Below are 60,948 nucleotides of genomic sequence, written 5' to 3'. Positions count from 1 at the left end.
GCACGAATGGGTGTCTTGATTTCAGTTGACGGGGGTGCTCGTTTGGGAGAGCAGAGATCTTGTGGTAGAGAAGGTGGTTATAGGCTCCAGTGCCTGTCGACCGAGAGACAAAGTGGCTTCTTCGCGACGAAGCTCAGGGGGTTGGATGCCAGCGAGAATGGGGAGATTGTCCAATGGTGTGGGACGCAGGCATTCGTTCACTGTGCGCAGGGCGCTGTTTATGGCAGTGTCGATGCTATGGCAGTGAGCACTGCGGCACCAAACAGGTGCACAGTAGCCTACTCTGCTAAAGAGTAGACAAGAGCTAAGGCTGCTATACGCAAAGTGTCAGCCCTCGCCCCCCAGCTAGAGCCTGCTAGGCACTTGAGTAGCGCAGCGCAGGATGTGAGTTTCTTGCGCAGTGACACCAAATGGTGGCGGTATGTGAGCGATCTGTCCGGTGTCATCCCAAGATATCTTGGTTCGGGGCATGAGTACAGAGATTTTCCGTTTTTCTGGACGTGTAGCTCACCAGTTAAGTGTATGAACACCGTAAACATAAAAATGCTAAAAAATCGCGTTAGATCGGTGTGAAAGTGGCGGATTTTGCTAACTGAGATTTCATAATTATCCCTCTATTGTCATCGACGTAACTTTAGCCTATATTAATGCACGCTTGATATCTGTAACTCATAACTCCTTATTGTACTTCTGCAAGATGGTGTTGTTTTTGCTTGTTTGTTTTTATTTGTTTTTGTCGTTTTTTCTTATCGTCAAGTGCTCTTCTTTGCTATGAGCTAAACGCATCAAGATGTTTTCCCCTCATGACCATCACCATGTAGCGAACCCTGCTGATTAGCATGCCCGCTCATGCACAGCCGTAAGGGCGGCAACACTCCTGGGCATGATAGTATGGCGAGGAGTGACAGAGACACCAGGTCTTTACTATTCATTTGTTTATTGACTTATTTTAACTGAGTAGCGCTTAATTACAAATGGAATGCAACAAGAACACCAAATGAAAACACCAGAACACTAACGATTCTACCACCAGAATTCAGTACAATATGCTGTCGTAGGCTACCAGGCTATCCATGGTTATAGCTTGACTTCAGGAATTAAGAATTTTTCTGAGTAAAACTGAATATCCTATCGCTTAGTCAGACTAAGTAACAAAAGTGAGTCAGGAATCATGGTTGTTGTTGCTTAAGAAGGGTTCACTGTAATCATTGCACTCGCTAAACACATCCACACAATGTAACAAACATAACGGCAAATCTAGGCTACGTGTCTATAAACCACTTGTCAGAATGCGATTAGGCATTTTTCCAAAAATTCATTGCTTACAATTCCTTAGATTTCTAGGTGAGACGCAGGATTGTGCTAAAAACCCACGGTATTTGTAGAAATCAAGTGGATTCTAGCGGGGGTGACGTTGGAGAGTGCTCGAGCGCTACAAACATTCTTGATAATGCACCATGTCCATGGCCGATCTTTATAGCAAGTGTCTATTTATACAAATCTTGAAAGTATCAGCTAAAGCTATGTGGACTAATAAGTTAAAGCTATTGCCTGAATATATATGTAGTTGTTATTATTTTTGTAACTTTTCATTTTTTCCGTTTATCTTAAATTTTTCTGAAGGTCTTGCAACCGTGCCAAATTTCTTTCAACTTAATAACTTATTTCAGTCTTAATGTTCGCGTTTTGTCGCTTCTACCTATTTTCAAGACCTTTGTTATATTGACGTGTATTGTTTTGCTGTAATGGGCAAAAATAAAAACAACTGAAATGAACTTGACTTCTTTTGAGGTCCAACTAGGCTACCTTATTTTTTGGAAAACCAAGATGGCAACACTGATTGGTTGCGTCTTTTTAATGGGAAAAACCTAGAACATCACACAACTATTAGGGAACGTTCAAATATTACGTAACGCTTTTTTTCCGAATTTTTGACCCCCCTCTCCCCCATGTAACGCCAACGTAACGCTTTTTTCAATCCCCCCTCCCCCATGTAACGCTTTTTCACTACGAATTCAGCACAAAAAACTACCATTCCGTACTCGAAAGCGTTACGTAACGTTTTGCTTGAACCCCCTCCCCCCCCGATGTGACGCTAACGTAACGCTTTGCATAAACCCCCCTCTCCCCCTCGAAGGCGTTACGTAATATTTGAACGTTCCCTAAGGCGAAAGAGCCATGTCCATTGAGTCCTGTCTTTGTCATGAGTTACCAATCAATCAATCAATGTTTTATTTGTCAGTAACAGGAACATAGGTACATGTTTGAAATATGCAATATACACAGTACAAAAGTTACACAAGTTCCCATACCGACAGGGAGACAACGAGACGACCATACGGTCTACTAGTCAATTGCCACCCTAGGGGTGGAGGGACTTGTATACCAGTCCCAGGTATACAAGTCCCCCCCACCCCCCTTGGTAACTCATGACATCTATTTTTCTTTTTTCAATTTTCTCTTTCGCCTTAGTTGTGCGATGTTCTAGGGCCTAGGCGTTACCTTTTTGATGTGGTCATACTTAGGGTTGCTAGATTAGGCGCTTTAACCCCCAATTGGGCTACTTTTGATTTCTCCAGGCGCCAAACATTCGCGTTGGGCGCTTTTTTGGCTGGCGCCCAATTGGGCTACTTTTTCCTTTTTAAATATAATATAACTTTTTATGTAACAATTGTATCATGTTTAAGATTTTTACCTAATTTGTAGTTCTTTCATTGAGAAGCAGCGTTTTTGGAGGCCTCGGTCAGGCAGGGTTAGGCAACCAATTTTGGGCTCCAATTTAGAACCCCCAAAAAATTGGGCTACTTTTTGCATAAGCTTAGGCTCTTTTTTATATTAAGCTCTGGCAACCCTAGTCATATTCACATGTTGTCGTCTGCGCTCTGCCGAATGCCTGATTACCGTTGTATTTGCATCAAGTTAAAATAATCCGAGAATCTAAGCCAAGCAATTGAGTTTGCAGAACAATATGAAATCCAGCTATTTTTTCCCAAAGTGTGGTAAGCTTCATACTTATATGAATTTGATTTGAAATGATATCTATCATTATAATAGTTAGACATTTTAGATCATCATAATAATTAGTCAGACATGGGATAAAATTCCACCAGATATTATATGGATTGATTGATTTGGTCTCTATCCTCAGATTAGGAAAGCTTATTTGAGAGCTTAATCTTGGCAGTTTCGCATACTTGTAGAGGTTTGAACCACTGACGCAGGCCCAGTCAATGAGACTAACAGAGTGAAGTTTCCGCTTGGTAAAGTGTTGTTGCCAGGGAATTATTCCATTTCCATCCCCTTGGTGCCATTGAATGGAGAGCAGTCTCGAAATGCGTTGCTCAAATAATTTTAATTTCAACTTTAGCCCCCAGGGTGATTTTAGGATACAGTAGTATAATATCGCCTAGATTCTAAGATTTCTGGTATAATTTTTTATCTGAAAATGACTTTTTGCGTAAATTTGCCTTGAATTACATGGACGTCATTTTGTGTTCATGGCATTTAAAGCTAAAGAATTGTTTGCTACTGTTATAAAATAAAGCTTTAGTAGAGAGTTTGCTTTGTTGAACCACAGAGAAATAAAACAAAGTAACTTCAGCGGGTTGAACATGATGTATTACATACACAAATATAACATAATTAAAATAAACTGAAATGTTTTCGACACGTACATGTGTCCTCATCAGGAATTACATATCTGCAATATAAATAAAATAAAAATTGTAAGGTAAATTTGACTTTGCATTATATCTGTAACTGTATACTAACGACACTCCAGACTGAAAAGCACAAACTGAACGAGTGACACAGGAATGATTACAAGTAAATTATACGGTAGAAACATATCACATGAGGTGTAAACTACAGGCATTTGACAAACAATTAGAACACACACAAGAGGAACGATAAGCCACAGGCGAATAACTGCTGGTTGAGAGACGGATTATTACGTTTGATTCTTAAGGCTTCTATGATCTTAGTCTGAATTTTTGTTTTATTTATATTGCAGATATGTAATTCCTGATGAGGACACATGTATGTGTCAAAAACGTTTGAGTTTATTTTAATTATGTTATATTTGTGTATGTAATACATCATGTTAAACCCGCTGAAGTTACTTTGTTTCATTTCTCTGTTATAAAATATTGCAAGACAGCGGTAAACAATTATTTTGGTCTTGGTTTCATTGTAAAACACGAAGACTTGTACACCAGCTCCTAAACCAGTTATGCTGAAACGAGTCAAATGTAGTCTATGCATACCACTAGTGGTACGCAAAAGTCTTCCAAAAGGTAGCCTACGAGAGAAACTCACTTGAGTTGACAATCGTTAAAATAAAGTAGTAGAATTGACGCTAACTTTTAAATTACACAACGTGCATTATTGTGTCATAATCAATCTTATGTGGAGAAAGTTCAAGCATTCATAACGCAACACTTAGATCAGTGGTTCTCAAACTTTTTTCGTTGTGATGCTCTTGCAACAGTTTGTTTTATTTACACATACCTAGCGATAGGTTTTTCGGTCACTTTTATTTATTTGCTTTTGTCTCCAGTCTTCATTTGTCTCACGGCAAGGTGAATATAAATTGCACTACGTATCATGTGATTGTTAAATGATACTCAATTGCTACAGTTTTGAAATAAGGAGTTCTAATGCACATGTTAGGGCAGGGGTTCCCAACCTTTTTTGCTATTTGTACCCCTTTGTCAGGTCAGAACATTCTTTGTACCCCCAAAAAAATTCTGATTGAATTCTTCAGGTATATATTGCTAAATTAAATTGCTTTTATAGCTGAATTAAATGTTAAACCAATATTTCACACAAACATGCAAAAATTACCAAAAGAAATTAAATGTCAGTTATTTTGTTTGTCACTTCTCAGCGAGATATTTGTTGCTGCTTCATTGATAAAATTCGCTCAAACGATGGTTTGATTTTACTCAAGGTAAATCATCTTCCAGTTGCAGACGATTTCTATACGTATTCTTGATATACATCATGGTCGAAAAGCCACTTTCACAGTAATAAGTTGTTAAGAAGAGAATTAACACTGTCATAGCTTCCATAGCAAGACTTGGGAAGGTTTTATAGCAACACATCAAAAATCTTCTAACTTTGATTTGTCAAATAGCAGTTTCAATTTTTGGCTGCTTTTTATTTTTATGATTTTTTCCTCCAAATTATCCTCATCCGACATTTTTGTTAAATCAAAAAGAATTGGATTTATAATCTAATGCTGGAAATAATTCAATTCATCAGCAAAAAGTAACCATCGAAAGAATCAACCAGCATCTTTAAATGGGAAATAATTTCATTTTTGACATTTTGCAGCGAAGAGTTATTAGCGATTTGATTAAGACAAGGAAAATTACCAAGGTTTCCATTTTCATTTTGAGTTGCAGCAAGTAAAAAACACATTGTTATGAGACAATGAGGCTACTTAGCCAACTAAATAACAACATTTATTTGTAGATTTTTTTCAAAGCAAAGACCGTCTGTAATGGCATAATATCATTTACAATTCCAAAATAAAACTGTACTGTGAAATCTGTTAGAAAAGCTGCTCTGTGTCCCAGAGATCTTCGTACCCTTTGATGTTCAATCTTGTACCCCCAAGGGGTATGAGTATCCCTGGTTGGAAACCCCTGTTTTTAGGGGATAATAATATCTGTAAGCATTTTATTACCGCAATAGAGTTTAGATACTAGGGTGGAGTGAAACAATTTTTTTTTTCAAATCAAAAAATCAGATTAATCAAAAGTGGCGTATGGACCTAAAATCAACTTCTGAGAAGGTTTTAGGTTTGTGCCACCTACACCCAGGTGGCCCATAATTTTTGAAGATCAACCGAGGGTCAAATTTCATGAAAATCTCATAACTTGGAAACCGGTTAAGCTAGAATGTTGGTTTTTGGCTTAAGATTTCCAGAAGGTCCATGTTTACATATGCTCTAATGCAACTTTGTCTCTATTTTAACTACATAAGCTGATAATCATAAAAAATGACGTTTTAGTTTGAAAGCTATGTAACGTGAAGAATTGAAAATGTTATATTTCAACTATTTGCACCCATAGTTCATAGTTATGTGCAGAGGTGGGCACCCGCTACTTTTAAAGTAGCGCGCTATCCGCTACCGCTACTTGGGCCAAAGTAGCGTGCGCTACCGCTACCAATTTACAAAAGTAGCGCGCGCTACCGTTACTTCTTCCGCTACTTTTGTCTGAAATTACACTAGGAAACACTCAAGTCCCTAGTGATGCAAAAATGACCTTGAAAACGAATGTTATCATTCGTTTACGCTGTCATTTTAACGTCGTTATAGAAAACACATTCTAAGGGAAATTTATTGTTACGCATCTTTCAAAAACACGAGCATTTCAAAATGAGAGTTACTAAGTCCTGCCCGCTTTGGCTTAAGCATATCTTTTCCATCAGAGAAAAGTCTCTCCACCGCAGCACTGGAAGGAATGGGGGTGTTGTATATTTTAATGAGCAGATGTTTTCACTCGGTATTCGAAAAGCTCAAGGACTTGCTCTTGTCCGAAAAAAAGGCGTCTACAATATTGTTGCTTCCGTCTGTACCGACGCTTCACCGGATGGCGCAAACACTCCAAAAAATACATCCTCGGAGTCATGACTGGTGTTGGTGTCACTCTTCTCGGTATCAACCTGGCTTGATGTCTCCCGCAACAGTCGAATTGCATCTGTCTTGACTTTTTCTCGCAGTGCATCAGCATCATCCGTGGAAACGTAGTGCAGAAATTGTAGCCACGACGTCTTGAAGGAGGGATGAAGACATGATGCCATAAAGCATTTTATGTTGTTGAAGCACTTGTTGAATCGTTTCTTCACCTTCAAGGACTTTTCTATTTCAACTCCTCACAGGTCACAAGATCACTGATCTCGGTCAACTTCTTCCCGCAAATTGTGATGGTTGGAAGCAAGACTCCGTAATATGCTTTGGACTCGCTCTGGAGAATGTCTAAAGCGTGGCAGATAGGCTTCATCACACGGAGATATTTGCCGAAGAAGTTGACGTCAGCTAGAAAAGACCATAAATTTGCAACCAAGCTGATTATATAGCTGTTTGAGTGTTTGACCACGCCAGTATTGCAAAAAAACAAGCATTTTTTTCAATTTAAATTAAAAAGTAGCGGGTAGCGGGAGTGCGACTGAAAAAAAAGTAGCGCCTCTCTCGCTACCGCTACTTTGGAATAAAAATAGCGCCGCTACTGCAGCCGCTACTCCAACTAAAAAGTAGCGCCGCTACCGCTACTTTTACCAAAAAAGTAGCGCGCTACTGCCCACCTCTGGTTATGTGTTAAGGCATAATAGGTACAAACTGATCAAGTACTGCTTAAAATACTTTCTAAGTAGTTAGTACAAAGGATATGCAAGCAACAATCATGGATATGTGACAAAAAACTCAATAACAAAAAAAATGTAGCAAAGACTCCTATGCAATAATGTTACAGTGCTATTTGACATTAAGTTTCAAAATTTAGGCTACATCTTTATGCTTGGTTTCCATGAAATTTATAAGAGACTACTTACAATCAGGGTCCCATTATAAAAATTATCATGTGGTGAAAAAATATTGAAAACCTTCAACCTGAAAACATCAGGACTATCAAACTCAGAAAAATGTATTTCGACTCTGATCCATTGCAAATTTGAGCAAGGCTGACTGGGCTTTGGTAAAGACCCTTGCCAACCTTAATCTACCACTGTTTGCAATGAGTGTTACAGAAGCCATGACATCAACTCATTTCTAATTACACGTATCTAATTAGCAATACACAGCCAGGGGCTCCGAGAGGGGGGGAAATCGGGCAACTTTTCCCCCTAGCATAACATCGTAAAGGAAAAATGAGTAGTTTTTTGTTTTTTCACGTTTGAGGGGGGCTTATAAAATCATAGTGTGCCAACAGACAGTGTACCAACTTAAAAAAAAAATTTTTGAATGAAATAGGCAGTTCCAAGTATTTTTCAATCATAGTATAGGCCTATGTAACTTCAAATGTATCTCATCAAGAAACAATCATTCTCGTATTAAGGTAGGCGATGTTAAATTGCTTCAAGACGTAAAATTTGATGCTGTAAGCCTGCTGATTTCTGCATCATCAATTTTTTATTGTTTTAACTTGAAAACTGGTGCTGCTGCGTTTGGCTAAGCGTGTAGCCTACTATTTTTGCTTTACCAACGGAACCTTGACTTCAAAAACTGCGTTGGCCAGACGTAAGTATGCCCTGTTAGCTCAGTGGTTACGCGCCCAGCTCAAGATCACGCGGCGCTGGTTTGACTCTCATGGTCATATCATTTTTGGAGTAATTGATCTACTGTAGCTTGTGTCATTTTCAAGTGTAACCAGGCCAGATTGGAAATTCAAAATAAAGCTGCCTCATTCAAGAAACCTACTTAAGCAGTTTCAAATCCATGCTTCTCTGCATTTTTTTTCCTTTACAATATTATGCTAGGGGGAAAAGTTGCCCGACTTCCCCCCTCTCGGAGCCCCTGGCTGTGTATTGCTATTGGATACGTGTAATTAGAAATGAGTTGATGTCATGGTTTCTGTAACATTCATTGCAAACAGTGGTAGTTTAAGGTTGGCAAGGGTCTTTACTCTTTACCAAAACCCAATCAGCCTTGCCCAAATTTGCAATGGATCAGAGTCGAAATATATTTTTTCTGACTTTGATAGTCCTGATGTTTTCAGGTTGAAGGTTTTCAATATTTTTTCACCACATGATAATTTTTATAATGCGACCCTGATTGTAAGTAGTCTCTTATAAATTTCATGGAAACCAAAGATGTAAATTTTGAAACTAAATGTCAAATAGCATTGTAACATTATTGCATATGAGTCTTTGCTACATTATTTTTGTTATTGAGTTTTTTTTGTCACATATCCATGATTGTTGCTTGCATATCCTTTGTACTAACTACTTAGAAAGTATTTTAAGCAGTACTTGATCAGTTTGTACCTATTATGCCTTAACACATAACTATGGGTGCAAATAGTTCAAATATAGCATTTTCAATTCTTCACGCTACATAGCTTTCATACTAAAAAAACGTCATTTTTTATTATTATCAGCTTTTGTAGTTAAAATAGAGACAAAAGTTGCATTAGAGCATATATAAACATGGACCTTCTGGAAATTTTAGGCCCAAAACCAACATTCTAGCTTGACCGGTTTCCAAGTTATGGGATTTTCATGAAATGTGACCCTCGGTTAACCTTTAAAAATTATGGGCCACCTGGTTGTAGGTGGCACAACCCCAAAACCTTGTCAGAAGTTAGTTTTAGGTCCATACGCCACTTTTAGTTAATCTGATTTTTTAATTTAAAAAAAAAAATTTTTTTTTCACTCCACCCTATTAGATACGAAGCGAAATCATAGTGCTTGTTCGCCACTTTGAAAATGTTGTTTACTCTTTTTAATTTTGCATGTTACGTAGTAATCGATTATACAATTTGTTTAATTGTTTCCATGGTGGTGCAACATGCATTGTTACGCCACAATACCTAAACTTGAAACCTTTGGAGAATTTCATTATTAATATTGTTCTTAACATGATCATACTGAGGATGCTGTGATAACGAAATCAATTTATGATTAAAAAATGAGGCTGGTAAAGTATGTTAGCGTAGATTAACAACGCTTATATTAATGATACGAGACAGTCAACCACTTCAAGTGAACAATTTGCTGGGTTGGTTCACAAAAACAGAAAATTTTTATTGGTCATAATCTTTAGTCTTCATACATTGATTTCAACTTTCAAGCTTTTAAGTAAATACTAACTTCTTTACATCTTTTATTTTCAGCATTTCTTCTAACTTGTACTGCGATTCTTGCTAATTGCATTTCATTTAAACCCATTGATTCTTCAACACCATCAGCTGTTGGCTCTGATGTCCTTGTTGAAAACAACGTTACAGATGTTGTGAATTATCCAATTAGTTTTACTTGGAAATACAACAAAGTATGTACGGATTTTATCAATGCAGTATGGGATAGAGTTTTACTAATTAACAACTTTATATTTCCTGATGAATTTTGTTACTGGCTTATTTGTTTAAAATTATGGTTATGCAACAGAGTTGCTTCAATCCAACTCACACAGTCGAATATAATTAATTTGTCATAACGTAGTAGATTCAGATCTTCAACTTGTTGTAACTCAACAATGTCTGTTTCCGGTTGTCTACTCTACTTATGACTTAAATTTGGTACTACCCATTACTCGAAATCGATCACTGGGTAGAGGCAATTATCGTAAAGTTTCTTGCCCAGAGAAACAACAGCAAGTGCGGGTGGCTGGAGTCGAACATGCAGGCTCTCGACTGCGAGCCCAACGCGCTAACCACTCGGCCAGTGCTGCCGACAGCATGTGCATGTGTAGTGTATGTGTGTATGTGTAGCATGACAGCATGTGTATGATCTTACATTGGATTATCCTTTACTGCTGTAATTTTTCTACTTTCACTTGTGATCTTTATTGTTTTTGTCTTTTTATTAGCAATTTTTATAATACAATTACTGCTTATTAAGCCCACCTTGGACCAGACGATTGTGGGCTTAATTACCCTCACCAGGGGTCGATCTTAACTTTTTTTTTCACTAGCCCACCGGACTAGTTGCTTCCCGTTTTCACTAGCCCGCACGATTTTTCACTCGCCCGACCAGTTTACTTACTTTTCACTTGTCTGATGACGTATTAACAATAGCGATAACTACCCAGCTAACACTCAGCGTTAGTCACTTTGCAGTAACGTTGAATCAGCATTTCATCACGATATATCAACAAAAAAACGTTAATTTCGCTAACTGCTGCTTGTTGGGATGCTGGCTTCATGCTGGCGACCTGCAGGGTTGCCAACCTGTCTTCACCAAAAAAAGCCTAAAAAAGCCAGCAAAAAACAGCTGAAAAATCCAATTAGTATTCATTAAACATACACATATAAAAAGTGCACAACCAAATAGTGTCCCACCGAACTTACCCAGTCCCACCGAAAAGCCTAATTTTTCTGGCTTTTTTTATTAAAAAAAAATCAGCCAAGCGAGTTGAAAAACAGCCAGATTCTCAAAATCTGGCTTCAAAAAGCCAAATTGGCAATTTTGGCGACCTGGCGTGCTCACTACTACCGATACAACGTGTCGTGTCAAGCAAAAATGCGAGAAAAAAGTAGTCACGTGCTCAGTTGACCGACTTCGCAGCCTTCTTTGTGCAATTTCGCCTCTTGCAAGCAAATTTCTGCAGTATTTCAGAGTGAGAGTGACGTCGCCAATCACCATTTTGTAAACCAAAACTTTTCATCGGCGAATAGTTTCACTAGCCAATCGGACTAGTACTGCAACATTTCTACTAGTCCGCGCAAATTTTCACTAGCCATTGGCTAGCGAACTACCGCTAAGATCGAACCCTGCTCACAATGCACGGCATTGCACTTCAAACAAGAAAAGGCAACATTAATGAATGAACTTTTTTTCTTGAACCTTACCATATTCCCATGATTGTTGTTTTACCCAAAAGCCAAATACGGAAAGGTTTGACTCCACAACCTTTCCAATCAGATTGACCCTTATCTATACTCCAGACCAGTGGTCTCCAACCTTTTTAAGAAGCGACCCCAATTTAAATTAAAATGATTTTCAACACTTACATCGACCCCATTTTGTTTTTCCCAAAATTGTAAGATAAATTTGACTTTGCACTGTCTATAACTGTAACGACACTCTAGACTGAAAAGGTGCTTTTCAGTCCAGAGTGTCGTACAGTTGTAGTGCAAAGTCAAATTTATCTTACAATTTTTCATTTTTGTATGTTGCAGATTGAATCCTTGATGAGGACACACGTACGTGTCGAAAACGTTTGAGTTATTATGTTATATATTTTGTTTCAATGTGTTTAATACATTATGTTAAACCCGCTAAACTTTAAGACAGATTACACACTTTGGTTTGCCATTAAATTCAGTGAAACCAAGTTTTAAAAAAGTCTCGTCATATGATCTTTTTCTGGTATTTTTTGCTGCCATTTTTGTATAATATTTAGCTATACTTACTAGCTACAAATTGCCATGACTAGATGCAAAGCAAACCGTAAACAGCCGATAAAATGTCTGCACACTACACCTGGATAAATAACTATTTGCTCGTTCTGGAGTCACCTTGAATAATAAAAAGTTAGTCTAAACTAGCATCCCAAATGCTTTTGCTATGACCTACTTGTCGCAACTATTCCGTGTTTGATTATTGCACCACAATGGTTTTTTATTGTGACACGAGGTAGCAAGCTGTACTCCAAAATACAGGCAAAGGTTGCAAACTAGAACAAAAAAGTATCGGTCTTTTTTTCGGTAATGAATTGAAACAGTAACAAAATGAAAATGGTGAGTTGTGGCGACCCCACTTGAGGTCGCGACCTACAGGTTGGAGACCACTGCTCCAGACGGCCATAAATATTGACTATCTTGACCCTATATCCGTAGATACTCATTTAACTTGTTTCATAGTTACAAGTAGGCGTAAATTGCCATCACTAACTGTTACTAGCAATAGTAGCAACCATCACTAATTTACATTCATAAGGCTTACTCCATGGCATGACATACCATGGATCTTGGGTCCACGTCTTTTAGGCGCAAACAGTTAGGCGCCGGTCAAATAGGCGCGCACACTGTGGCGTCTGTATATTTAGATGCGGAGCACTGTGGCGCCCGTTCATTTAGGTGCTATTCCTAGTAAAGGCTGCAGATTGTATCAGCTTGGCAGGTAGGGCAATGTTTTTCACACAAAATGTTATATTGAACAGAAAAATACTACTCTTGATATTAGTACATCTCCACAGGACATTTGCTATTCATCCTGAACACAGGTTACAGCCAGATGGACCTTTACTTAATCTGTTATCTTTCGCAATTACTTCTACTCGAGATGGAATGGTCGTGTTGCGAGTACGTATGAGACAACGCTCTACTACATGAATACACTTCTATAGGGCATGTGAACCCTGGCTACAAGTTGCAAGCATAATGGTGTCGTTGTTAAACTTAGTCAGGATTTTGATGGAAAACTAAGTTACTCTTTACTCAAGCCTACCACCCACTTGAATATAGGCTACAGTATATTTTTTACTGATGTTTAGCGTACCATAGTTATTATTTGACTTAACTAAAAGTGAACTCAGTAATGTTCGGAAACTTGAATAATTTATTGATAAAACTTTCGCTGACGCAAACCTGGACTAACAACAAAAAATGCCGAACACGCGCATTAAAATGCAATATATTTTTCTGTTCTATATAACATTTTGTGGGAAAAGCATTGCCGGTTTAAGCAGCTTCACTCACGGAAGCCATGACATATTTTTTTGTTCAATCTAACATTTTGTGTGAAAAGCATTGCCATACTTGCCAAGCTGATACAATCTGCAGACTTTACTAGGAATAGCACCTAGATGAACGGGCGGCGCCACAGTGCTCCCAGCTCCACGCCTAAGTATCTAGATGCCACAGTGTGCGCACCTATTTAACTGGCGCCTAACTGTCTGCGCCTAAAAGACTTGCTCCCTGGATCTTATCACTAAACTTTTCACTGTGTCTAAAAAGTAATTTTATGATTCATATAACATGATTGAACAACTGCAGTTTAAAAAAAAAATTTATGTAAATATTTCCATGGAAAATGTGATGTTGTATGGAAAATTAGTATGAAAAATGATCCGAAAGTAAGCTGTTTCTATCGTGGAAGAAAATGCTGCATAGGCTAGGCCAGGGCTACTCAACTAATGTTAGCAAAGGTCCATTTTGACAAGTTAAAAATTTTTGCGGTAATCATTGGATAATCACAAAAAATTGCTTTTCCATAATGGAAATCTGTTTAAAGAAGCCCTAAAATGGGGAGCAAGTCTTTTAGGCGCAGACAGTTAGGCGCCGGTCAAATAAGCGCGCACACTGTGGCGTCAGGATATTAAGGTGTGGGGCACTGTGGTGGCGTCCGTTCATTTAAGTGCTATTCCTAGTAAAGTTTGCAGATTATATCAGCTTGGTAGGTAGAGCAATGCTTTTCACACAAAACGTTATATTGAACAGAAAAATATGTTGTTTTGTTAATGCGTGTACATTTATTTGTTGTTAGTCATAGCTTCAGTGAGTGAAGCTGCTTTATCCAGCAATGCTTTTCACACAAAATGTTATATTGAACAGAAAAATATATTTTTTTAATGCGTATGTTCGGCATTTATTTGTTGTTAGTCCAGGTTTGTGTCGGTGAAAGCTTTATCAATACATTTTACATTATCATACAACTAACAATAAAGAAATGCTGAAAAGGCGCATTAAAAACAATATATTTTTCTTTTCAATGTAACATTTTGTGTGAAAAGCATTGCCGATTTAAGCCGGATAAAGCAGCTTAACTCACTGAAGCCATGACTAACAACAAATAAATGCACGCGCATTAACAAAACAACATATTTTTCTGTGCAATATAACATCTTGTGTGAAAAGCATTGCCCTACCTGCCAAGCTGATACAATCTGCAGACTTTACTAGGAATAGCACCTAAATGAACAGGTGCCACAGTGCTCTACACTTAAATACCCTGACACCACAGCGTGCGCGCCTATTTGACTCGCGCCTATTTGACTCGCGCCTAATTGTCTGCGCCTAAAAGACGTGGACTCCTAAAACGTGGCAATGAAGTTATTCTTCCAGAAGCCCGAGGTCCACCTTCAACACCCAGAAGGTCCGGATTCGGACCGCGGTCCGCCAGTTGAGTAGCCCTGGGCTAGGCCCATCATAAATGTGTTATTATCAGGGTTCTGAGAGTTTTTTTTGCTGAGACTTTTCGGTCATTTGTCCGAAATGACTTGAAAAAAAATCGGTCAGTTTTTCTGATGAAAATATTTCCTTTTAAGTAGCTGATACAAACCAAAATTTGCACTTCCTGACTAGTTACAACATTAAGTTTCGCTGAGAAACGTTGTCGTGTTTTATCTGAGAAAAGTTAAAACAAACGTTTCTTCAACGTTCATCAGCAAAACTCAAACATTTGACATTTTGACGGAATTGACTATATTTTTTTCGGACATTTTGCTAAAAAATGGGTCAATGACCGATAAATGACCAAAAAAAAAACCCAGTCAGGGACTTTAATCTGGAGTAGATTTTTACATGTATTCACACGAAAATAATTACAGAATTATTCATGCACTTTACTACATAAAAGAGCAAAAAGCCTGTGAAAGCTAGTTATATATATTTTATTTGTTGATTTAGCCTACTCAATTACAAATTCAAAAATAAAACTTCGTAAATGACCCTTTTATTAAAAATCTTCTTTTAAATTTACCACTACTTCAAATGGATGCGTACTGCGATAAGTAATAATCAAAGAAGTATATATAGAATAGGCTACCACACCAGATTGATAACTTCAAGTCAAGATGGACTATAATAGTCCGTCTTGCTTCAAGTGTATTGAGAATCTTTTGCCTAGGGATTTTTAGAACTATGGGATGCGAAACTACCTTCTCAGAGTAAGGGTGCGCTAGGGTGGCTCTTAAAATTGAGTTTTTGAATTTTGTTTAAGGGACACCCTTTCAACTGGTGAGGTTGTCAGAAAAAATAACTCCTGCAATTTTTTTAAAATTTGATTTAGGGATGGCCCTCCCCCCCTAAAGTTCTGTGCCCTCCCTCGAAATACCAAATCTGTGTATCTCGAAAACCAATGGAGCTAGAGATACGGTTTTTGTGTTAAAAGATGCAGAAAACATGGTTTTCTATCTGCTTTCTGAACATTGAATGCATCTATCTTGAGTAGAAAAGCAGTTATTTAGAAAAAAAACACATTTTAACACAAAAGGTACGGTAGCTCTATAAAAAATATGTGACGATCAGTGTTCCCTCTAAGAAGGACTCGCGAAATCTGTCCAAATCTTGATTTCACAACCTTACCGTTTACAGAATTTCATTTTTTTTCTTACTTTTCACACCTTAGAGCAGCGTTTCTTAACCTTTTCTGACTCTAGCACCTCTGTAAACAGGCTTGAACAGTCTAGCACCCCCTAACTATCGTTGACATACGACTACTACAGTACCAAAAGTTTAGTAGGCTAGAGGCTGCAATTTTGACATGCCTTCGGATTGCTGGCGATATATTTTGTAATGAAGTCTCTTGTTGTTTAACAAACTGTGCAGTGTGCAGTTGTTTTAACGAAGTTGATTTAGGATTTGGTATTTGACTTTCATTCACCAACAGATTGAATTATAACCATAGAATCAACTCTCAACAACAGCACAGTTTGCTAGGCGACAAAAAAATACAAAATATACCGCCAGTGATTAAAAAGCATGTCAAAATTTCGGCACCGTCATTAAACTTTGGCCTGCGCTATTAAAAGGAAAGCGATGTACAAATTGATCATTTTGTTTATTCTTCAAAACTACTGTCGTCATTGACTCATTGGTGATAAAAAAAAATAGGAAAACCCGAGAATAGTGAAAGAACATGGAAAGACTTAAGCATACTTATTACTTTACCCAGTTGGGTAACTAGTTACACATGTAGCCTATCAATGCGATTTCTGTTGTTGCTGATGTGTGACCAATTTCTTTATTCGAGGCTTCGTGTTGGTCAAAGCCACTCTCATACCGTGGAGCGACCCACGTTGAAGGCGGTTCCGGCCAATTGTTTTGATTTGGAGGATGGTGGAGAACGCATTTTCACACAGGTAGGTACTGTAGTCGGAAATGGAACGATCAATTCTAATGCTGTTCGTACCAATGCAGGATATGCTGTCAACTGATCACACCAGAAATCAGCAAGCGAAAGTTGACGAAATTTTGTCCGACAACTCTGATTCATCTGCATGTCAATCAGCTCCTTCTTTAGTTTATTATCATCACTCATGTCTGCCAAGAAGGGCTGCTGTATCCACTGTGGATGTGAGTGATTTGTGGGAACGTATTTTGCCATGGTGGTTTCTGGAAGCAAGAGGTGAGCAACAATATTACAACAAAGCACCCACCAGGTAAGTTCGCACAAACTACTCAGGATCAATTTGCGTACTTGACTCGAAGATGACTACAATAACAGCAAATCATGTAAGCTATTTCGAAACAGCAATCATTGATATGACAACTGCTGATACTGGCAATAAGACGAAAATGCAGAAATGTAAAATGGCATTTTTTTGATATTATACTTCATGCATTTAGCACCCCCTACAGTCTTTTCCAGCACCCCCAAGGGGTGCTAGCACCCCCGGTTAAGAAACGCTGCCTTAGAGGGAAGACTGGTGACGATATTCATTTCAAAATGTAATTCTGGTCAGTACTGCGAGAAGCAATATTATTGACAATATTTTACATATTGCCTTGCGTATCGTGACAGGATGTCTGACTTACACCATCGGACAATCTCTCTGTCCTTGCAGGCAACCAACCGAAGTTTCATCGCGAAGAAGCCATCCTGTCTCTTTTTGGCCATACTACGAACCCCAACCACTTGCTCCACTCAAGTCTCTACGAGTCTGTGAGCGAGCAATCGGGCATCCTTGGCAACTGAAATCGAGACACCCATTTGTATGTGCCGCACAACTCCGGATGAAAACCGCTGGACCAATCCATCAGTGTGGCTACTTGGGAGGACCACGAATGGAGCTCAGAGTGGAAGAAGAACTCCTCAAGACTCCAAAGTTTTATTTCCGACACCGGCCCCCATCCAACCGGAATGCATTTGCCAAGGAAGGCCTGGGTGCGGCTCAACCGCCTGCGTACTAGGCTACTGGTGTCGGACTATTCTGCTCCAACATGCACAAATGGGGGATGGCTGCATCCGCAATCTGTGAGTGTGCCAAGGAGGACCAAACCACAGACCACACCATCTGTAACTGCGCCATATGGTGTGCGTGGTCTGCTTGAACTGGAGGACGAATCAAGTCAATGGCTGCTCGATACGATACCTGCTCTAACATCTAAATCGTGTCGCCACCACTGCCCAAGGGTGGTAAAATGCAGAACCCCTCGACCCCTGGAGTGACGAAGAAGGTTTAAACGAAGAAAAAGAGTTGACAATAGTGTTCTTGTTGCAATTTGGAAACAGTTTCCTGAGTTCAGTAACAACTTGCAAAAGAAACTGAAGTTGGTCCTCTTCTTCAGTTAAGAGTTTGTTAAAATCCTGGATTAGAGCAACTCTTCTCTCTGCTCTGTCATTGACTGCTGAAAGTCCCTTCGCTATGTGTAAAGCTTGAATAAATGCACCATCTTCAGCCCAATGAGTAGGATCCTTTGAAAGTATAAGTAATGCTTCACCTTCAGTCTTCACCCAACAGCTGAAGAAGCCATTTTTAATTAAAGGTGCAATACTGTTCTAGACCCTTATTGCCAAGAAACGCCTCTACTTTGACGCTTGGTCTCCTTGGTGGACGTTCTGCTGTTTCATCCAACATGATTGCCACCATTATCTTTTTACTTTCCACAGACAATCGAGAGTCAAACAAGGCTAGTCCAACCATTTCTTCGAACAGATACCATAAATGCAGACCAAGCTTTTTGCATAATCGACTTCGCCATCCAACGACCGCGATGCATGGCACTTGAAGCTTGAAACCGGATTCCACGCTCAGGAGTTTCTCCAAGGAATATGACAAAAAACGGGCATTTGAGCTATGCCTGAATACATAAAAGTTTAAGAACACTTATTTCGTTTATTGCTTTGCCAGTTTTACAGGTTAGTTTATAAACTTTGTTTATTGAATAGCTTGGGCCACAATACTTGTTTAGCGCCGTTTTGTGCTGGAATAACTAAAACAGGATTTTCTAAATAACTACTTTTCTACTTAAGATAGACGCAATCACTGTTCAGAAAGCAGATAAGAAATTATGCTTTCTGCATCATTTGACACAAAAACCGTATCTCTAGCTCAAGCAGTTTTTGAGATATGCAGATTTGGTATTTTGGAGAAGGGAGAGGGCTACCCCTAAATCAATTTCAAAGTCAAAAATTTTTTGCAGGAGTTATTTTTTCTGACAACCTCACCATTTAAAAGGGTGTCCCAAGCAAAATTCAAAATTTTTCATTTTTTGCCAAATAAGAGCCACCCTAGGGTGCGCTAAATAAAAGTATTATCAGATGATTTTGTTTTAGCCTAAATGCTATTCTTGATTTGCTCAAAAGTAAATTAATGCAGATTTGCTCAAAAGTAAATTAACGCTTGTTTGATAAATCAATTACAAGATTTGCAAACACAAACTTCCCCCCAAAAAAACAATTTAATTTATCACTTCATCATTGCAGTAGTGTTGAAAACTTTAAGATGTTCAAAACAGGCTACATCCTAAAAAATTATAATTTATGATACAATCTACTGTTGTGCAACATCATCAGCTTATCTAAAGATAGCAATACTGGATGAGTCAAGTAACGAGTTTAATGTTTATACATTTATAATTTATTTTTAAATTGTTATTTTTACAGATATCATTGGTTTAATTAAATTCATCAATTTTTTGTTATTTTTTTTAGCATCCTGGCTGACAATAAATTACTTTGTAAAAATTGAAATAATTTGTATCGTTCTACACTAGAGTGGTTCAAAAAATACAATTTTCTTGGAATCTTCCTCCACAAGGCTTAAAATGTGCCATTTCCCCATAGAAGTGCCCTTGCAAAAAATTAGACTGATTGGAGGTTGTTTAAAGGTCAATCAGACTTTCACTTTTTTACCACATTCTGCCTATGTCAAACCATATCGCACACTGGCCGATATTGTGTGCAAGTCTTACGAAAGGGGAAATGCCCTTTATTATCTTGAAAACCACACAAGAGAATGAGCTAGACTTTTGTATGATGCAGAATTAAACTCAGTGTGTATGTAACCAATATTTATTAACTTAGCACCCAACAAAGCAAAAATCTTATTTCCATACTAAACTATCGGCAATTCGGCATCTACCATTTATTGAAAAATGTTAGATGGCAGTAGTTTTTTTACAAAAATTTTATAACAAAACCGGCAGTAGTCTCATCGGTCATCAGCAATCATTTTCATAGGTTAAATAAGTTTAAACATAGCCTAATACAATTTTCCTTTATCACAAAGAGACATCAATGTCACGATAAATGAAATAAAATGTTAGCGTCAAAGATTGTGGTGTTAAATCAGATATGACATTCGGCCACTGTTTTCGTCTCAGTCTCATTTCAGGCTTTGTTGAGATTGAGGGTTGCTTTGGTTGGCACCATAAATCTTTTCCTGTGGGTGCTTACGAACTGCAGTAGGTATGATATAATACTGTTCTGAGTCTCATCTTTGGTTAGAGCTGAATTAGTGCAATTCATCGCTCGGCTGTGTCATTAACCACTTTTAGGAGACTAACGCTGGCTTTAAATTTATTGTATGCAGGGTCTGATGCCCAGAGGCTGGGGGTTTGGCAAGGAAGGCTCCTATTTCTTTGTTACCTTTTGTGCACAGCAGATCAAATAACTTTAGTGATTTGAACACGCTTGCGGTTAACTTTCAATTCCATGTATAATGTATATATTTTTTGTGAATCTTTCGAAGTTTCCGCATACCTGAGTCCACACGTTGGGTCGGGATATTTGCCTTGTTCCAAATCCAAACAGTGATTGCAGCATCTATGGTTTGTCTTGCACTGTCAGCAATTGTCAATCCTCCATCCCGGTGGTGAAACATAAGCCTGCGTAGTATAGCACCATTCGTGGGGAGACCAACTGGTACCCAAAAGTTCCGCGTAGGCTTCCCAAGTAGCCAAACTTCTGGTGAGCTTCTTGTAGTTGGCATTTTCAAAACAGTGAGCCTAGTTTTATGCAGGTGACTATCCTGTCAAATATGTTACTGCAAGCACAACTATTACTCTGGAATGCAAAATATTGTGAATAAGAAAGTTTTGCCTTCGAATATCTTTGAACAGAAGAATATTGAAAAAATGATGTTTTCATGCATCATGTGGTAAAAAAGTGAAAATCTGATTGACCTTTAAACGACCTCCAATCAGTCTAATTTTTTGCAAGGGCACTTCTATGGGGAAATGGCACATTTTAAGCCTCGTGGAGGAAGATTCCTAAAAAATTGTATTTTTTTGAACCACTCTATTCTACACCCTACACAGTACACACCCTACTCTGAGAACCAAGATAGTGTCAGTTGCGCTCTCGGTTCTTTTGTTTGGTAGACTAGGGTCTGCTACTATTCGGTGAGTCCGATTCGGTGAGTCCGATTCGGTGAGTCTGATTCGGTGAGTTCCTAACCTCTAACCCCTAACCCTAAACCCCTAACCCTAAAACGGCAATGATAATTAGGCTACGGTACCCGATAATTTAAAAAAAAAATTGAAAAAATCCTCCGTTAAGGGATCGGACTCACCGAATCGGACTCACCGAATCAGACTCACCGAATCGGACTCACCGAAACGGGCCATTCCGGGTAGACTAAGGCATAGTATGACAACTTTTCAGCAAAATTTGAGAAGTAAGGTATTCGAGATATCTTTATATTGGCTGTTTTCATGTGAAATGACCCTATTTTTCGTTTTTTCAAACTCGATGTGGACCAGGAAGAGTTCATCCAAATTTGGTAATGTTTTACACAATTGATTTTTGCTAAGAGTAGTAGGCTACAACTTTAATGTACTGCCATGAGAAAATGTTTTCATGAGGGGGGTTTGATGCACCGTAATGCGCCTAGTTATGCACACAAATCGAAAAGACCACTTCCTCTCATTTTACAATAAAACCAACACCAGAAAAACTGTTTGTTGCTGTCTTGCAGCATATTAATACAGGAGCAAACAACATTCGAATTTTAAATGCGTAAAGAAAAAGTGACGTCAATATGAGACAGTTTTACGCGACAAGTTATTTTCAAGGTAGGGAGGTTTTTGGATTGAAGTTTAAAAAAATGTACCAAAGGTCTTAGAACCTACTGTGCTTAAAGTTTAAACTAAAACTCAGAGTTGTGTAATTGCAGGCCTCGAAATTCGTTTTTGTTGACGGCGGACAAACGTGTCCGGTCTGAGCAGCTATCTCGGCGGACAAATTAAGTCTCACGGCGGACACACCAGTTTTAACGTCGATCGTCATATTTAATCACTTTATCTTGATAAGTCTTCGCCATTTGAGAACCATAGTTACGGTTTAGGCTTTTTAAAATTTCAGCGAAGTCACTCTAAAAGGCTTTCATCAAACCAACGAGGTGCGCTTAAAGAGTCAAAGCGCCGTGTAGCTGCTAAATATGATGATGATGATACAGTAATATGATGATTGTTAAAATTTTGAATTTTATGGACTTTGTGTCTGATGCAAATAGATAATAAAAAAATAATACGCCGCATAACTGATTAACTTCCACCTCCGAGGTCGTATGGCTTCTGGCGTCACAATGCTCTGGGCACGAGTCGGAAAACTTCTACACTAACGCTATTTTCTACTGTGCGAAGCTTCACTAGGCTTTTTTCTTTAGGTTTATTTTTGCGTGTCATGTGAGCGAAAGCGACGAAAAGAATAAACAAAACATTAGAAAAAGCGCAATTATATTTTGCGGTCGCCTCTCCAAAATAGTATCAGTATTCCACGAGATCACGACAGGCTTGGGGCTATAATCAGCGCAGTCAGGGCCGACCAAGCATATGCGCATGAGAGCTTCAATAGTATCAATCTTCAAAAATGTGCGCCAATCTCCACGCGATCATTGCTTGTCGTTAAGATACGTAATACCGAGATCTACTCCGTGTCTTCTCTCCAGACTGGCTAATTGAGGGAAAAGCGTAAATGCGCGCTCTTGTTTAGCGATAAAATATGCGATTTCAAACAACCTCTTAATTTTGATTATTTTCGTTGTCACTCATATTGTCGAGGGCCTTGGTGATCGGAAATTGATGGCTTGGGGTATTGTCGGCCAGATATGTTGAAGCTGCAGCCATATGAGGTAATGATGTGTTGTGATCTTTGACAGAGCTAATCCTTACATTCGTTGTTCCTTTAATATATGTTCCTATCACCACTAAATTTCCTAGTAGTAGGTTCATTGCCCTCATTCTCACTTTCAGAATTTTTTCTGGGTCTTTTCTTTCTTACTGTAATACCAAAACTTAAGTTTTGCTGCATCTTGCTGTAGTAACCTACTCGTATTATCTAACTTTGTAACCAACATTGCCTTATCAATATTACTCGGAGATCAAAGCCAGACATTGTGACATAAGACTTGAATTAAGTTGGGCGTGATTAGTGTAGAAGTACCTGTACTCCCATCGATTCTTAGCGAAGAATTCACCTTTGTTACGCTGATTCAATGTCATCAATCGTAGAAGCAACGTAAAAATCGAAAGTTTTCCTCTTTGATAATTTTGCATTCCCAGCGCAAATTATATTCTTGCAACAGTTGCTCGTGCTATGAATGACGATTTGCATCGCTAGTTCCTGCGTTATTTCTCGGCGGACAAATATGACCGATCTAAAGGGTACTTCCCGCGGACATCACATGCTGTGACGGCGGACATGTCCGCCGTGAATTTCGAGGCCTGAATTGGAATCAAAGAGATTTTAGGATGTCCGGAGTCGGAGTTGTTAAAAAAAGGCCGACTTTGAATTGATACAAAACGATAAACAAAAAGAATTTTCCCTGTTTTGCATTCCATCATTTTTCCTGAAAATACTATTGTTTGTTGTCAGTTTTTGTGAAAGTTGCCGTTTCAATTTTGATTACAACTTTAAGTGAAATTAAATTTAAAAAAATAAAAAGGGCAAAAATTAAACAATATGTGGCGACTCTCAAAAATCTGGCAACCTTAAAAATAGAGTCAATCGGTTATAAACTGAGAAGTTGGAATCGTAAATTTTTTGCCCAACTACACGGCCTCGCTAAAATTAACCCCCCCCTATAGTCATAACATTGCTTTTTTCGCCAAATAGCAGTACAAAAGGTGTGCGCTTGAGCTACGCATTCTAAAGACTGCTTTCCATTCAGCGGCACCTTATAGACGGAATAAACACCTAGGCAACAAAACTTCAACACAATCGGAAACTTCACTTTTTCTATTTCTGTAACCGCTTTGCGTCAAAGGCCTATACGAGTATGTGAAACAACCAGGAATAACCTATCAAGGCTTTGTCAGTCCGAGGATAAAGATTCAAAAACCAAACCAACCACAAAACTATGCAAATGTGTATACTGAAATAAAATGGACAAAATATTTACGTTTTTGAAGCCCACCTTTGATTCCATGCAACTATCAATAATAATCATTCGCTATCTCCGCTTGCAGCAGATTGCGCATCAACATGGGTTACTTGACAGGGTTCCATGTGATTTTATGAGCCGTAATGCTTCCATGCTGGCTCAAGGCAGATTGGAAGAGGGTGATATGTCACCAGAATATTACCCGACTTGTCCTCACTGCGTTATGCAAGAAAGAACATAATCGGTACCCCTTTTTTTAAAGTCTTTGGTATGATCCGACCTGGAATCGAACCAGGGCTACCAGCACCAGAGCCGAAGGCGGTAACCACTGAACCACGGGTCTTGGCTATCAAACTATCAAAATCGCAAGCTTTTGCAATGAAGTGAAGCAGATGGTGCACTTGGCTTAACTCAGGTAGGCAGTAGCGGATTCAGGGGGGCACTTGGTAACGTGCAAAACGAACATTCAACAATCATAAAAACATTTTAGAAAAGGAATAGAAATATCAAATAGAATATATGGAAGAGAAATATCGCATTTAAAGAGCTGATAAAAAATAGAACACAATGTTTTTTCATCCTTTTTTTTCTTTTTGCAGAATCCAATTTGGTTAGTCGAAATCAGAAATGAGACTAATATGGCAGTTGATTGTGGTATTGATTCCGGATGCAGTCGATTTCTAAATCAGTACGTTACGCTAGTATATGTATATCTAATTAGTGTACTGTAGATTAGTAGAGAGAACTATTTTTTTTAATTTAAACCTGGCAACTTATTTTAATACCTCTAGATAACTTAATACATTTTTCACATTCACAACTAGGCTATAACAGAATTTTAGTTGATCTACATCAGTGAAGAGCAACGTGGTCCAGGTGGACCACAAGTGGTCCACAGAGAATTTTCGGTGGTCCACGGATAAAATAATTTAAGACACACATATTGTTATTGTATTGTACCAATGCTAAGTTATTAGCAATTTAACTCCGTATTCACTGTACTGTACTTGTGACATATCATTGGCCCCCGAACAATATTATAAATATGTGTTTACGATTTCTTGGGGAATCCCCATGTTTTGCCTTTGGTTACGATCAGCTGTTTTGTTATTTTTTCCCGCACTACTGAGATGAGTTGAAAGTGCTGAATAGTTACCAGTTAGCGGATAACATAACGATATTGTTAAAAGTAACTGACTAAGTAGTGAGTAATAGAGCAGAAGACTAATTATCTTATATGCCGCTGAAGTATATTCAATTATTCATGTGAGGCTGGATTTTCTGTTATTAATGACATTTTTTGTAAAAAAAGAAACCGACTTGATATTAATAAGCGTGGTACAGTAAGATTAAGATTGAATCAAACTTTTACTTGTAATTATGACTTAATGTGCGACAAACATTAAGAACAAGGCAGTCACTGACGTAAAATTTTATGATATTTGGTCAATTGTTACTTATAAATATTTGGTTAAATTTATTACTTATAAATATGTTGTTTTTCTAAACTTAAGCCACAATTATAAATCTGATATACAAAAAAGGCTATGGTCCACAGAGATTTCTAAAAAAATTTATGGTCCACAGTCACAAAAAGGTTGCTCATCACTGATCTACATAAATCATTCAGTGCTTTAAAGGTGCACTGCAACGAAAATATGGCTTTTATAGTCGTAGATCTTTAAGAAATAAAGCTTTTTTAACAGTAAGGTTTTTGTTGTCATCACTTAAAATACCTAATAAAAGGATTTTGATTCAAAATGATTCTTATTGGTCAATTTTTTTTATGACATCTTAGGCTGGAGACACAAGATCCAGGACCACAAACACGCTTAACAAGTAGCGTAGGTTATGTATACAGTGAACAATTTTGTGCTTGGGGAGTTTTTATGCCATTAAAATGGTAGTTTTTTTCATGGCTCCCGATTGTAATAACCAGAGAATCATCAAAGAGGTATACATACTATCATTATCCCATGTCTGCACCCTATCCTTATCTGCGAGGAAATCCTAGGAAAGAACTTTTGGAGAATTTTTTTTGTGGGAGCTCCAAAACATGCTCTTGCTTAGTCGTGCTCAGGTTAGGGAGAGCTTCTGGTTTAGTAGCCCCACGAGTGTCTTGGGCTCCTTCAGGCTGGTTAGCAGAGGCATCGTCCCACTTTTGAACCTGTCCTATCTCTGTAGAGAGGTGATCGCAGACCTTTCTCCATCTCAATTTCGGCTTCCTCAGCTTTAGCTTTAATTTCTTGCTTTGTTTTTTCTAACCGCAGCTTTTCTTTTTAAGCTCGTTTTTAATTAATTCTTCCGCTTTTAAGCACTTCAAAATACTAAACTACTTTCACTTTAGAGCTTGTCTTACGTTTACCACTTGCCACCTGATCTGTTCTCTAATTTCAGTAACTAAGCTGCTATCGTTCAAATTTTAGGCATATTCTAGTTGATTATTGAAGTCTTGTTCTAACTCTGACATATCACTTAAGGCCCGATCCACACGTTATACTGTACAAAGTTAAGATCCCACTTTAATTTTACGACCCCCTGCAGTACCTGTGTTGTTTTTTATTTGGCTTCCTTCAGTAGCATCGCCTCTGGAATGGAGCATGCACTTCTAAAATATCTGTACTGGTTACACATTTTCCCTGCATACGCTAGTGCAGTGCTTTTCAACCCCTGGGTTGTGACCCAAAACTGGGTTGCCGTTTCATTTGGCTGGGTCGCTATAAAATGTGGTGATAAAAGATAATGTCTATTGAGCAAAGTTAAAACTGCCTGCCACTACTGGTACTTTAGTTTTCTTAATTTCCACTATTCAAACAACTCCGCATGTTTCACCCGACGATTTTGCCAAATGCATTTTGTGGTGAAGTGTACACAACAGTACACACTAGACTTAGTGAGGTAGATCAGGGGTTCGCAACTACTTTTTGGTGCGACCCAAAAGCAATCGTTCGAAATCTTCACGACCCAAACGTTTTGGAAGTACATAATTTTGCGCAAAACACTTTGTAAATTAATATCAATTTCAATACGGTGGTCTCCGCTTATTAAGGCCACATCGGGACCGGACAATTTTGGCTTATTAAGCGGGGGACAATTTTCTACCAATCCTATACCTTCAGTAATTCCGGAATGGACCAAATTAGGCTTAATAAGCGGGTGGACCTGTTAACCTTGTGCTTCGTCGTGCAAGCCTCTTGGGCTGAGGGTCTACTCAATCCTTTTACCATCCCTGATTCAAGATATTCCCGGACTACACTGGAAGGCTACTATAGAGGGCAGCCATCAGTCTTTAGTTTCATCATCCATCACACGCAGACCTTCCACTCTGTTAGATGGTACAATCATTGATGATGTGGTTTGCAGTCTGTTCCTCGGCACCACAATCACAGGAGGAGAAAGAGGCCGATTCCCCATTGGTGCATGGATGAGCGGAAAAACCCGACACCCGTATGAAGACAGTTGAGGCGCAATCATGCTTGTCTTTGTAGTGTCAGGCCGATGGGGCATGTGTCGGCGTCGGGGATGAACGAATGGAGTCTGGTGGTACTTGACTTCCCTTCATAATTCCATTTATAGTCCGCCCAAGTAGCCGCAGAGATGAAGTTCATCTGCTTCGTTGATCAGAAATTGAGCGACTGGCATGAATGGGTGTCTTGATTTCAGTCGACGGGGGTGCTGGTTTGGGGGAGCAGAGATCTTGTGGTGGAGAAGATGGTTAGGCTCTAGTGCCCGTCGGCCAAGAAACAGAGTGGCTTCTTCGCGACAAAGCTCAGCAGGTTGGATGCCAGCGAGAATGGCAAAATTGTCCAATGGTGTGGGATGCAGGCATCCGGTCACTGTGCCCAGGGCGCTGTTTATGGCAGTATCGGTGTTATGGCAGTGAGCACTGCAGTACCAAACAGGTGCACGTACTCTGCTGAAGAGTAGACAAGGGCTAAGGCTGCTATACGCAAGTGTCAGCACTTGCCCCCCAGCTGGAGCCTGCCAGGCACTTGAGTAGCGCAGCGCAGGATGTCATTTTCTTGCGCAGTGACACCAAATGGTGGCGGTATGTGTACGATCTGTCTAGTGCCACCCCAAGATATTTTGGTTCGGGGCAGATGAACAGAAGTTTTCCATTGTAGCTCACGATCAGCTTCCTGATTGTGTAGGTGGAAAGCTGTCGTCAATGTTTTGGTTTCGCTGGGTTTCAGTCACCAGTTCTGGAGATAAGCTGAGAGAGTTTTCATGCCCTGTCTCAAGGTGTCTTCCAGGCTATATAAGCGTGGGCTTAATTACTGTAGCCTACTGCAATCAAAAGTATAAATTTTCTTGTAGCCTAAATTACCAAATTGTACAAAATTCAGCACATCAAAAACTTTATGATTGTATTTATTTTTGCCATACAAGTTATATTTATGGTAAGCTTTAACCGTTTTGCGACCCACTGTGGATGGTCTCGCGACCCAAGTTTGGGTCGCGACCCACTATTTGCGGACCCCTGAGGTAGATAACCCTGAAAATACTTCATTTGGTGACACAAGCATGAAAATTGGCATACATGTACTATTGTACTTTGGACCATGTAGATTTCAAAAGTTTAAATGGCCAAACGAAAATTCAAAATGGCGGCCCGTGACATCAAAATTCAAAATGGTCGCCATACCGGTCCTGGGCTGATACGGGAAAGTTGCTTTATGAGAGCAATTTAGATGTGTTTCATTTCTTACTACCTTGAAAATGTTACTTTTAGGACAGTATGAATGATTTAAGATGGTAATTAACAAAAAGAAGTGTATAACGTACTATGGACAGAGAAAGGATTTCACAAATCTAAACTTTGATACTTCCACCCAAGCAGACTTAAAATACTTTCTTAAAAAGACAATTCATGTACAGTCAACATTTCTGTTATGAGTTATTACTACTGAGTACATAAACCATGTTCATGACAATGATTCACATGTAAACAATATCTATTCATGGTCACAAGGACAGCAACATAATGAAGTGCATGGTAAATTTGCATTTTTACATTTATAGTTTTTACATTCTTTTTTACAATTGCATCGTCTTAGTTCTTTACATGCTTTGGCTACGGGGTCTTCTTGTCCACATAATGTCCCATGTTCCTCCATCTCATTTCCATCTCCAGTTACTTGGAGATGGCAATTCTAGACTCCTTTCAAGAGCTCGTCCACAAATGTGTCCGGCCTGATATGCTGCCCGAAGTGCATGCAATTTCAGCGCATCTTCTGTTGGTGGAATATTATTATATTGTTTATTTTTAAGTGTAAACAAAGTCATTCTTGCAGTGTCTACCTTATCATCAGGGCTACTTTTATCATAAAGATATACCGTGAATTTTTGAAGGATCGCAAAATCTTCTGCATTTATTTCCTCTGGACACTGACTGATCTTCCGAAATGTTGGCGTCACATCTGGATATACTGACCACGTTGCAAAGAACGACTTCTTCCCCTTTCCTTTCATGCCTGAACAAGAGTCACAGCCACTAAAGGCATGAAAGAACAACAGCCCTTTACATGTCTGTGGACCCAGGACAGAAAACATCTGATGAATAGGAATCCATCTTCTTTTGTTTCCTCTCCCAAAAGATATCCAGAGTTCGTGAAGTCCATCCTTGCTCAAGTTTTCAAACAAGCCAATTCCAATAACGACCACATCAATGTCATTAGCCAGGATGGCTGCTTTTTGTATAGTTTCACACTTGAGACCATGATGAAGATGAACAAACATTTTGGTATCGGCTTCTTCTTGGCTTGAGCTCAAATTGACTAAAGCGGGATTGTCATTATTAATAATAGCTTTTTCATTCTTGGAAGCATAAACGATATCATCCGGTGGCATGAATTCTTGGATGGAATCAGCTAAGAATGGATAAAGTTCTTTTTTATTGTCTGTTTTTTGCAGAAAGTTTGGCCAGTTCTTTGGGACTCTCCCATCTCGAGTAACTCTCCGCCTGCTACCATTACCCCTCTTTTTATCGAGAGTCATCAAAACTGAAAAAAAAAATGTATATCAAGATAATAGCACTTTTTTGGTGGCTGACATACAGTACTTGTAATACAGAAACGACAAAAGTAGTAGTAATAGTATTGTGAATCACAATCACTAGCCTCCCTACAAGGTTTGTTTTGGTTTGCCCTGTTGTCAGGTAATTATGGACTATGAAAAATGTGAAATAGCGTTAATGCCAATTTGGAAAAACCAAGTGCATTTTCTAAAATCTAAATTATCAACCAAGATGCACTCTAAAATTGCTCAAACACTTACAGCCTTTTTGAAATATTTTGTTTTTCTTGGTGTTTGTAATCTTAACGAAATAAATTAGTCTAGTTGTTACTTAGTATAAACTTTGGTTGTCAAGCAATTAATTTTAATTTGTATCAAAAGGTAGCCTATTTTACCAAGTAATTTGTGCATACGTTTCTAATAAAGGGTGAAGTTCATATCAACGAATTCACCTTATGCTGTCTCGTTTTCCGTGACTATCAAGAATGTTCAACTTAATGATGATGGCCTTCAAGTGCACATTGTTTCTACTCAACTGGAAGAGTTGTTTAGCCTTTCTGTTAAAGGTATGAATAAGCTTGTCTGAATATGAGATTTAAATTTTAGCTAGATATTTTCATGTGCCATTTTTATATAAGTGTTTATTTTATGACTCGTGAAATATAATGCAATGTCTATGGTAACTGATTTTTGTTTGCAATCATAATACAGTATTGTAAGGTATTTCTTTTTGACTGGTATATTTTTGTTAGAAAGAATGCATTTACAGTAGTGCAGTTTAACAACTGTTTTGTATTCAACATAATGAAACAAAATTCTGCAATTGACCTTACTTCCCGTACTTTTTCAATTTTTTCAAGTAGCCTCCCTTCTCGAGTTTTCAGTCATACTCTTCTTGAGTCAACCCGTACACAATAATGTCATCAAGGATATTCTTGACTCCTGCACACTGCACAGCCTTGCAACGTTTGTTGCATTGCTCGTTGGTACATCTCCAGAGCACAACTAACTTCAAACATCAGTCTCTTGTATGATATAATCCTTTATGCGTCACAAACGTAGTAATATTTCTAGAACTAAGTTGTGATTAAATTTGATGATAAGCCCATTTGACATCTAGTTTAGTGAATACCTTGCTTTGATTCATGTCATGCAGCACTTCAATGGTAGGCATCGGATGATGTTTTCTTATGACGGTTTTTTTAGCTTGACTCATGTCAACACACAAATGAATGTCTCCATTTTGCTTTGGCACGATTATTGCAGGTGAAACCCTAGTTAACGGTTCTTCAACTTTTTTGATGATGTCGAGGTCTTCTAACTGCTTCAATTTTACTGTCAACTTGTCATGAAGGTTAACTGGAATTCGTCTTGCAGATTGACACATAGGCGCCGACTCCGGAGGGGCGGCGCCCCCCCGTGAATTTAGCTCGGGATGGCCGCCCCCCCGCATATTATTTTTAAAAAAATCTTAAAGCAAATGTTTGTAAGTTCAAATTTGCGTTAGTTTGACCTTCATTGTGGATCGATCTCAATTAAAAGATCTACTTGTTGCAACAAGAGCGCTGCTCCTAAAATAACAAAAGAAACAGAAGTACGGTAGCTGATAAACGCCAGCATGGTGCCATTGAAGCATAGTTAACAATGATTGAAAAACGTTTTTCTTGATTTCTTTCGCTTTGTTTTTTCTTGGGAGTGTCAATAACGAGGTGCAGTTTGCTCAGTTTAGTATCTACGCGTATTAAAAGCTAAAGTTCAAAGTGACTAGCATATGATTCCAAGTAGCCTACAGGCCTCGAAATTCGTTTTAGTTGATGGCGGACAAACGTGTCCGGTCTGAGCAGCTATCTCGGCGGACACACCAGTTTTAGCCGTCATTCGTCATGCTTAATCGCTTTATCTTGATAATAATTCTTCGCCATTTCAAAACTATAACTACGGTTTTAGAAAGCTTTTTAAAAAATCAGTAAAGTCACTCTGAAAAGGCTTTCATCAGACCAACGACTTGCGCTTGAAGAGTCAAAGCGCCGTGTAGCTGGTCAATACGTCACACAACTGATTAACTTCCACCGAACGAGGTCGTGTGGCTTATTGCGTCACAATACTCTGGGCAGGAGTCGGAAAATTTCTACACCAACGCTACTATTTTCTGCTGTGCAAAGTTTCACAGGCTTTTTTCTTTAAGTTTATTTTTGCGTGTCATGTGAGCAAAAGTGAATTTTCCCTGGGCCTTTTCTTTCTTACTGTAATACCAAAACTTAACAAATTTTGTTGCATCTTGCTGTAATAGCCTACTCGTATAATCTAATTTAGTAACCAACCTTGCCGTATCATTATTACTAGGAGATCAAAGCCAGACATTGTGACGTAAAACTTGAACTAAATTGCGCATGATTAGTGTAGAAGTACCTGTACTCCTATCGATTCTTAGCGAAGAATTCACCTTTGTTACGCTGATTCAATGTCATCAATCGTTAAAGCAACGTAAAAATCGAAAGTTTTCCTTGAATGGAAGCTAAGGGATACAGCATTCACATTTTCTAGATGCGCGCTAGAATGCGCTGGAAAATATATTATTGCAACAATTGTTCGTGCTATGCAATGACGATTTGTATCGCTAGTTCCTGTGTTATTTCTCGGCGGACAAATATGACCGATTTAGATGGTACTTCCCGCGGACATCACATGCTGTGACGACGGACATGTCCGCCGTGAATTTCGAGGCCTGAGCCTACATTATAAAGCTTAGCGATATACAATGGCAGATAGACGCAAACAAACATCAATGCTGACAAACAAACATCAGCATTTTGAATGTAAGCAATCAGTCGGCTAGAAAGTTTGCCCCCCCCCCCCCCGGCAATTTTCAAAACTCGGCGCCTATGGCTTTACATTAAACCACTAAATTTATGGCCAAACCAAATTTTATCTAATGTTAAGTAAAACTATCGGTTTAACGTATCCCACTTAAGAAAATATTCGCCACAATGAGATAATCTTTGCACAGCTGGACTTTGTTAAGGCGAAAGAACGAACAAAGGAAATATTCACACTGCAACAAATTTAAAAATAAAACTCTTAAAACAAAGACGCAGGCAGTCAAAGTTTGTATTGTGACGTCACAGAGATCGTTAAAATAAAAGGAGTCCGATTGCCGCAGTTTGTAAGAATAATGCTTTAAACGTACAACAGTACAACCGATGCTGGCACTCACTGCGTTGTGTAACAAAGCACTTATAAACTCCTCCGAATTCAATTGGACTTGCAAACAGTTGTAGATTAAACCACACAGTTGTGAAGCCCAGTGCAACCCAGTTATCGTTCTTACATTCTTAACAATAACGCCTGATCACAATTAACCTTTTTTCTTGAGCAAATTGGTTAAACATATCAATCGGATAATCGTATCAAAATGTCTGGCAAATGGCTGATACAATTAACCGATTTTGTGTGTAAATAAATTTAATGCTTTAAATCTGAGTTGTCAAGACATTAAAGATTCTGTGAGAACAGTTCACCTCCGTCAAAAACCGTCTTCTGTCATGGTGTGGGCCGCCATCTCCGAAACTTGGAAGTCGATTGATTTTTGTGAAACAAGGGGTTTAAATCAATTCAGATCGCTGCACCAACGATATTTTGTGTATTATCTAGCAATGTTATCTACTGGTGAGTAGCATGAGGGGATGGCCTGGCACTTTCTCAACAATAGGTCTAATTGATCTACGAAAATCAACAGTTTTGTAATGTTTGTAGAACAAGTGATGTTTTATTCATCTTTCTTATATACACTGTTACTGCTGCAGTCAGATGGGTCATACGTCTCATCAAATCGATCTGCCTCAAGTGACATATATCTGAACTACATATTTTAAAGTGGTTGTCTGGTTGCTTTAATTAAAAACAATACACATCGCATGTCAGGTTCACAGTTGAGCTTGTTTTGAGCTTGTGTTATCACACTTGCAAGTGGACAAAGCAACAACCGTAAGAATAAGTGCTGGGTATCAAGGTCAAAACTAGGTCACATTACTAGTCAATCATCATGACACAAGGCAAAATGTTACCAGCATTTCCGATTACGCCTTGTACAATTTAGTAGAAAATACTAGTATAATAGCCCATCACTTTTGCGCCTCCCTTAAAGAATCTTTACGTCCCACATTTTAAGAACCACTGTTCTTATTGTTGTTGCATTAATGTACTTTATAAGCTAATTTGCTCATGTAATTTGCAGAATGTGATCCTGTTTACCCTGGAGGTGGAACCACTAAACAGATAGACGGGTATAACGGAATTTGTGGGTTGGGTTGTTCCATAACCTTCTTTTGTATGAAAGGATTTACTGCTCTCAGTGTTGAAAGTTTTAGAACTATTTGCCAAGAAGATGTATCTGTTTCTCCAGCTGTCTCTACTGCAAACCTTGTCTGCCAACGTGGTTTGTATTGTCAACTATATTTTATTTTTGTTTAGTATTGTTAGTGCCATTACTGGTAATGTTATTGTGAAAAGTTGGATAGCAGCACCAATTAAAAAAAGGTCAATCTTTGTGTAGAAGCATGGCTAGTGTGTTTTTCTTTTTACTTTGACATGATCTTTTTGCCATCAAACCATTTTGGCATTGGTTTATTGTGTCTTCAATCCGTTTTGGTGTCAGACTATTACTATTTGTTTATGGCGTAACTATTTTGAGTGAAATCTTTTATTCAATGTATTGTTAATTGTGATTATTGTGGAAGACCTTGATGATTCAAGGTGATGTTCAAGCCTTTACACCAAACAAAATGAATGATAGTTGAGTGAGATGTCACCATATATTTGTTAGTTAACAGATGGTCATCATACTACGTAAGCCAAAACGTAACGTAAGAATCAGAGACTTTCAATTGTATAAAGAATGTTAGATACAGCCAACCAACTTGTGAAATTAAAAACTTTTTGGACTAACATTGATTTTATGTTTCTCAAACAGCTCATTTAGAGTTAGTGGGAATTGTCTTGGTATATTATCATTTACCTGCATCAAGCAATATCCAATTCAAATTTATTTTTTTTAGATGACAGTATAAATTGGTAGGGTACTTGCTATCCAAACTACTACTCCTTGGTAGTTCGTGAAAATTCGTAAAGTCCTAAGGCTAAAGAAATGCATTGGATTTCAGCAAAAGGCACTGCAAATTAAACAATAAAACTTTTATACCTAAGAATAGTTTTTCTAGCTTTTCACTCAGAGTCAGTCTCAAAAGTTAAATGTCCACAAACTGGATAATTTATTTATTATTTATTTATTTGGTTCAGACCTGAAGAGAGGTCCATAGAAACACGCCAGCACACACATATAAACAAAATAATTGAAAAATCAAACAACAAGCATTGAACGGTTATAATGTTGTAAATACATTGAACGAGCGAAACACTCAGAGGTCACTAACGCTTTGATATAGGAGTTAGAAGAGCTGCAACACCGATTTACAAAGCTAGCAATGCTCTTCCGTAGCAGGGCATAAAAAGTGTTCACGTTGTGGTTTACTTGGATGTGACTAATGCTGCAAATTTTAGGCAATTTGAACAGAATTCTGAACGAGTTGTTATATGCAACTTTCAGACGATTAATAGCTGATATTGAATAATTACACCAAAGGGGAGAAGCATAAAATGCAGAACAGTAGGTGCGAAAAAGCACATTTTTTACAAGAACACTACATTTGTTGAATTTATATCTGAGCATGTTCGCTATGCAGTATGAAGATCTGGTTTGCCTTGCAATGTCATCATTATCACACAAGTTATTGGTAAGAATAACACCAAGGTATTTAACTCTTTCTACAAAAGAAACGCTTTCTTTGCCAAGTCTGATTGTAGGCTGGAGTTTTCCCCTGAGTTGTTTAGTCAAAAACATCAATCCAACAGTCTTAGAACAATTAAACACAATATTATGCGTAGTTGCAAATGTATCACATGTGTCAATGAGTTTTTGCAGACCTTTGATACTGGGAGCTAGGCAGCAAAGATCGTCAGCGAACATAAGATTATTTATACAATAATTACCAATACTGCAGCCAATTTCTAAGTTGTTAAGCAATTTTGACAAATCGTCCATGTATACATTAAACAAGAAGGGACTAAGAACTCCTCCTTGCCTCACACCATTAGTGACTTGGAATAATGCTGAGAAGCAACCATCCCATCTAACAGACATGGTCTGCTGGGTGTACCAGTAGAAGAGTAGACGGACAAATACCATTGGAACATTACGTTGAATTAATTTCTCAAAAAGTATATAATGGCACACCCTATCAAATGCTTTAGATGCATCTAAGAATACCGAGAATACCGGGCTTCCATGTTGTACATACTGAGAAATCGCTTGTTTTAACAAGAATACACACATATCAGTGCTGTGCTTGGACTTAAATCCAAATTGATTATCAGTGGTTTGCAAAAACGGTTCTATGTGGTACAGAATAAATTTTTCAAACAGTTTGGACATAATAGTTGCCATAGCAATGGGCCTATAATTAGAAACATCAGAAATATCACCTTTGTTACTTTTTACAATAGGGACAATAATAGTACTCATGCATGCATTAGGTACAAATCCATGGGAGATACACATGTTAAATAATAAGCTAACATAGAGATGAATTATGGGATGGGCATAAGAGAGGTGTTCTGCACAAATTTCATCAGTCCCTACTGATCGGTTGGGCGGTAATTTATGTAATAGAAGGTTAACGATGTCAACTGTACATTTAAATTTGTCATGATTTTCGTAAGCCTTCTCATTTGCTATACTACTAGCTACAAAATGTTTTGCAGCTTTAGAGTTATCATTTGAAGTATTTAACAATGCACTGTACTGGTCTCCCCACATGTTAGCTATGTTGGCACTGCCAGTTTCTCCGCCTACCGTGAGTGATAGGGATGTATGTTGTTTTGCATGCTTGATACACTTCCAGAAATCGTTGGTAGGGCATCCAGCCACCATGTTTTTTGCTAGCACATCAGCTTTGTGCTTTTCTTTCAGTCTTTTACAATGGCGTAGAGCATGCTTAAATTGTCTTCTTGTAGTGGACATATGCGAGCAAATGGGGCCACGTCTGGGCTTGCCATGATCCAGCCAAGTCAAGTATGCCTCACGAGCTGTGCTGTGAGCACTTCTCACCGCTATGTTCCAACCGCATACAGAGAACCTTCTGTTGCTGCAAATACTGCGTTGGAATGAGTTATGGGAAGCACTGGCCAGGGCATGAACAATACCATTGTAAAAATTGTTAATGTCTTCTAAATGTGATGAATTGCAGCACATAGGGCTCTTGCAGCAGATAGCAGTGGAGGGCAATGAAATTTGTGAAATTAGCTGTTCAGTTTCATCATAGTATTTGACTAACTGGAGCTTGGAAACTTTGTCCCAGTTTATCTTTTGATATGGTGAACTAGGGAAACCAATACTTGGGACAAGCCGGGGGAGGTTTTCACATTGTATGGTAATATGCAGGGGACGATGGTCAGATATAAAGTAGTTACTCAGAACAGAGATATTGCTGATGGATTTGTGGGCTGATTCAGTACATAAACAATGATCAAGCCAGCTTGTTGTTCCATGTGCATCACTGATGTACGTAAATGTACTCGCTGGTAGTAATATCTTGTCAGAGAGGATGAGCTCCTGTTCATCACAATACCATTGCAAAAGCTTTCCAAATTCATTTGAATTACTGGCATTAAAGTCGCCCATGATGAAAATATTGTTACATTCCAGGCTATCACACAGCACACTTAGCTTACTCATATAGTTTAGAAAGTCATCGGTGTTTTCTTCACAACAGTAGGGCAGGTATACATTTATAATGGTCAATGAGGCTTCCTCTACATTAACTGTCAATGCAATAATAGACTCATCTTGACTGTATTTAGATGTAGCTTTCAAGTTCTTATTCCATAAAATTGCAGTACCTCCAAATGGTCTTCCAGCGCGTACACCTTGACTGTCATCCATAGGTGAATAGCCAATTGCATGATGGTTTTCACTTATGTTTGATAGGAGGTCCAAATTTTGCTTGGACAGCCAGATTTCTTGCAGAATAATTATGTCATATTTATTGCAAAGCCGTTGAATGTCAAATAGTGAACCAACCATTCCTTTGCAGTTGTATGACACGACTGTTAGCTTAATTTTTGACATGAACATTATTGCTGGTTTTGCTAGCGCTTGAATGCTCCACTTTCAAGGTAAAAAATCTTTTTACCAAAATTCCGCATGGCCAGTGGTCAGCGTTAACAGAGTCTTTAAAAGAAACACCTTTCATTGATATTTTAAATGAGGAATAAGAGTTGTACCTGGTTGTCAATTTTGTAACTATTATATCTGTGGCACTGGAAAATTGCTTTTTCACAAAGCTGTCAATTTCAGTGCTTGAAGTTTCAGGATCAAGCCTGGAAATGAATACCTCAGCAGGGCGCTCTTTTCTTTTTATTATTTTCAAATCAGCACCTGCCAGTTTTCCTATGCGCGTAGGCCTGGAGTGCGTTTTTCTTGTGACAGTTGTCCATCCCTGATCGTTCCCAGGTTTGGAACCGCCGGCTGGCCCCTGTACTTTCGAAGAAGTGAGCCTATTGGTGCAACCCATACTACCAGGATCCTTAGCGAGATCTTTTGCAACGGCTGAAAAAGATTTGGTAGCACCATGTTCTTTTGGCTCTACACCATTGTTGTTAGTAGTTGGTTGAGAAGTTACTTGGGGCGTAGGCTTACTCAGCGTTAATTGTTCAAAAGAGATCTCCCTGAAAGAGTGCGCCCCGATAGCTCAGTTGACTAGCGCTTGACTTCGTGAACGAAGAAGCTTCATGATCTGGTTCGACTAGGGGTGCGCGCTTGAGCAATGCATTCTAAGGACTGCTGTCCATTCAGCGGCACCTAATGGATGGAATAATTTCCTGGCAACAAGACTTCAATGATCGGAAATTTCACTCTGTCAATCTCGGTAACCAGGAATAACCTATCAAGGCTTTGTCAGTCCGAGGATAATGATTCAAAACCAAACCAACCAACCAAGATCTGTGACTCCAAAAAGTGAGTGGAAACCACTGCACCACTTTAAGTTTATCGTTTTAAATCTGATTCATTTAACCCCAAGGAAAAGTTGCCAATCTTCTATTCTAAAGTAGAAGTTGTTTTGCACATCAATGCATCCATTGCACATTTTAGTCCGCCCCGTTAGCTCAGTGGTTAATGGTTATGTGCCCGTCTCAAGATCACGTGGCGCTTGTTCGGCTCTCGGGGTGTGCGCTTGAGCAACGCACTTTCAGGACTGCTCTCCATTTAGCGGCACCTAGTGAATAGAATAATTTTCCGACAACAACACTTCAACAACCGGAAACTTCACTCTGCCAATCTCGGTAACCGGCCCTGCGTCAAGAGCCTCTACAAGTATGCGAAACTACCAGGAATAACCTATCAAGGCTTTGTCAGTCCAAGGATAAAGAATCAAAACCAAATCAAAGGCTTATCTTGACTTATGAAATCACTAAATTTTTGTCCTTTTTTGGTTTCAGAAGTCATAGCTTATTTACAAAAGGCTTATAAAAGCTCGCTGCCATGGCAAAAACTATCAAAGCCAATTTTTTTTCTAATATTAGTATTATAAAAGTTTGTAATTAAGTACGGTATTTGGATAGACCCTCGGCCCCAGAGGCTCACACGACGACGACGAACTATTTATGCTTGATTTGTATATCAATGTTTCTTTAACAAATGGCAGTGGCCAATCTCTTAAACAATTTCTGATGTTTAGATGTTTGTGAAGTCGATTTATCTGAAGAAGAAGCGGCAATCATTGGTACTAATATTGTAATTATCCCTTACAATACAACAACGACCTATGCTTGTATCAATGGTTTCAGTGGATCAGGACTTAGCATTACCTGTGGTACTAATGGAATAGCTACCTCTACCTTGTCTTGCACTGAAGGGTTAGCGAGCACCAGAGGTGTTAAATAACGTTTTATTTAGTATCTGTTTTTCATTATTTTTTTAGTTTTGTTAACTTTTTTTTGTATTATTTGCAATCATTTTATATATTTATCAAGGTGTCCGACAAATTGTTCGTAAAGCAATTGTTCGCAAGCAATTGTTCGTAAAACAATTGTTCGTAAAATTAATTCTTCGTAAAACAATTCTTCCTAAAGTATTTTTTCGTGCATGCAGTTAAAATTTGATGTATACGAAGAAAATAAGAAATGCTTTACGAAGAATTGTTTTACGAATTTCATTTTACGAAAAACAGTTTACGAACAATTGTTTTACGAACAATTGCTTACGAACAATTGCTTTACGAACAATTGCTTACGAACAATTTGCCTATAACCATTTTTCAAGCAACAACGGTTTACTATAATCGGTAGTAGGCATTTTAAAAATGAAAGAACTACAATGGCATAACTGTAGATTTGTTAGTAACAAATTGCTGTAGATCGGCTCCACCTTAGTGTTGTGAATGATATAATTGATATAATGTGAGTGTATAGTGATATACTGTAGCCAATTATCAAAAATATCTCTAACAACATCAATAATATTTATACAATAAATGCTACAAAAATTGCTCAATGTCAAGCAAAAAGCAAAGCAAATTATATCAAATATAGTTATTAATTTCTAAAACCTCTACAGCTTGTTTCACCCTAAAAGGGGGATCATCAGAAGGTCCTTATTCAAATAGAATTTATAAGTTGTGGAGGTTTTAGAGATTAATAACTATATTTGATGTAATAATATTATAATACTAATAATAAATAGATCAATTATATATTAATAATATATCAATAATAACAATATCTAATATCTATAACAATTTGATTGGTTTGTGACTGAGGTAGTAGGGGGTATTCACCAGGGTGGTTCAAGTAGTTCAAAATGATCGACGTTTGAAGTGTTTACAGGCTACCCTCTAAAACCTTCTAATTGTTGAAAAAACACTTGTATGAAATAGGTTATGTATGAAAAATATTAATGCTCAGAGTTGCCAAACTCCCCCAAAGTTTTGACTTTTTTCACTAAAACTGCAGATTTGAAATGGCCGTATTATGAAAAATATTGATGCAAACATTTTAGTGTTGGGGTTCATTTTCATCAGAATGGTGAGCACTGTCGTTTGATACAGAGTACCATTAATATATATAATTTTTAATTGCAGTTAGGACTCCACTGTTTCGACCTTAAGGTCTTCTTAGTGCAGTAAATCATACACTATGCAGGAATGCCTTATTACTAGGCCTATATAAGTAATGCAGCGTGGTGATTTTTCCATTTGTGGGACTCAAGGAACCACATTTGGGTACTTTCACCCATCTTGCCAAAGTGCTCAAACTACCGGAGCGGTGAGCTATTCGCAATGCAACAGCAAGATGCTGGCTAGCAAAGTGCTCAATATTCGAGTTTTCTAATGTCAGAATTTTTGACAATCTGATTATTTTCAAACTCCGCTCTACCAGTTCACTCTGTTTTGCCGCATTTGTACAAATCCGCTCTGTTGGGCGCGAGAAAGTTTTTTGCTGTAAAGACGTTATTTTAGGCTACCATGCGCAAAAATTTGGCTGGTGTGAAGAAGATGCTCTGGTAGGCCATACTTGGTCGCCAAAAAAATTAAGGAATCTAGAAAACTGCCGTAGATAAGTTTGTTTCCAGAAGTCAAACCCGTTGCAACAAGTTTGAAGTTTTGAGCTGGTGACTTCATTTCACAGATTGAACGCGAAACTGTTTCGGATATTTCTCAATATTGTATGAAACGAAAATTACCAACAATCCTTAGACCAGTAACAAAAGCTTTTGTTTAATTTTCTTTTTTCTTTATTTGTTGTGTGATGATACTTTTTTCTGATTAACCAATGATTTCAATCCTGAACGAACGACTTTGACTACATTGTTAATTCAGATGGTAAGTCCTACATAAGCATGCAATGGGTTTCGCTATGTGTCTTCGAAGGCGTTCGGTCAACTTTACACAATTTCAGCCAAACTGAACACTAAACAGTGCACAGAATGATGCACGACAATCTTAACAAACTGAAGTAAGGGTCCACAAGTAGTGCCTTATGTTCGTTTAGACCAGGGGTGTGCAACCTTTATTACAGGAGGGCCATATATAAATATCTGGGTGAAACCGCGGCCACACGTTTATTTAACATATGTTTTCTAGTAGTTGCAGGCACAAAAAAGTAGTTTTTTTGTTATTCATGTTAATCTTATGGCATTATTAGAGGTTATCTCCTTGCAGAAATAATAAGTTAAGACACATAAATTTTTAAAGAAAACTGCTATTCAAATTTATTGTCACACCGACTACGAGTTCAGTGAGAAATTTGCAGCTGGTTTCTTTTCCGGGCGACTTTTCCAAATTTACTTTAATGGAAGTGCTCGCAATTCGAAGTCCATTTTCCAGGTGTTCGCCTGTCAGAACGGATCGATGGGGATATTTTATGACGCCCATTTTAGAAAAAATCTGTTCGCACAAATACGTTTAGCCAAAAAGAGCCATTTTTGAAGTCATGTTTTTTTCAAATGTGGAAAGTCATCTTGGTTGAGATGTTTTCGGTAAAATCAAAAAATTTACGACATCTTTCCGCAGTTCGTAAAATCGTTGCAACATGCAGCCCTTGCTTAACCAACGCACCTCGGAAAAGTAAAATAAATCTTTATGTGTCGTGTTGAGATTATCCAGAAACTTTTGAAACTGACGATGGTTGAGCCCTCGTGCTCGAATGAAATTACTGCCTTAACAACCGGACTTAAGACGTGTTTGAACTTCAAGGATTTTGCGCACAGGTTTTGCTGATGAATGATACAATGAAAAATTGCTATGTCATCATCGATTTTTCTCTTCCTCAAGGTAGACTTCAAGAGACCTATGAATCCAATGCCAGTTCCGGACATAGATCGAGCACCATCAGTTGCGATTCCGCATAAGCTGGACAAATCCAGTTCGAAGTTGTCAAAAGCATCAATTCAGTAAAAATGTCAGCACCAGTAAGTTGTCGTACCCTTTATTGACTGTAATGACAGAAGCTCTTCCGTTTCGTTCAAGTCTTTGTCCACTCCTTTTCAAATATGGCCAACTGTGCTGTGTCCTTCTGGTCCGTAGCCTACTTTCATCGATCGCAAAGCTCCATGAAACAAAGTTCTTCACCTTATCCTTATTGAGAGTGAGGGTGTCACTAATATCACAAGCAAGATCATCGATAGCCTACGCCTCGCTATCGTCCACCATTTTCTCGAACGCACTCTTCACTTTAGAGCACATTTCTTCTGCGACATCGATAAGACACTGCTTCACAAAATTACTGTCAGAATACGGTTTCATAGTTTGAGCTATTCTCTGTGCAGTTCTGTGCCTTTGATCTACTGACGTTCCAAATAATTAAATACAATCGGATGAGCGGTGGCCAGTGAGAGATTTCTAAAATAGTTAGCAGAAGGTGCGAAATGTACAATAATCCACTCTATAATGAATTGTTCGCACGTACCAGACTAAACTAAATTATAAACACGTTTCGCGGGCCGCACACAATTCAAAATTGCCACATCTTCGCGGGCCGCACAATTTTTCTTCGCGGGCCACATTTGGCCCGCGGGCCGTACGTTGCACACCCCTGGTTTAGACTGAAAATCGACAATTTTAAAAAATAGCTTTCGGAATTAACGGGAAATTCTCACCCCCCTGGAATTGGCTGCCGTCAATATAAAATTGACGCCAATGAGTGAAAGTGACCAAAGCGACTTCACCAAATGCCAGTCTCACCCTGCTAATGAAAATGAACTTATGTGTTTGCATCAATATTTTTCATCGTACGGCCGCTTCAAATCTGCAAATTTTGTCCAAAAGTCAAAATTTTAGGGGCCTTGAGCCACCCCTAAACATTTTTACAAAAGGTGTTTTTTCAGCAATTGGAAGGTTTTGAGAGGATAGCCGTAAACATTTACTAAAAATTAGCTCTAGTTTGAACCACCGTAATATCTATTGGCCAATGACTGTACTTGTAAGCAAGGACGACGTTATACAGTATACCTCTTGACAATGCGATAAGACTTTCGTTTTTTACATACATTAAGATACACTCCTTCTACGCATGACCAATTGCCCATGCATAAGAGCCAACCTTATAAATACATGTATTTCGTCACTCAATACAAAATATTATAAAGGCCTTGAACAAAAATGGAAGATGCCATACTCAAGTTTCACTCTAGTTTGGGAACTTTAGTGGTGCATATCCAATCCATGTTGGCTTGAATTAGAATCAAAGGTTCAACTTGATGAGCAATTGAGCATTCTGGTTGTCTTTGACTTGAGTAGGAAACTCACCTTCATCGATGTTATACTACAGTGTCCAGTATATTGTTAACCTGGACACACAGTACAATCTTGACAAAGGTTCGATTCCTACTCAATTCAAGGACGTTTACTAGGGAATTGTAGACGCCCACAAAGTTTAATTCTTGTGTAAACTTGCTTTACTTTTTTAGTTTTGTGTTAATCAATGTTGATCATAAATCCGAAGTTGGTACAGTTTCATCATTAAAATAATCTTTAAAAAATGCACTTTGTTTTTCTGCACAATTCAAAAAAGTATATCGTGAAAAAAAACTATACTATGCCCTTTGGTCTAGAGATATGGGCATACTAGTACTTATTTTTAAGTTTTCACTGCCAGTAGTAGCGAAAGTAGGCTATAGCTTGCTTTTCTTGGCATGCAGTGTATATACTGTATAGCTAAAGTAGACTTCGTTTGTTTTTGTCCCCTACTACAGTTTATTTATTGTTTATCTTACACTACTTTTAATGCTTTTCTACTTTGTTTTTAGGCCTTAATGATGAACTGGTGTTATTTTTATTAGTATTGCTGTTAGATAATTATCCATTATCACTGGTACATTCAAGTATTTTAGGCTGTAACTTTGTATACTTTAAAAACCTTTTTAGTACGGTAATTGAAAGTACAGACCCAGCGAAATAACACTATTCTTTACAGATGCACTTTCTTCTGGTGCAGTAGCTGGAGTTGTGGTTGGTGTTCTACTTGGAGTTGCAGCTACCGTGGTAATAGCTGTTGTGGTGACAAAAAAATGTAAGCAAATAAATTGTTTTTTGGTAGCTGCAATTATGGTGAATGATCGTGCAAGGTGGCAAAATTTCATCTTAAAATCTGAATAATTTTAAGATATTTCATTGCAATGAACAACGTGCAACCAGGGATATCTAAAGAAGGGGATACGAAGGCTTTTATTACGTCTGACAATAGAAGGGCTTTTGTTTATCGTAAATAATCTGTGTTTATCGTAAAATGACAATTGGCACCGATAGTAGTTTAATAAATCTTGTTATGATAGCTTGCATTGCGCTATTAGAATCACACCTGGATATTCACAGCATGCTCATGGTTGCTTGTTAATTCAACTACCCATATACTTGCTTTACATCTAGCCTACTGCAAAGGCTTTGTTAAAAAAAAAACAGCTTACTGGTAATTTTTCAATTGTCTTTGTAAACAAGTATTCTTTAAATATGCTCTACGTAACGTTTGCTAACTGTCTTTTGTAGCTTATTGTACCAGCTGCACTACAAAACTTTCTCTAATTTTAAAAATAACCACATTTCTAGTTTAAAGCACTACAAACTACCGCCCTGGTAGTGTCATGAGAATAAGGCAATTGCTGCGAGTCTTCATATCCCCTTCTCTAGATAGCCCTGCGTGCAACACATTTACTTTTAATTGCCATTTTATTCATTGGTTACATGCTTCAGTTCTGCAGGCCATAACCCTAAGAGGGCCTAAGAAGTGCCGTAGGCGTTTTTCTCTAGAGAAGCGTACTGTTCTTACATAAGAGAAATCAAGGGCTATAGTTGGGGCGCCACTCCGCAATCCACGCTGTGTCTTTAAGTGTCTTGCCAAAGACACAGCCACATGCTCTTGAGCGATGTCGAACCGGCGGCCTTTCGAACAGAATGGTCCGTTTCGGCGAGTCCGATTCGGATAGTCCGATTCGGCGAGTTCCCTATTCGGCGAGTTTTGAAATTTTTGAACAACGTTTTAACGTCGCTATACGTTGAAAAAAAGAAATGTTTGAACTATTAAATTAAAATTCGTCATGTTTGGATCAACCGATGTGTGGCCTACAGCTTGGATTGAAAGGAAATTATCGGGGACCGTAGCCTAGATATTCCAGACCAGCAAAAATAAATTTGTTCCTAGAACCCAATTAGCCTAACAGTTCATTTTTACATTGTAGTAGCAGAATGAAAAGGGTAACCAAATGTGTGGCCTATGGAAACTATCGGGTACCGTAGCCTAGTTATCCCGACCAGCAAAAACGAAACAATAACGAAAACAAACAAGCAAAAAAACATCATTATCTTGCCGAAAAACAATTATACCCAGGAAAGTTATGTCTTGCAGACATTAAGCGTGCATTGGTATAAAGTTACGTCCATGGAGCGAAAATATAAGACCACATCCAGCTAAACTCGTCACCTCCACACCGATCTAACGTCTGCAGACGTTGAATCAATGCAAAAGCGACAGGCCTCGCTAGCTGGGATGTAATATAGTGGCATGTCACAGTACTATGAGAAATTTGGGTTACCTTATGTTTTACAAGTTAGACCAAAATTAAAAAAAGTCATCCAATTCGGCATATTACTTTTTAAAAAGTAGTAGACAAACAAATAGACAATGGCATGACGATCCAGTCCAAGATATTGATATAAAATAACTGGTTGGAGTACATCAAAGTAAAGAGTAGGCTAATATGATAGGTTTAGGTATTGATGCATAGAATGCATATAATTGCTTCGCAAATTTAAAGTTAAAGCGAGTGTGTGAATTGCAAAATGACTATTTTATTGATCATAAAGCTGCTTGGTTTATATGGCTTGCAACTTTGCAGAGTCTCGATCATATATTTTGAAATATCAAACCGCATGTTGCAGCAGTGATTCCAAATGCATGATTTAAAATCACTGTTGATTCCCTATTGGCATACTGCGCTTGCTTAAACATTGCCTTGGCTGTAATCAGATGTATCTATGGCTGCAGTTGTATTGTTTTTTATATTGTAAGGCAAACTGGGGCGTGTTGTCACAGGTTTGGGGTTTTTCGATTTGTGCTTTTGCTATAGGCTATAACCTACAATGCAAGTGATTTGGTTATACAGTATCATTCGTACGCTGTCCACTTACACTTCCTTTTGCCACAAGTTAAACTTTTTATTGCAAAAGGATTTCAAGAAAATCAAATTTTTGTAAACAAAAATTGTGACAACAATTAAGCTTTCTAATTGAAAAATTGACTTTTCTAACCTCAAAATGAAAATGACTCTTAACGAAGCACGTGCTACAAATATAGACTCGAAGCAGTCAGTGCAAGTACAAAATAATTGCTGTGACAACACGCCCCTTTTGCCAACACGCTCCGGTTTGCCTTAAATAAATCGCTCTTGTTTGAAGAAAATTCGTACTTCAATTGTCATATAAACATTAATAAAGACATGGATTAAACTGTAAACGCGGCGTCTTTTCATTAATAACAAGAAAACAATTTTTATTGCAGATCCCGAAATGGCCGCATTATTGAAAGGTAACCCAGCAACTCCTGGCAACAAAGTTGTACCTCTTCTACCTGATGCCAGTTAGGATTCACCAGCAGTTGTATACCAGTAGAAAAGGGGGAATAATTTTAATTTCAACTTTAGCCCTGATTTTAGGATACCACAGTTCATTCTAAGTCTAAGACCTCTAGAAAAAAAAATGAAATTTCCATCGAAACCCCCTCTTCTATCCTGAAAATTAATATTTGCGTAAAATTGCCTTGTTGCATTGACTTTGATGTGCATGACGGTTGACGCAAATAAAAGAAAGTTAGTCTGCAAAATATGTTGGCTAATCAGCAGATTAATTTAATTTGTAAACATTCCAGTATTGGTGTATACAGCCCTAAATGTTTTGTTGCTTTTTTGTTAGTTTTGCTGTTTTTATCTTTTACTGAAAGGCTGTTATGAATGTATCTTTTGTATGCTGATAATATGCCATTGATAACATTACTCTCTGAAAAACAAATTTTTTTTGTTAGAGGATTCATGCAGTAGTAAATTACCGATGCAGAAATGTGACAATGTCATTTGTTGAACAAAAGTTTAGGTTTAACATGTTTATTTTTATGTTTAACATATTTATTAAGAACTCACAGAAATACCACATTAAAATATTTAAATCAAGCTTTTTCCACATGTCATAATGTCCTCATCAGGAAAAGCAATTATAATTTTATCTACATCCGATGAAAAAATATAGTATAGTTTCACAAGTGCAGATACAAATCACAGCGAACCCGCAGCATCAGGCATAGGCGCCGGGTTTTGAAAATTGCCGGGGGGGGCAAACTTTCTAGCGACTGATTGCTTACATTCAAAATGCTGATGTTTGTTTGCGTCTATCTGCCATTGTATTTCGCCAAGCTTTATAATGTAGGCTCAGGCCTCGAAATTCACGGCGGACATGTCCGCCGTCACAGCATGTGGTGTCCGCGGGAAGTACCATCTAGATCGGTCATATTTGTCCGCCGAGAAACAACACAGGAACTAGCGATACAAATCGTCATTGCATAGCACGAACAATTATTGCAATACAGTAATATATTTTCCAGCGCATTTTAGCGCGCATCTGGAAAATGTGAATACTGTATCCCTTAGCTTCCATTCAAGGAGGAAAACTTTCGATTTTTACGTTGCTTCAAGGATTAATGACATTGAATCAGCGTAACAAAGGTGAATTCTTCGCTAAGAATCGATAGGAGTACAGGTAGCCTACTTTTACAGTCCACACTAATCACGCGCAATTTAGTTCAAGTTTTACGTCACAATATCTGGCTTTGATCTCCGAGTAATCATTATACAGCAAGGTTGGTTACTAAATTAGATTATACGAGTAGGCTATTACAGCAAGATGCAACAAAATTTGTTAAGTTTTGGTATTACAGTAAGAAAGAAAAGACCCAAGGAAAATTTACTTTCGCTCACATGACACGCAAAAGCCTGTGAAACTTTGCACAGCAGAAAATAGTAGCGTCATTGTAGAAATTTTCCGACTCCTGCCCAGAGTAGGCTATTGTGACGCAATAAGCCACACGACCTCGTTCGGGGGAAGATAATCAGTTATGTGACGTATTGACCAGCTACATGGCGCTTTGACTCTTCAAGCGCAAGTCGTTGGTCTGATCAACGAGATATAACACAATGAGTGGAAACTCACTCTTCTCTTGGTGTTTCTCTTTTATCTCTCTCGTTTCTCTACGTCGTTCGTTTCATGGTTCACTGTTTGCACATGGAAGGCTATAGACTGCGACCGTACGGGTGTACGGCGTGCTAAGAATGCACTAAAGCAAGGCTAAAGTGACGGCGAATACCACGAAGCAATTGGACTGTTCCGAGTAGGCGTAGCCAGGGGGGGGGGCGAACGGGGCCATGGCCCCCCCCAAATTTGGATTCCGAAGTTGAGCCCTTTGTTGAAAATATAATAAAATTTGTAGAAATTTATAACGTTTTCCAAGACATCTGGCTATTAACACCCCAAGGACTTGTTTTAGACACACAGAAAGACACCAATAAATTTTGTAAATCCTAAATCGCGCAAAATTTAGGTACTCGATTTACGTTTCTTTTAACTAATTTGTGAAAGCTATTTCAGAATGGCTTACTCTGTTGGGTTTTTGTGTAGCTGAGTTTTTGGTGTTCTCTAATTTTAGCCGCAGATTTTGCCCGTTCGTGTGTAAGAGCTACCTTTAATAAGTTAATAGCTGTTTATCTGCTAATAAATTTCATACAAATATTACCCTAAAAGTGTTTCCAGAAAGCGCTATAGCCTAATCCATTATTTAAGTGTAATTTTGCAAAAATTTTCCGGGGGAGCATGCCTCCGGACCCCCCTATAATACGCGTGCCTTCGGCAAGCTCTAACCCCCACCAGTTTCATTGCTTCCCCTTGCTCAAGCCCCCAGGATACGCCACTGCACATCAGGTGGCGATGTCTTAAATCCAACACTTTGTCGTTCTCTTCAATTCATCAAATATTTGGCCCCCCCCCAAATTTTTTTCCTGGCTACGCCACTGGTTCCGACCATAGTATTATTGTTAGGTAGTTTAAAAGTTTATTTTCGTTACCGTTTGTCTTTTCAGATTATTGTGTGAAATTTTGAAGTAGGTTAATCAGGATGTTACAGGTCAATAAGCAGGGTAAATACATAGGCTCTTGCTAACAACAATATTAAATTAGTATAGGGTAGCAAAGGTCTACGAAATACGATACAAAACGACTGACTGTAGGCTATATAGTTATCAAAGTTTATCTTATCCAGCTATAAACAACCAACAGGGCTAGAAGAAGTTTGGCTTTTTATAACAGTTCTGATAATTTAACCGTCGAGTATCTTGTGGAAATAATCGAAGATGAAGAATTTCAAAGTATTCCCATTTCAACGAGCGCGTCTACAGTGCAACGGTTTTTGCTACAGTTTTTAAACAAACTCTTGATGTTGTCATCTTGTCTATATGACAACACTATCTTTTCCAGATTATCAGCCCATTCTTTCTTGTTTTCTTTACAATAATTCTTGCTAGGCACACTAAACAAGTGATGGCGTGGTGTGCCATTACTACATTGAGGCATACAGCATATTATCGGCATTATATCTCTGAGCTTGTGATTCTACCTATCAATTATTGCCTTTTCACTGTTTTATTTGTTACCTACTATTCTATACCTAAACATTAAATTGAGAGCCGCTCTTATATCAATCATTCATTAATCTGAGCGGGATATAAATGCTATCATTATTATTATAATTTCACGATTCAACTAGCAACAGTGCAAGACTAGAGCCTAAGGTTTTAAAAACATTGTAAGACTTACGACGCTAGTCTAGACGGCTTATTAGAAATTCAGGTCCTTCAAAATTGATTAAGTTGCTGACAGGCTAACAGTAGCCTGGCTGGGTTAACTTTTGGGCTGCACTAGAGTTTAATTTTAGGCTTCTGACAATAACATAATGTTAAATAATAGGTTGAAAATAGCCTAACATGTGGATAGCACCTTACCCATGGTACAAAACTATATTACTAATTAGCCAAGCACCTTAGGCGGTGAGATAGCTCAGTGGTAGAGCTCAACGCACATAAAATCGAAGGAACATCCCATCTAAAACTCTTGTGATGTCCGTTTAATCTACTGCGCAAGTGTCTGTAGTGAAGCGTGACGGCCGACACGTAAAACGGAGCAAAAGGAGGAGTTTCCACTCATTGTGTTATATCTCGTTGGTCTGATGAAAGCCTTTCAGAGTGACTTTACTGATTTTTTAAAAAGCCTTTTAAAACCGTAGTTATAAGTTAGTTCTGAAATAGCGAAGAATTAATATCAAGATAAAGTGATTAAAAAAAAAAATATTATCAAGATAAAGTGATAAAGCATGACGATCGACGGCTAAAACTGGTGTGTCCGCCGAGATAGCTGCTCAGACCGGACACGTTTGTCCGCCATCAACAAAAACGAATTTCGAGGCCTATAGGCTACTTCGAATTATATGCTAGTCACTTTGAACTTTAGCTCTTCATACGAGAAGATACTAAACTGAGCAAACTGCACCTCGTTATTGACACTCCCAAGAAAAAACAAAGCGGAAAAAATCAAGAAAAACGTTTTTCAATCATTACTTACAATGCTTCAACGGCACCATGCTGGCGTTTATCAGCTGCCGTACTTCTGTTTCTTTTGTTATCTTAGGAGCAGCGCTCTTGTTGCAACAAGTAGATCTTTTAATTGAGATCGATCCGCAATGAAGGTCAAACTAACGCAAATTTGAACTTAGAAACATTTGCTTTAGGATTTTTTTAAAAATAATTTGCGGGGGGCGGCCACTCCGAGCTAAATTCACGGGGGGGCGCCGCCCCCCCCGGAGTCGGCGCCTATGGCATCAGGCTAAAACAGGTCGTTTGTGTCTGCACTTGTGAAATAAACAGCGATCATGCTGCTGAAAGCGAACTCAACATTGATATTTTTGCAATGTTGCAAAAACGCGTTGGTTAAATCAAATATAATAGGAATGCGCCAAATGACAGTGAATCCGTAAAGTTGTGCTGCGCTTCAACCTGGTGGGTGTGGTTTGAGCTTTCAATATCCTTCATTTCACGCAGTGATGCAACTGCCACAAAGCAGATGTAAGCAAAATTTATGAGTAAACAATGTAATTTTAAATCTTAATAGCCCGTTCGTTCTTGGTTGAATGGCGTCAATGCAATACAAAAATAACAGCAGTATTTCAAGCATTTAAGCTGTTGTTTTATATGCGTGAAGTAGCTAGAACTAATAAACTGTGCATGTGCTCACAATTTTGAAAACCTGTGTATGGTTCCTCAAACCACACTATAACTCTAGTTAATTAGTCGTGCGAAAGTCCATGCTCTCGGTTTAATCTTAGACAATGTGGAAAAGTTGACAAACAGTTCATGTCGACACAGGCGCACAAAATTTCATTTACCTTAATTTTGCAGATTCTCTCTAACATGCTAGAATAACATAGGCAACAATTCTTTCGCCGACAGTTTAACAGAAAACAAGGTAACATAAATAAAAGAATTAACTTACCTCAATCACAAAAGGTAATATGCACTTTTATAGCTGCCATCGTTCGCGAGATGTTTCAGCCATTTCAAATTCAGTGCTTTGTATTTTGTACGGACCTAATATCGCATTTTGTCATCATTAGTTTGTTGTTTTGTTGCACAATTGATTTGAATTCGATGATGGTTTCTCCAAGCAACCGTTTTTGTGTCAGCAAACAATTTAAAAAGCAAACTTCTAGATTTTTACTTCAAAACAATGGACAAAAATCGGTAGTTTTCAATACGGTTCATCAAAGTTTTGAATGTTACTTAATTTTTTCTGATGACGTTGTTTCCTGCATGAAAACTGTTTTTGTGTCGTTTCATTGATAATATTGGCATTTTTACATTCAACTGATGTTGGTATTATTGTGCATGTAAATACAATTCGTTTAAACTTTCAAGTTGAAGTGTTCTATGCTACAGTTTTGCACTGTGTGCCGCGAAAGTCTGGTGGTTTGAACGTTGCAGTCGTAGCACAAAGTTGCAAAGTATCAAATTTGTTTACAAGGGAGCATTTGCTGTCCTGTTACATTGAGATATCATAAATTAGTCCAGTCGTTGAAGCGAAAAAAAGGGTCGAACCTTGACTTAATTGGTGTAAAGCTGAAACTTTGCACATTGCTTCTGTTGATTATGTACATTGACCAAAAAAAAATCCCCGTGAAAATCTTTTGGTGAAAAAAAGTTATCCGCTTTTTTTGAAAATCCGCCAATTTTTTTCTCAAACTGGCGGATAAACAAACTTTTCAAACAAAAATTTAAAAACAAAAAAAATTTTCTACAAAAGGTTTTCCAAAAGGTTTTTTCTAGTAGGCCTATTTAGGCTATCATCAAGAATAATATATTAAAAATCTAGGAGAATCAGAGCACCGGAAAGTTGTCATTTTCAAGATGGCCGACAAAACAGTGTAATGACAATAATTCACTTAATATTCATGCTAGAGCTTTAATTCTGGCGTCTATCCCTAAGCTTAAGGTGGTAAAGAATTCATTAAAACAATTGAAAATGAAATTAACTCATTAGTTTAATGGAAAGACTTATATGAAACAAAACCAATAACGTGAAACATTGGCTGTACAGGAATGGCAGACCACTTATTAAGTTATTTACATTCAGTTGAATACTGAAAAGTTTGGGTGTTCATTAGGACAATTATCGCTTCTAGTACTAGTTGCAACGTTCATCTGATGAAATTGAAAGTAAAAGCTACAACAAACAGGATGGTTTATTGCTTTACTGACGTTTCGCGCACCATGAGAACGCGCATCCTCAGAGCGAATAACATTCAAAATAAAACTTCACAAGGTTATATACTGTAGTGCGGTTGAAGGCAAGAAAAAATAACAGATAACTTAAAATTGAACAACTGGCCAATGATGTGTGAGCGGTTACTTTCCACGTTAAATTACGTAAAAACCTCCATCAATTAGTCCTGGTCATCATCTTCATCCAGTAATGACTGATTGTACGTATTGTTACAGGCATCAAGTTGCACTGTCCACATGATGCGGTACAGGGTAGATTATTCTGCCTACAGCTCCACCTGGCAGTGCTACAGCCAGTTGTACAGTTGCTGTAGGTTCTATAAGAGGGAATCTGGGTCAGCATCCATGTCCGACTCTGTTGTCACAAACTGACTGCCTTCCAGTTTCCAACCCCACCCGTAAGTTTCCATATCACCTCCTGTCCTAGCCAGACCATTATTTGGTAGTAAACCCTTAGACAGTGAAATTTTGTCGATGACTCAGTAGGTGGTAGGCGTTCTGGTAGGCGTCACAAATGATTGGGAAGAGACTACTTTTTTATTAGTAATCTGTAGCAATGACGAGAGGGAATCCGTCCGCGTGCCCCCAAAAATCACAACCATTGCTTGACAATCTTTGTTCACAATGGATGCTGCTGTCTGCTTTGGAAGAAGGAAGTAATTGGCACAGTCTTTCAGAGTAGCAGCACCCTGTACCAGCTTGTGAAAGACAAATTGCTTATCAACACCAAAGATTCTTGATGCTGTGTCACATCCAGTGTAGGCATGTAGAAAAAGTAATTGGGAACATAATTCTTCACCCATCACCATTTTCAGTTCGTTTATTTGATACACTTTGTCAGCATTTTCCTTGTCGGAACGGAAATATAGATCTTTGTTTGCTTGTTGCGCATAATGAAGAAGCAGGACCAACAGATCTGTGTCTTCTTCAATCAACGTTGTCGAGTATGACATTACATTAACAACAGTAGCCTTCACAATCGGAACATCAGCATCCCCTGGGACATTGATCACTTTGCAGCCTTTTGACTACCCCGAAGTGTTTTACTGATCAAGTCGATCATTTTTCGTTTGTTTATGCCTACATTAACGTCATTCTCGGCCACAACACCATTCACAATATTCCTCAGGGTTTGATCCTGAGAAAAAGGTACATAACCAGCCAGTGATGTATTCTGCGCTTCAGGATGCCTTCTGCGCTTCAGGATGTCTTCTGCGTCTTCAGGACCGAGATTGAGTGTCGGTTGCGTAGCGAAGTGGTGAGAACGTCTGCGCGACGTTCGAAAGGATGTGGGTTCGACACCGCTCCAGAGCACGCGACTGTGTCTAGACACAGACACTTAATGGCAACCCAAAATAAGGAGAGAAGCTGACTCGAAGACTAAGCCTATATGTCACTTCGCTGCCTCCTGTCGTCTGTTGTAGGCTATCACATCTGTGATCGCAGTGTCATTGTATGTTATGTATCGCCTTGGGCGCAAATGAAACACGATTATTATTATTATCTAGGAGTGCGTCTGTGCTTGGATAGTGATCATTAACAGTTGGAACACCATTATTGATGAGCCTTGCCGCAGTTTTAACTATTTCTCTCTTTTGTGACTTTTCATCATCCTCATGTCTTGTTTTTAGGTAATGAGATCGGAGGATTTCGGATGTCTTCTCTCTCATAGTGACAATGCAATGAAGGCCCTGACCTTCAGCTATATAAATAGATTCACCACACTGTTTCTATAATTGGGTCTTCAGATATTTTGATCCTTAAGGAAGGCAATCATCATTTGCTAAAAACTCCTTCATTTTAGATCTGAGGTCTGATATCGTTAACTGTTCTTCATCATTCCGTTCAAGATGGGAACACATCTTTAGAAATGCCTGGTCCTGTTCCTCATCCTTAGGTCGCCCAGATTTTAGACGTTTTGCCTCAGGTACTCTGCCGCATTGCAAGGGTACGTTAAATCCACATATAAAATTAACACTACAAGAATGATGGTATAAACAGTCTGCAGCATGCAAATCGCTACCGTAATATTCAATACGACCTTTCATGGCGCATGACCAATTGTCAGAACGTCTCTCACAACACTCTAATATAGTCCTTGCAAAAACATCTGTTTTAACAAAACTAAAGCCAGGTCTGTCCGTGAGAACTCCAGTCCCACAAAACAAACAATGAGTCTTACTGTGGAAATTGCCATCAAAAATTCGAACACTTTGTTTCCCCGTGAGGCAGGACCCACTTTCCTCTCTGTTCGTCTTAAGCTGCAGTGTATATCGATTGGGTTGGTATAACGTTTACGACAGTCTATGTGTACTTTTCGACCAGCTGTCGCAACAGTATTGTCCCCTCTATTAGTACTAGCAGCATTAATCCTATCAGCACCTTTTTGACGCAGTATAGCCTACTGGAGGCTCCAGAAGCTTGAATTTCCTTGTCACAGACGGTAATTTCTTTGCAGGCATTTTTTCTGAACTCTTTTTCCGTGTATCCGTAAACTTCCTCCGGCAATCACGGTGGACCAAAACTTTGCCAGTGTGAAATAATTGCAGTATAAAATTTACTTTTAAATGAGCACCAACACTAACTATAATTTCATAAAAATTGAATAATTCAGTAATTGTATATCCGCCATTTTGAAAAAAATGGCGGAATTTCGAAAATAGCGGATAACTTTTTTTTACCAAAAAATTTTGACGGGGATTTTTTTTTGGTCATTGTACATAATGAACAGAACCAATGTGCAAAATTTCAGCTTTACACCAATTAAGTCAAGGTAAAACCCTTCAACGACTGGACTAAATTGCCGACAATTAATTGCGTGAATCGGTTGATCAAGCTACTCCGCATTTCCACCATTTATCTGCGTTATAAAAGTTTTTACATAACTTTTCACAATGTTGTGTTACAGTACATTGCAGGGTCTTACTCTTAGTTACGTTTTATTTTCGTGATGAAACATTGTTAATAGACGGTGAAGAACAAAATGAGACTGCATGCGACAAGGTAGTCTAATGTGATTTGAATAATTAATTACCAGAAAGTCTCTGAACCGCTCAAACAGTAATTCAATGATAATCAAAATTTATTACGAGAAACGAAATACGGTATAACAAAATTTATAACACATTATCAAAACGTCTGTCAAAAGAGAAGAATCCAGTATCCACGCGTGTAATTAAACTTTACAAAGTTCAAAATAGTTTGCGATTTGTCAGCCACTTTCTATTTTCAAACATGTGGGCTTCAATAACACAAAAAAATATGTACAATGCAGTGGAGAATTAGCGCCTGGTCTCTACAACATCACAATTCTTTCCAATTGTTACACGTAAACAGACTTTGGAAAGATTGATGGCGACAAGTTTGCTTGGAACAGAAGCTTGATCATAAAAGCTCATTCTTCTGGTCAACAAGTCAGAGGGGTTTCCATACTGTCGCGAACACAAAACTTCTAGAAGCAGATTTCACAATAAACGATTAGTTAACTAAAGATTACTATCGGTCAGTATTCGACGAAACACCACAACAGAATTACATAAAGGCATCATGCCGCCTGACTACTGAGCTACGCATATTGATTGTGACAACAATAATAATCATTTTTTATTTCACCAGACCAAGCTTAGATCAAAATGCTTAGTGCAAAGAAATATTTTGGAAAATCCGCTAATGGCAAATGTTTCAACTCCCGGCTAGACGGTTTTATCATTCAGTTTCATACTGTAGGCCAGGGCTACTCAACTGGCGGACCTTCTGGGTGTTGATGGTGGACCTTGAGCTTTTGGAAGAATAACCTCATTGCCACGTTTCAGGGCTTCTTTAAACAGATTTCTACTGGGAGGAAGCCATTCTTGCTGTGATTATCCTATTTGCTGGGGCGCTTCAACTCTCAGACTCCCTAACCATGGCCTAACACTTTCTCAGAAATCCCATTCGAGTTGCATTTTACCAAAAAGGGGTTCGGTAGGCCTACAGATAATTTAACTTTCGTGGTTGCGTGGGAAATTACTTATTTACCGGACCGCTAAAAATATTCAACTTGTCAAACTGGACCTTTGTTAAAATTAGTTGAGTAACCCTGCTGTAGCCTATTTGTGAAGTCACCAAGTAGGTTACGAGAAGAACGCAATCGAACATGGTTGGTTGGTTTTGAATCTTTATCCTTGAATGGTTATTCCTGACAGTTTTACATATGTACTTGTAAAGGCATTTGACGCAGGCCCGGTTGCGAATTTTTTCCCCACAAACTTTCTGTCTTATTTGCATATTTCTATAGCCTGAGTGTGGCCGTTATTAGTTATCGCGCGGTACACTAGTGTGCCGCAGCACACAGTTTGGGCACCCCTGGCCTAGTGTGATGAGAACCTTACCTTCTCACTCCCCAAAGTTCAGTAACTGAGCATGGGACTGTCTTTACCTTTTTATCATAAATATTAAAAAATGCAACAAGTTTAAGCAACTAACTTACCAACAAAAAGACAAGTAACAACAACATTTTGCAGAAGCATGTTTAACACTTAGAGGGTTGGGCTCCTGGAGTCTTGCTCAGTTTGGGGTGGGGGCTGTCGATTCTTCTTATGCTTTAGGAGTGATATCTCTGGGTTTTTTCAAGGCACGGTTTCAAAATTTGGGCTTCACTTTGTAAAATTATTGACGCTGAGCATATCCGAAAATTAAAACTATGTGAATTTTAGAACTGCTCATAGACGTTGAAATGTTGAGGTGACTTATGACTTTTGGATTATTTTGCGATTAAAGCAATTTTGTAGCGTGAGTTTACACATTATTTTTTGGTAGAGCAATGAAGAACATGCATTGCAATGTTGTAATTAAATTTTTTTTACATAATCTCAATTTGAATCTATATTTTTCATGCAAAATAATAACTTTTCCCACGCTCAAACATAAGCTCGCTGCTTGACTAAAAGAACAATACTTCATCAATTACATGCAGTAATGAGATTTCTGAACGCGCGTCACACCAATTTGGATTACGATCTTGTGACCTCGGTTCCTAGAAAGCAACTCCTACGCTTTATTAACAAATGTAGACCAGCTGAAGAAGCAGGATGGCGTTTATCAAATACTATGATGTAATCCACGAAACGAATGGTAGATTATGCGACAAAAAACGCGGTTTAAATGCAATATATTGCAGTTGCAACAGTGTCTCTCAATGTAAGTTCAATGTGAACTCGGCTAAATGCAAGGCTAGTACTAGGAGTAAGATTACTACCTGATAAAGTCGATGATGCTCTACATAAACAGAAGTCAGAAAGAAATTCAAAATAAAATAGTTCATCATCATCATTACGTTCCTTCCTCGTATTGAGGGTTGGATACAATTATAAAAACAGTTACGGTTCATTAATTAACAAAACGTCACAACGCTTTTCTTCAAAAGCAAAATCTGTAATGCTTCGGGCAAAACTGGTCATTTTCTTGTGGATTCAATAAGCTCCTCGACACTAAAATCCAAACAATATTTACATTTATTCAACGCAGTATTTATCATGCGTCAAATCATTGTGAACCTGGAGAAATACTTGCAAAGAAGCTGCCTAATGGGCGTTTATGCGATAAAAATGTCAGTTTGGCAGCAAAATATTGATAAGTATTTTGATTTGGTTACAGTCATACCAGAATGTAACAATTGGCAGAAGGCTCTTGCAGCAACGTTTTGCAACTTGATTCAAAGGTAAAGCAACCTGTGTTCTGTCAGGTTATGTACACACAAGTTCAGAAATATTTAGGAATACAGTATGCAATGAGGCACATTGAAGTTACAAGTGGCTGCACATTTACAGTTCGATAGTACGAGGAATTGAAAACATCGCTAATACAATCATTTCGACGTGGATTCAACATCGCAAGACGGTGTAAACATGCGCAGTTTGCAATTAGATTACTTCTCTTCTGTCCTTGTTTGTATAAAAGTCATAAAATCAGTCGTTGTATCCGTGCTAAAATTCAGTTATGTTCAAACCACATTATATTGATAAATTTTAAATAGAAAATGGATTTATAAAATATGAATACAATAGCCTACTGTTTCAGCATATAAAAATGCTGAATTTTACATCGAGTATTACGATTAGTTTTATGACCCACTTTTTATACAAAAAAGGATAGATGATTTTGATAAGCAATCTAATTGCAAAACCGCGCATGTTTACAAGTATTCAACGTCTTGATATGTTGAATCAACGTAAAAATAGCCATCCGTCTAATGAAAGGAAAATCTTTCATTGAGCCCCGCGTTTTATTTAGGATGTGGTTGAAGCCAAAGTTTATAAAACCGCAATCGTTCAAATAGTTTATTCTGCGCAAAAGCAAGCTTGACATACTCGTATGGAATGTGCAGGGCATAAAGGCTCTTCACAGCATTGACATTGGCCACGGTTTTTTGGTAGTATATTTTTTCTGGCTTTGGCACCTTCTCCCATAATAGCGTGTTTGCATACGTCGCATCTACGTCGTGTCGACGATAGTCGGGGCAGGGTGGCCCTTCTGCCGCTTGGAGTTGATACAGGGGTTGTTTTCCTATTACTGCTTCAATCTTATGCATGGTGTGATAGCTCAGGCCCTGGAGAGATCGCGACTTTATGAATGGCTTCACGAGTTCCATGGCCAGTTCCCAACCGAAGTCGAAGGATTTTCGCTTGTGTGGATCAGTCCCTTCTATTAGTGCTAAAACTGTAGATGCGTTGACGCGGCAAGTATCCAAAAAATAAGCAAACGCGGTAGT

General features: G+C 38.3%; 1 protein-coding gene across 2 annotated transcripts; it reads left to right on the top strand.

Annotated features, from left to right (window-relative positions):
• The first annotated feature begins 2,872 nt into the window (after positions 1–2,872).
• LOC145774660 (uncharacterized) lies at positions 2,873–48,996 on the top strand. 2 transcript variants are annotated; one of them, XM_082585956.1, is made up of 8 exons: positions 2,873–2,999; positions 9,840–9,997; positions 24,817–24,905; positions 30,659–30,798; positions 34,467–34,667; positions 40,024–40,201; positions 45,257–45,352; positions 47,834–48,996. In XM_082585956.1, exons 1-8 carry the CDS (start codon positions 2,969–2,971, stop codon positions 47,862–47,864), a joined length of 924 nt encoding a protein of 307 aa, XP_082442082.1. In that variant the 5' UTR covers positions 2,873–2,968; the 3' UTR covers positions 47,865–48,996. The 2 variants fall into 2 exon arrangements, with proteins under 2 accessions (XP_082442082.1, XP_082442081.1); XM_082585955.1 differs by having other exon boundaries at positions 40,024–40,218; positions 47,834–48,993.
• Positions 48,997–60,948: the final 11,952 nt, after the last annotated feature.

This window comes from Aplidium turbinatum, chromosome 7 (genome assembly GCF_918807975.1).
Source record: "Aplidium turbinatum chromosome 7, kaAplTurb1.1, whole genome shotgun sequence".
NCBI classification, from domain to species: Eukaryota; Metazoa; Chordata; class Ascidiacea; order Aplousobranchia; family Polyclinidae; genus Aplidium; species Aplidium turbinatum.
This window is presented reverse-complemented; position numbering and strand designations above follow the sequence as displayed.

Coding starts and splice junctions, on each gene's coding strand:
- LOC145774660 (XM_082585955.1), top strand. CDS start 2,969: ATGAAATCCAGCTATTTTTTCCCAAAGTGTG. Junction 24,906..30,658: donor TGCAGTCGATTTCTAAATCA/GTACGTTACGCT, acceptor TTTCTAATAAAG/GGTGAAGTTCATATCAACGA. Junction 40,219..45,256: donor AGGGTTAGCGAGCACCAGAG/GTGTTAAATAAC, acceptor TATTCTTTACAG/ATGCACTTTCTTCTGGTGCA.